This window comes from Phodopus roborovskii, unplaced genomic scaffold, assembly GCF_943737965.1.
Source record: "Phodopus roborovskii unplaced genomic scaffold, PHOROB, whole genome shotgun sequence".
NCBI classification, from domain to species: Eukaryota; Metazoa; Chordata; class Mammalia; order Rodentia; family Cricetidae; genus Phodopus; species Phodopus roborovskii.
Genome location: NW_026126515.1, coordinates 2,483,744 through 2,554,735, shown reverse-complemented (window position 1 = coordinate 2,554,735; position 70,992 = coordinate 2,483,744). Strand labels below are relative to the sequence as shown.

The 70,992-nt window shown below is 49.1% G+C and overlaps 2 protein-coding genes across 2 annotated transcripts; one reads left to right on the top strand and one right to left on the bottom strand.

The window, feature by feature from the left end:
• Window positions 1-1,954: 1,954 nt before the first annotated feature.
• On the top strand, window positions 1,955-4,281 carry Ccdc177 (coiled-coil domain containing 177). Its single transcript, XM_051196231.1, has one exon. It carries the CDS (start codon window positions 2,031-2,033, stop codon window positions 4,203-4,205), a length of 2,175 nt encoding a protein of 724 aa, XP_051052188.1. The 5' UTR covers window positions 1,955-2,030; the 3' UTR covers window positions 4,206-4,281.
• Window positions 4,282-42,057: 37,776 nt separating this feature from the next.
• Window positions 42,058-66,939, bottom strand: Plekhd1 (pleckstrin homology and coiled-coil domain containing D1). The gene is made up of 13 exons (XM_051196230.1): window positions 66,742-66,939; window positions 57,104-57,197; window positions 56,609-56,698; window positions 56,341-56,417; window positions 55,542-55,633; window positions 54,564-54,616; window positions 46,030-46,124; window positions 45,608-45,701; window positions 44,336-44,514; window positions 43,803-43,935; window positions 43,082-43,226; window positions 42,542-42,691; window positions 42,058-42,298 (listed from the first exon to the last, which is right to left on the bottom strand). The coding sequence occupies exons 1-13, from the start codon at window positions 66,888-66,890 to the stop codon at window positions 42,132-42,134; spliced, it is 1,518 nt and encodes a 505-aa protein (XP_051052187.1). The 5' UTR covers window positions 66,891-66,939; the 3' UTR covers window positions 42,058-42,131.
• Between the last annotated feature and the right edge of the window lie 4,053 nt (window positions 66,940-70,992).

Genomic DNA, 70,992 nt, shown 5'->3' with positions numbered 1-70,992 from the left:
ACCTTCACTTTCTCCTCACAGCTTCCCTGCTGGAGTCTTAAACAGCATAGTTCACCACACTCTCTCATGCTACATCTCACCCACCTCCTCTCCTTGGAGGATTCCAGTATGGAATCTCTTTGGCTACTACCACTCAAAAGGAAGAGGTGGGATGAGGTGTCAGCCAACAGCACTTATTAAATGGTACTAACTTGTTTTGTCATGTGAAACTAGCAATTCAGAAGTTGCAGTCACTGGTCACTTACACTCTGCCTGACTCAAACCCATGTCTGTGTTTGTTGTGTCTGTTTTTTTTATTTTGATTAGCATACTAAGTAGTGACATCTTCGTACATAATGTGTTATTACACTTCGCTCTTATTCCTTCTCCTACCTTAGTTTTCCTTAAATAATAAACTCACAATTTGGATCACGTGCTCTATTTCTTCTTTTTAAAAACTTTTATTAATTATGCATAGTGTCCTTTCTGCCTGCAGGATGAAAGAAGGCACCTGTTCTCATTACAGATGGTTGTGAGCCACCATGTGGTTGCTGGGAACTGGCTGGAAGAACAGCCAGTGCTCTTAACCTCTGAGCCATCTCTGCAGCCCCAAGTTCTCTATTTCTACCCAATCATTTGTCTTGACACTTGTTTGTGCCTCAGGGTCCCTTTAAGAAATATTCCATTTTACCCACTTCATTCCCCCCACCTAAGGGGTCCAAAGATTAGGTGTCTAGTGATATTGTTATATCCAAACCTCTCTGCATATGTGTATTATGGGTGTATGCATAATGTTTATATGCATACATATGTTGTTATTCATACGTATGTAGTTCCTGTGTTTTTAATAGCTTTGCCGTCCTCTAAGCAAACAAACGAACACCCTTAAGTGGCCACCAGGAGGCGCCAAGGACAGCGAAAGACCTGCGGTACCTTGGCGGTAGAGGTGGAGATGGATGCAGCGGCAAGGGAACCCAGCTTCCTTTTTTAAGAATCAGTGTGAGCAAGGGAACAGAGCCACGTTATTTTAGGGAGACTTTGTCGCATTCCCCCTCCCCCGGTCTGGGATGTGTGCACCCTGTTCATAGTCCCTCATGGAGAGACGAGGGCTGCTGCAGCCGGCAGTAACCCGACCCCGCCGGCGAAGGGACTGAAGAGGCGGCGCGGAGAGCTGCTAGAGGTGAACAAAAGCCCTCGGCGTGGGGGCCGGAGCCCAGAGCCCGGTCCTGGGGTAAGTAAATCCTCCCGGGGACCTAGCATGGAGCGGAAGGGTCTACAGCGCTAAGAGCCCACTTCCCTGAGATGTGGGGAAGGAACTGTGTCTGGGGCTGGTGTCAGAGTCCACCATACTGGGGTTGATGCTTTAGCTGCACATTCATTCAGCCTTGAAGATCGGGTGCATCTGGCTGGATCCAGGTGCTTTGTGCATCCCGGACAAACATTGGGTGGGGGCTGGTGGAAGAAGCAGGCAGAGCTCCCAGCAAGCCCTGCCGGAGAGGCAGGGAAAAGAATCCATCACTCCACTCAGAGAGGAGCCTTTGGAGACTTCTCTCAGCCTTTCCATCTCCCAGGGGCCCTGCGCCCCGGGTCCTTTTGGCAGAGAGAAATCAACCATAAACTTCTCCCTACGTAACTGGGGCCCTCGCTGCAATGCACTTTGGCATGAACGGGCCTCTTCCCCTTTTGTGTTCCTGCAAAGCTGCATCCCAGCAGCCCGCCTAAGCTAACAAACAAATAGCTAATCCTCCCGGGAATCCTCCAGCGCCTCCCTCGATGGCTGCTGCCTTGCGCCTCAATCTTAGCAGGAAGGGGATACTTCTAGCCGGTCTGATGCCAATGTCGTCTCCCCACAGGCCCTGCATCCTGGGAAAAAGGGAGACTGAGGCTACTGACTGAGCCCCAGAGTCCCCCGCCCCCACCCCAACTGCTCAACCTGGGTTTTCAGGGCATGGGTTTTAGGATTTACATTCCATCAGGCCCCCGAGCCTAGTCTGAAATCGGATTAAGTTGGGAGGGGTAAATATGATTGAGGAGGGACAAACAGCTCACGGATGCATTCCTCTATGCCCACCCCCTCCCTTCATCTCAGGGACTCCGACAAAGGACGAGACTCAGCTATGGTGGACCCGGTACCAGAAGAAGAGAAAGAGGGAGCGGAGCCCGGTGGCTCAGAAGGGGATGGGGCCACAGCGTCCGTGCCCCCAGATGCCCAGGGAGCCCAACAGCCTGCTGCCTCCTCGACCTCCGCCTCGGGGGCGGCTCCACGCAAGGCCGAAGTCCCCTGCGGAGCAGAAGGTGGGCGTCGCGAGCAGTCCCCACTGCTGCACCTCGATCTCTTCAACTTCACCTGCCCGGAGGCAGAGGGCAGCCGCTATGTCCTGACCAGTCCCCGCTCGCTGGAGGCCTGTGCTCGCTGTGCCGTCAAGCCCGTGGAACTGCTGCCTCGGGCCCTGGCCGACCTGGTGCGCGAGGCTCCCGGCCGCTCCATGCGAGTGGCCACTGGCCTGTATGAGGCCTACGAGGCGGAGCGGCTCGCCAAATTACAGCAGTGCCGTGCAGAGCGCGAACGCATTATGCGCGAGGAGAAGCGACGCCTGTTCACGCCCAAGGGCCCGGCGGCAGCAGCCCCGGCCTCCGCCTCTGCCTCGGTGCCGAGCACGGGCAGCAGCAGCAGCTGCAGCAGCAGCAGCCTCCCGGCCTCGCCCGCCTCGCGGGTTGCTCGAAGGACTTCTCCCAGTCCCCCTGCCAGGACCCGACCTCCTCCCACCGGTTCTCGGACAGGGAGGAAGAGCCACTCGCTCGACTCGCTGTCCCGCCGGCGGGACGGCGCCCTCAGCTCCGAGTCCGGCGCCTCGTCATCGTCCTACAGCGGAGAGAGCCTTCGGGAGCTTCGCTGGCCACCTCGAGCTTCAGCCAGGAACAGTTGCCCTGCGGGGTCCGCGTCGTCTGCACCCAACCCACTGGGCCGTCCTTCTGCCCTCGATCTGGTCCCACTCACAGCCCGCAGCTTCAGCCTGGGCGACCTGAGCCACTCGCCGCAGACCGCTCAGCATGTGGAGCGCATCGTGCGCCAAGTGCGAGCTGAGCGAGGCCTGCGCGGGGTCCCCGAGCGCGACCGCAAGATCGCGGCTCTCATGCTGGCCAGACACCAGGAGGAGCGCCTGTTGCTGGAGCAACGCGCCGCCGCCCACGGCCAGTGGGAGCAACAGCGCATGCGCGCCGAGCAGAGGCGGGAGCGCGAGGGACGCGAGAAGCAGCGCGCGCTGGAGCAGGGCAGGCGCGCCTGGGCCGCGCAGGTGGAGGAGCGCCGGGGCCGCCGGGGCCGGGAGGAACGGGAGGCCGCGCGGAGGCGGCAGCAGCAGTGTGAGCGCAGCGAGGAGCGGCGGCGGGAGCTGGCGGAGCGCCAGGGCCTGCTGCGGCGGGAGAAGGCGGAACGCGCGGCGCGCGACGACCGCCTGCGCAAGCTGCAGCAGGAGCAGAACCTGAAGCAGCGGGAGGAGGGCCTGCAGGAAGGGCGGGAGCGCGCCGAGCTGGTCCGCCGGGAGCGCGCCCAGCGCGCGGCGCGGGCCAAGCAACGACAAGAGGGTCAGCTGCAACGGGAGAAGCGGGAGCTGAGCCGGGCCGAGCGGGCGCGCCACGAGGCGCTGCTTCGAGGCCGAGCCCGGCAGCAGCACGAGGAGCGGGAGGGCCTGAGGAGCTCCCTGGAGGCTAGCTTGGGCCGCGCGCAGGAGAACTACGAGCAGCTGCAGGAGCAGCGTGCCCGGGAGCTTAGGGAGCGAGCCCGGAAGGAGGAGCTGCAGGGTCGGCGGGCTAAGGAAGCGGCCGAACGCAAAGAGCGGGAGCATCGGGCGCACTTGGAGGCGCTGGCGCGGGCCGGGGAACGGCGGCTGCAGCACGCGGCGCAGGTGGCGGAAGAGGCGGTGCAGCAGAAAGCCCGGCGCGTGGTTCAGACTCGCCTGGAGAAGGAGAGGACTCAGCGTGCCAACAAGGAGAAGGTGGAGCGAGATGAAGACTGCCGCCGCCGGGAGCTGCTGCAGGCCATTGGCCGCAAGCTGGAGCGCAGCGAGCAGCTGTCTCGAGAACGGCGAAGTGCGCTGGAGAGCGCTCGCTCCACAGCCCGGGCCTCCTTCCACGTGCGGGAGAAGGTGCGGGAGGAGACCAACACGCGCTCTTTTGACCGCATGGTGCGGGAGGCCCAGCTACATGCCAGCCTGGACCGCAAATGACAGCTGTCCTGTGCAGGCCATACTGCTTTGTATAGCCAGGTGGGGCCTCCCTTAGCCACTTGGACTAAACTCCAGGCATCTCTCTCCAGTCCAGGTGCCACACCATGACCCCCCCCCCCAAGACTAAGGAACGATGAGACAGTGAGAAGCCAGACGGTGTACTTTTCCGTCTGCCACCATTGCTTTATAGACTTACTTTGTTTGCAAAGGACATGGCACAATTTACCCACATCCACCTGTGTCTTTGGGTTGGAATAGAAAGTACCTGGGGAGGGGAAGGGTCTCCCTAGGAGAGAGCACAGAGGTGAATGTGGGGTTTTCTGTCACAGCTGCCTTGGGCATCTTTCGGACATTTGTGTCCAAAACGGCTTTCAATTGCAGCAAGCAGCCCAGGGGACATCACCAAGACTCACCACTATCTTCCAAAATACAAGTTGCACAGAACTTAGTCTCCCAAGAAAGCACAGCTCTTCGAAGATGTTAGTTCATGCACAAGGGACCACAAAAGCTATTAGTTTTGAGCGCCGGACTATTAATCGGACACCTGAACAAATTGTCCCGTTCCCATCATTTTTTTTCAATTGAGTCCCTAGGCTTTCTAGTTAGACAATCATCTGCAGATAATCACTTATTCTCCCACGTGGCACAGGGAAATGGGTTGGTTTGGTGATGCCGTTTAGCTTTAATGGAAGCCCTCGGTCCCCCACCACCCCGGAGGTGGTGGTTTCCTTAGGCAGCAGTGTTCTACCCCGGAGGATTTCAATGGAGGCAGTGTCTGATGGCCACTTCCCTGTGTGGGGCCGGCTCCCGCAGATACAAGCTATTGCCTTATGAAGCAGAGCTACCTTCTGTGCCTGCCCAGGCCGCTCTTGCCTAAAGCCCCAGCCTTGAATGAAGTCTCAAGGGTGAAACCCTGAAGAGTCTGGAATGTGTAGGATTCCCTCTGTGAAAGAGTCAGTTCAGTGCCCTGAGGACAATTTAGGATGCTTGGCTGCTTAGCTGTGGTGGCTGAAGGGCTAGAACTGCCTCTGCATTGAGTTGTGTTATCGTTGGTAGGGTATCCCTCTCCCCTAGGAGAAAGAGTCTTCCCTCTTTACATTCCCAGTACCCTCTCACTTATACCTGAAGTATTTAATCAGTCTCTTGGTGCCTCACCTTTCCCATCTGCCAGATGGGGCCATCAGAGCTCTTCTGGTACCTCAAGGTCTCCTGGATCCAAAGCACCACTTCAGTGTGATTTGTCTGTCTCCTTTGTGCCTTTCTTGACCTGGAGTTGGGAGGCAGGAGGACTGCCATTAGCCTAGTTCGTTTCTGCTAATATGGATTCCTGGGCAGTTCATCACAGAGAGATGGTCATTTAGTGTCTGAGTGTGTGTGTGTGTGTGTGTGTGTGTGTGGCAGGGGGTACTTGTAATACCAAGCTGTTTCCTGGTCAGAAGGTTCAGTTATCACTGGGCAGATTTAACCCATAGAGTGCTCCTTCCACAAAGCTGAAACTGACCCCACCCTTATCCACCATCAGCTTCGTCTTCACCGAGGAGAGTGGGAAGTCAACCATCCCTTTTTACATTAAATCAAGGTCAGGAAGTTAAAAAACTTACCAAAAAAGACAGGAATCAGGGTAGAGATGTACTGCATTAGATGTGTTGTGTGTATATTCTGCTGGCAGAATCGTCCCTAAAATGACTGGGTATTGCCCACACTCTCACATGCTAAGAGTAGTCTTGTGTAGAAGAAAGCTGTGTGTTGGGTATCACATGTGAGAAGATGTAAAACCAGGAGAGGAGCTATGTACCAAGGCTTATTTCTTGAATGGGTGGTTCCCCCTCAAATTCCCTTCTTGTCGGTGAGCTGTAATAACTGGTGTTGTCTCTGAAACAGGAGTGTTAACCTGAAAAGTTGATGTGATTATGGTTCTTTGAGCTTGTGTGGTTCCTGAGTTGCTTCTGAACCCTTCATAGAATGTTCTAGCCTCAAAACTGCTTTCTTCACACTGTGAGCATTTGTTTTAGGAGGCAATCTGTTGTGAGCCTAGCAGTGGGAGGCACATAGACGATCATACTGGCCTTTTACCCAGATGGCTTCCAACCTTACTGGGTCACTTTGGGTAGCTCACCTTTCTGGACCTTAACTTAGCTCCTACACATGTACAGTGGGGATCGTGGTTCCTGACCTCTGGTTTGTGCAAGCCGAGGATGGCAGTGGCACGTGATTCCCATTTCTGTCACTCTGAAACTCCAGGGTGATGTGACTTTTATGGCTGGGGAGTGTAATGTACCATCATGATTTGGTGCAGAAGGAGAAGTCTTAAGAAGCACATTGCAGATACGGTGTCACAAGTGCAAAGGCCCAGGCCTGAATGTCACCAAATTAGACACTGAGAGAACCACAATGTAAAAATACAAACATTTTAGATTTTTGCCAAAAAGTCATTTGGCCGAGTATAGTTAAAAACAAAACTCAACTGGTGGCAGTAAAAAAATTGTTCCTTCGAGTTCCAGACCATCTACTAGAATACAGTACTGCAATTGGACGTGGTGGATGGATCACATCTATAGTCCTAGCACTGAGGAAGCTGACAGAGAAGGTTAATTAAATTGAGTCAGTGAATCACTGCCATCTGTATATTTTAAAGAAATATTCATGTTTCCCCCTAAAGATGATTAATGTCCAAAGTCTTTCACGGGCCCCTAATTTAAGTTTCCAGAGAGGAAAGATTTTATTTTACTCTGAAATGCAGCAAGGGGACATTATGGGAGAGCAAGGACATTGTGGGTGGAGAGTTGTCCCTAAACAGTGTTCTAATAGTCTTCCAGAATTTAAATTTCTTACCACCCAGGAGATCGTAACCTTTAAGTGGCCACAGCCTCACATTTACTCTTGGGAACATCTGAGTAAAGATGTTCAAAGGAGGAAAAAAATGTGAAATAATATGAGAGGGGAAGGGAAGGGTTGGAAGAGGTTTAATCAGGTTGAATACCAAGGAAACAAGCCCAAATCATTTCAGAAGAAATCACTGTTGAAGCTAGTCTAATGTTCTGCTGTGGCAGGGACCAGCGTCTACACCCATCTGGACAGGAAAATGGAAATTTTCTTTTGGAAGCACACAGACTAGATTTTCAATGGAGTGGTAACCAGGATTTCCCAAAGGCAAAGGGTCTGCAGGGTAGTGGAGCTAGAAGGATGTGTTGGTCTGTTTTGTGTTGCTCTAACTTAATACCCAAGGCTAAGTCAAAAATAAAAGAGGTTTGTTGCTAATACTTTTGGGGGGCCACAGCATGTTACCAGCATCTACTTGCCTTCTGATGAGGACATCATGGGGGCAGCACATTTCAGAGGCACCCGAGGAGGGTCTCACACGTAAGACAGGAAGCAAGAGACCAAGGAGAAACCAGACACACTTAGATGTCAACCCACCTTTTAAGGAATTCAGCCATTCCCACAAGACCCAGCCCATTCTGCAAGACCAGCATTCATCCCTTCAGAGGGTGGAATCCCTAAACTTCCATTAGACCCTACCTCTTAAAGATCCCACCATCTCAATACTATCACTACGGGAACCAGGGCTCCAGTACATGAACTGTCTTATAGGGGCAAACTGTACAAGCTATAACAATGGCAATATAGTCTGTAGTATGGATATTATATTATCTGTTGGCCTCTCTCCATTACACAGTCTGTTGAGGTGGATGAGACCACATAAGGGGCTGCATCTTATCTAGCACCAAATCCCCTGTAGCCCATGGTATAGAACCTCATTTAGGATAAGTACCTAAATACTAGATGGAGAGGAGGTTGGTGATCAGAGGAAAATCTGTGTAGAACAGATTGTGTATACAGACAGACCTCCATTCAGTCAAATCTTCATTAAGCACCCACTCCATGACAAACACTACCCTTTTCTGTTTGTTTGTTTTGAGACAAGGTTTCTCTCTGTGTAGCCCTGGCTGTCATGGAACTCAATCTGTAGACCAGGCTGGCCTCAAACTCAGGGATCTACTTGTCTCTGCTGAGTGCTGGGATTAAAGGTAGATGCCAGCACCACCAGTTCCAAATACTACTCAATGTTGTTAAAATTGACTCTCTCGGGTTTCTGACTTTAGGGATATTTCATGCTACAATGTCATGAACTTGTCTCTGCTTCCTGGTTGTGCTCACCTACATTTCCAACGGGATATATACATTCTCAGGTAGACCTAATTGTCCCTGGAGGCACTACCTTCAAGCCTTTTTGGTATCCTAGAGACAAACTATCTGCCAACCACCACCATCCAGACACTGTTGCTCTTTCTCCTTCACAAAAGGCTTGGTTAACTGGGTGGAATTTACAATGCCATGCACTTTAAATTATAAATCAAGGGAGAGAGAAAGACCAAAAATACCACCTTCCAGGGTGTTATATGTCATTTTAGAAAGGCACAAAAAAATCATTGTGGACCTAGACGTCCAAGCCCCAGGCCATACAGAGTCCCAGTTCACCAAATGGGGCACCTGCTCCATCACTCAGCTGTTCCCGCTAAGACAAGAAGGTTAACATTTCGAAAATATTTCCCACTTAAAATTTCCCCAATGAGGTCTCCAGTTAAGACTAAACTGATGAGAAAGTTAACTAAGCAAGAATATCCCAATCACAGAAATCTAATTAAGAACATCTAGCTAACTGACATCACCTTGCCTTTTCTCGGTTGTATAACAACAGAGCTCTGTCTTAATGTCTTAGAGGAGCTTGGCAGAGCAGAAGGAAACAGGTGTTTTAAAATTGTTTTTTGTTTTTGAGACAAAGTCTGTACATAGCCCAGGCTAGTCTCAGTCTTGCAGTCCTCCTGGCCAAGCCACCCAAAGTTTCAGGACGGCAGGCATGCATCATCATTGTCCAGTAATACTTGGCATCACTTGACACAGCTTGAAAAGGGGCTCTTAGGGATCCAGCAGCAGGCATCTGTAGATTCTACAACTGCTAAGTATTCTATGTGGTGCCTGACTTTGCACATTTGGAGTAGTGCCGCAGAATTACAATTGGTCATATGCTTTGGTTTATGTGTCCCTACAGAAGGGCACCTCACTGACTCACAACATGGGGCTCTCTGGCATTCTCTCTAATTCACTTCCTCCTGCTTTGTCTGCCCCCTAGCAGTTTGCCCTCAGCCCTTCACAGCTACCCCTGCCTAGTTTCTGACAGGTCAGGGTTAGTTCAGGCAAGAAGCAGTCAGATGTTAAGGCATGGGATGTGGGATGTTTTCTTTGGACAAACACTCATAACACAAACATTTGCAGTTACTGCTCCTCAATTCATCACACACAATCATGCCCCTCGTGATGACAAAAGCCTTTCCCCATTCATAATGTGTAGCCACATCTGTCATGAGCAGAAACACCAGCCCCATGTGATTTTTAAATCATCTGTCGCGTTAAAGGGCTTACTTATGCCTTTCTTCCTCTCCACTGGCACAGTACCGAGACCATCTTTTTACATTTGACTTTCACAGATCCACACCCACCCTATCAATCCCAGTGCTGTGGTTCTGCTGTAGAACTATTTTTTCCAAATGAGAACTCATGAGTGACATGTGTGTTTCACACATGGCAAGTAGTCAGCAGCCACATGTTGGAGTGGCCACGATGTAGGATGGCACAAATCCAGACCATCACAGAAAGCTCTATTGCAGCAGTTCTCAACCTGTGGGCTGCCAAGACTCCTTTGGGGTCGAATGACCCTTTCACAGGAGTCACCTAAGACCATTGGAAGACACAGACATTTACGTTACAATTCTTAACAGTAGCAAGGTTACAGTTATGAAGTAGCAATGAAAGTAATTTTATGGTTGGGGGTTACCACAATATGAGGAACTGTATTAAATAGTATTAGGAAAACTGAGAACCACTATTACTTGAAAGCACTGCCCCAGCATCTTCTACTTGAAGACATCCACAGACCACAACATTGGTACCACCTGGGATTCTGTTAGCCAAATAACTTGAGCTCCATCACAGGCCTGTTGCATCAGAGTTGTTTTGTTTTTTTGCAAGGTCCCCAGGTGGTTCACTTTACATATTCAGGTTGGACCATCCTCATTACAGAAGACAAGCCCAACTCAAGTACAGTTTGCCTCTATGGTAAACTGCCATTGGCAGATTCTCCCTACCTCCTTGTATTCGTTATTTTTATACCTCTATGACCAATGACATGATGGGAGATGTCATTCTGATAAATATGTTTCTCTTATTGGTTAATGAATAAAGCACTGTTGGCCAACAGGAAAGCAAGATAGGTGGGACTAGGAGACTAGGAGGAGAGAGGAAGTAGTAGGGAGGAGTCAAGATGTAGACACTAGAGAGAGCAGAACGCCAGTCCCTCTGTCCGGTAAAATGAGACCACGTGGAAATATTTAGATTAATAGAAATGGCAGAGCTAGCCAATAAGAAATAGTGTCTGGCTAACAGTTTTATATCTAATACAGCTTCTCTGTGTGTTATTTGGGGTTGGCGAGGCGGTGGGACCAGACTGGCAGGGAAAAACTACTCATAACAATGACATACGACAACTTAATGGAGAAAATATTCATCTCAATGCATAGTTTCATAGATTGTTGTCTATTGTCCTTGCTCTCTACTGATTCTGAGACTGAGTCAAAATATAGCTACAGGAGCATATGGATACAACTGTTTACCTTATGATGAAGCCAGGCAGGGAACAGGGGCGGATATAACTTTCAAAGCCAAGCCTTCAGAAACGCATCCACTTCCTCAAGCTAGTCCCCACATCAAAGTTCCTGCAGCCACCTATGATAGCCACCAGCTTGGGACCCAGTTTTCAGCACATGAGGGACATATCACACTTAAACCACAACATTCCTCTACCTCAGGGTTCCTTAGTAACTCTCCCCTTGCTGTCGAATTTGTGTCCACTGGAGTTGGCTTCCACTTTCTAGGCTTTTTGATGGCATCTTCAGGTTCAGAGGGAAGCTGGCACCATCTATTCATCCATCTACCCTTTTCAGCGCTATGAGCAGGCGTCTCCTCAGCCAAGTGTTCTTGTGCTAGGTGTCCCCACCCTAGACACTCCATGCATTGTGATGTATGGGCTGGCTGCAAGGGTTTGGAACTCAGATTCCAAGTTTCTCTAGGTTTTCTGGAGGACTTTGTCCTGTGAATAAGACAAATAATTAAATTAAAATTTAAAAAAAAGTAGCTAGAGTACTTTAATAAAAAAAAAATAATCCCACCTTTCACTCTCAATATTTTGAAGCTTGCCAGGAGTGAGGATTTTTCTTCAGGACCACCAGCTCCCAAATAACCACACAGAGACTTATTATTAATGATACATGCTCAGCTGATAGCTTAGGCTTGTTACTAACTAGCTCTTACAACTTCAATTAACCCATATTTCTTATCTATGCTCTAACCACGTGTCAGTACCTTTTTTCGGTATGGCATGTTTGTCTCCTGCTTCCTCGGCTGGCAACTCTACTCTTCTTCTTCCCAGCATCCTCTCAGTCTGGCTCTCCTGCCTAACCTCTCTCTGCCTAGCTATTGGCCAGCTGGATCTTTATTAAACAAATGAGAGCAAAATATCTTCACAGTATATAAAAGGATTATTCCACAGCATCCTTTAGACACTAAACAAGGCAAGCACTTGTTTCTGCTGGTGAAAGCCAGGGGTCTGGGTGAGAAAGACTACCTGAGCGGGGTTGCATCACACTTGTAGCATTAGCCAGAGAAGCCCTTCCTGCTTCTTGCCTAAGACTCACGACAGAAAGGGGTTTCACTTTGCAACTACCTAATGGGGGTATAACTGAAAGCTCTGGGTTTCATACTCTGTTACCACAGGTAAAGGGAGGGAAAGGTTCCCCAGCAAGATAAGGCGCTATTAAAACAAGTAAAGTCAGCCTTGTGTTCAAGAAAGATAAAAATGCAGGGAGAACCTTCAAGGAAGGAAGGAAGCTAAGAAAGAAGGGAGGGAAGGAGGGAGGGAGGGAGGGGAAAATTAAAAAGGGGGCCGAGTAATGGTCCAGTGGTTAAAAGCACTGGCTGCTATTCCAGAGGACCCGAATTCCATCTTCAGAACCCACAGGGCAGCTCACAACCCTCTGTAACCCGTCGCAGGTGTCCTGACGCCCTCTTCTGGTCTCTGAAGGCACTGCACACAGTTGGTACATGCAGGTGCAGGCAAAACATCCATACACATACAATTTTAAAAGGAGTATATGAGCTTGTTGTGGTAGTGCAGGGTTGTAACCTCATCACTTGGTAGGTTGAAGCAGGGTGATTTTAAGTTTGGGGCCAATCAGGGCTACATAGTAAAAGCCAGGGCATCCTGACTTACATAGCAAGATCCAGATCCTGTCTTGGGGGGAAAAAAAAAAAGAGAGAGAGAGAGAGAGAGGGCGGGGGTGGGGGGTGGGGGTGGGGGGTGGGATGGGTGGTGGGTGGAGGAACACATCACAATCTGCAAAGTGTTTGTTGTGCAAGCATGGGGATCTGAACTCAATGCCCAGAGTCTCTGTGGAAAAGCCAAGTGTGGTGGTATGTATTGCAATCCCAGCACAGGGGAATGGCCAGCAAGTTCCTCTATACATGCTGGCCAGTCGCCCTCACCAAATGACAAGCCCCAAGCTAATGAGAGATTCTATCTCAGAGAAAGATAAACAACACCTAAAGAAAGACACCTGAGATTATCTGATTTCCACAGGTACACGTACACACACACACACACCATGAATGTAAGCATAATGAAAATGTGTAATTTTTTGCACTTATCATCAAATCTGTTATCAAGTCTTTGGAATCTGTTAGAAGATACTTTTGAGATGCCTCTTCTCTATGTGGGCATCGAGATGGATATTGTGTCTAGCTCAAGGAGCAGAAAAAAGTATACAAGCCTTTTCCAGGGAAAGGCAATCAGCTGGAACTTTTGGGTCATAATTTCCAATATGTACTTTAGCTTGGCATATGTGCATAGTACCAGAATTTAGAATGACTTAGACAGCAACAGATTATACTCATGGAATAAGATAAAAATCTACTGCTAATTATTAATGTTATTATACAATCTTGATAGGATAAAAGGTGCCAAATGTCCAGAACTTTCGATGCAGTTCAGCTGTTCCTGACATGCAAAGCAACAAAGGGGTGTCAGGTGCTTCCTATGGGCTATCTGAAGCCCTTGCAGTGATTCAGCATGGAGTAGCACATGGGTGTCTTATTGCTGGGACATCCAGGTCCCAGGAGAGCTGGCACAGCCTTGTGGAATGCTTAGGGGAGGATCCTACTTGTATAATGCACACATTTTCCTGGGCATGAGAACCCCATTTCCTTAGAATCAGCAAACTTTTCTGCAGCCTGTGCCCTTCTGTCTGACAAAAGCTCCCAGGAGTTCTGCAGGAGACTGCCTGCCCAGAATGCCAAGTAGCATTATAGCAATGCAGGTTCACATCCCTTCCTGCCACTAGCTCTGCCCTGCAAGAGCTCTTTCTTCCCCTCCATGGTGGTTTTTCTTCCAACCCATTTGTTTCCGGGTGGCAGGGATATGCCCTCCACGTTTCTCAACCTTCTCCATGACAACTCAGTGTGAGCAGGCTGCCAGCTCAGAGCTAGCCGAGAGAGGCCCTGGGTGCAGATACGATACAGAGGCCTAGGGCATCAGGGAATGCTGAAATTCTGTATTGACAGCAAGGCGGTCTGGAGGTTCATGTCCGGTGAACAGGTAAGAACATAGCAAGGAAAACTAGAGTGGGTGCATGTCTACAGATGTCCAACAAGGGTAAAGCAGAAACCAAAGTGTGCAAGGCAACTGGGACTGCTTTTCCTCTGTAAAGCTGTTTTGCAGTTGAAAGTGGAAAGAAATGGACCAGAGCTTGCTGCTCCTCCAGGATAACAGAGTGAATCCCTTCTGGATTCAGTTCCTAGCACCCACTTCAGGCAGCTCACAACTACCTGTAATTCCAGTTCCAGGGGATCCAATGCCCTCCTCTTGTTTCTCTGGGTAGCAGGCATTGCATGTGGGGCACATACAAACTTGTCAGCATCCACATAAAACAAAGCCAGGTGTTGGTGGTGCATGCCTTTAATCCTAGCACTCTAGAGGTAATTCCAGGAAAGGCTCCAAAGCAATACAGAGAAACCCTGTCTTGAAAAACAAACAAAAAAATTATACAAAAAAGAAATAAAAGATGAGAGAAATGATGAAAGACTAATAAAGGAGAGGTTTCTAAATAGGCTGCTAGTGGCTTGAGGTTGGAGGGTGTGCCTGTGTGTGTGTGCAGGTGTGTGTGTTTGTGGGTGTGTGTATTTATGAATGTGCACGTGTGTGTGTGTGTGTGTGTGTGTGTGTGTGTGTGTTTAAACCAGTAGCTCACACACGCTTAGGCAAGCCTTACCCACGGCCCCGGATAAATTTTTTATAAGTCCAAAGTGCTGTCCAGATGGTGTCTCAGCTGTTGTTTCCTCCCCCATACCCTGCACACACCCCCACAGCCAATCTCACAGTGGCCAGGCCCCCCCCCCATTTAATAACAACATGAATCCTTAGGACAGGATGTCAGCACAGAAGAGATGACTGTTTGACACACAGCATCTCCAGAGAAGTGTCTTGAAGACAGCTAAGTGTTAAGATGCAGGGGGTGGGGGCCACCAAGAAAAATTATGAACTAGTTAGAATGCCAAAGAAACCAGGTTGGGGTGTTTCTGCAAGCTGACACACAAGGCAGACATATTCCGCTTCAAAACATCACTGTTTAATGTGGCTTCTTCATGCCTAAGCCATACAGCAAGGGCAGGGATCCAGATCTCTGGATACACTTCATGTATGGTTCCAACTGCTCTTTCTGGCTACTTTATCTGTGACTAGTTAATACTGCGTCTCTCTTCATCTTCACTCACATTTAAGTAGAGCCTCTTCAAAGCTTTGGGTTCAGTCAGTACAGGGGACACTGAGGGCTTTGGGCGCCAACTAATAGCAGATGGTTCATCATGTTCATCTTGTCAACCAGGATTCTCTCAAGGGTCAGAACTGATAGAAATGTGAGGGTGGTTGAATAAGAATGACCCTCATAAACTCATAAACTGGAATACTTGGTTCCTAGTTGGAAGAACTGTTTGGGAAGGATTGGGAGGTGTGTCTTGTTGGAGGAGATGTGCCACTGAAGGCAGGCTTCAAGGTTTCAAAAGAATCCTCCCATTTCTAGTCAGCTCTCTCTCCCTCCCACCCTCTTTCCTGCTTGTGGATAGAGTTGTATGCTCTTAGCTACTTTCCCAGCATCATGCCTACCTACTGCCATGGTTCTACCATGATGGTCATGGATTCTAACCCTTTGAAACTACTATACTGGCCCCAAATAAAGTCTTTCTTCTAAGAGTTGTCTTGGTTATGGTGTTTTATCATAGTAATAAAAAACCCTAATACACACACACACACACACACACACACACACACACACACACGATTTATTCAGGTAACTTACAGGTTGTAGTCCAACAGCGGCTGTCTCCTGACTGAATGACCAAGAGCCTAATAACTGTTCAGTCCTTGAGGCTGATGTTTTAGTAGTCCCAATCTGGGGTCGGAGTCCCAGAGGACTGTATTGGAATCCTGAAGAAGTAGGTTCTAAGATGGTTGAAGGAATGCCTCAGGGACAGGATAGATGAACTTTCCAGAGAGAATGAGAGCAATCAAGCAAAAAGGCAAAAAAGCTCTCTTCTATGTCCTTTTACACTGGCTGCCACCAGAAGGTGTGGCTTGGATTAGGGGTGGGTCTTCCATTCTCAAATGATCCAATCAAGAAAATCCCTCACAGGTGTGCCCTGTTGCTGGAGGCTTAGTTGATTCCAGCTGTGGTCAAAGCGACCCCCAAGAGCAGCCCTGGCAATATCTGCATTAGAAACTGAAATAGCACCATTTGTCATAAGGTAAGCTAAACTCAGGAAGCCTTGAGCTGTCCCCCATTTTCCTGGGATCTCCAGACAGGACTAGGACTCCCCCCATCTCTGTGGTCTTCATTTGTTCTGATGGGTCCATCACTGGGCTCCTGCTCTGATGCCAATGTTAGCTGTCAGATCAATGAGCAGACAAGTGGAAGGCCATGGCAGGCCAGCTACTTTCTATCTCGGCTTATTATTATTTTGTATTATTATGTATTATTATTATGTTGTATTATTATGATTATGATTATTATAAAGGGGTTCTCTGTGTAACAGCCCTAGATATCCTGGTACTCACTTTGTAGACCAGACTGACCTTTGCCTCCAAGTGCTGGGATTAAAGGAATACACCACCATCCATCATTTTAATGGCCCTGACTACATAACAACACGAAGCCAATTGTTTAGGATCATGAAACATTTCAAGATGGTGTTCAGCAGAGCACGAAGCACAGGGCTTGGTGGCTGTGTATTTTTGTCACTTTTATGTCACTGTGACAAGATACCTCACCAAAGCAACTTAGAGAAGAAAGAGCTTAATCTGGGGTTTGTGTTTCCAAAGAGTTGGAGTCCTTGGCCTTCCTGGCAGCTGACAGGCAGACATGGTGCTGGAGCAGTAGATGACAGCTCACATCTCAACCCACCATCTCAAGGCGCAGAGAGATAACTAGGAATGTCTTAATAAATATCTAAGCCTGCTCATTGACACTCCTCCTCCAGCAAGGTCACCCCTTCATCCTTCCCAAAGAACTCCACCAATGAGTGACCAATATTCAAATATAAGGGGGTCATTCTCCTTCAAACCACCATGGGCCACATGCACCACAGGTCACATGCATGAAGCTAAAATGCCTTACCAAATCATTTCACCTGGTAGAAGATGTTGAAATCACATCATATGGAGATATGATTTCTGGAGTTTCTAGAAATTTTCTGTTGCTGTCATAAAACACTGAGTAGGGACTAGAGAAAGACAGTTCAGTAGTTAAATGCACCACTGGCTGCTCTTCTAGAATACCTGGGTTTGGCTCCCAGCACCCATGGTGGCCCACAACCATCTATAACTCCACTTCTACAGGATTTAATGCATTCTGTGGCTTCCATGGACACTCCACACACATGGAGTACAGATAGTTACACAGGCAACACATCCAAATACATAAAATTAATAAATCTTAAAACAAAACAAAAAAGAAAACCACTGGCCAAAAGCATTCTGGGGAGGAAAGGGCTTTTTTGTTTGTTTGTTTGTTTGTTTGGTTTGATTTTTGTTTCTTTGTGTAGCCTTGGCTGTCCTAGAACTAGCTGTGTAGACTTGAACTCACAGAGATCCACTTGCCTCTACTTCTCAAATTCTGAGATTAAAGGTGTATGCCCCCACTTTCAGCAAGGGAAGGGTTTATTCGGTTTACACTTCTATGTTACTGTCTATCATAGAGGGAATTCAGGACAGGAACTGAAGCAGAGACCATGGGGGAATGATCTTTTCTCACACACAAAAGGGGAGTGCTTTTTGGGAACCATTAAATGTGGGTGTAGGGCATAGTCTTTCTCAAGTTTCTTCCAACTGCTGTGGGATTCTATCCTCTTACAAAAGTGTACCATGGTTAAAATCGAGGATTCAAACACCCCTGCCTGGCCTTAAAGTCACATTAGGAAAATTATATGACTTACCTGAGCCTTAACTTTCTAATCTGTAAAATGGGAACAATAATGTTATACATAATACCCAGGTAGATTACTGTGAGAACTAGATGAGAAAAAGCACACAGGAAGGACAAAATATCACATGGCTTGTGCTCTTTGTGTTTTTTGAGACAGGGTCTCACTATGCACCCCTGGATGTCCTGGAACTCATGATGTAGCAGGCTGGCCTTGAACTTACAGAGAACCTCTGTTCTAGGTCCAAACTACGTTCCCTAGAACTCATGGAAAATTTGGTTGAAATATTCGCTCCCAAGGTGGCATTACTGAGAGGTGCTGATGTCATAAAGAGAGATGGTGTATGGCTGTCAGGAATGAGTTCTGTCTCTTGGGGCTAGACCAGTTTCCTCAAGGAGAGGTTGTTATGAAGCAAGCCTGCCTCTTTTGTACATGATCACTTGCCCTTCCTCTTCCTACCAGGAGTTGAAGCAGCATGGGGCTCTTACCATGCCCTCGGACTCCCTCATCTCCAGAAATAGAAGCTAAGAAAACTCCTTTCCTACATTAATTACTCAGCCTCAGATATTCTGTTGTGCCTCAGAAAACTGACTACGACACCTGCCTGTGAGAGACTTTCTATCTCTCCTCATCCTGGACTCCACCAAGGAGAAAATCTGGGGTGACCCGTCAAGGGCAGGGTAGTAGAGAACAGGGCCCACAAATTGTGGGATTCTGGTGTGAATATGTAAGTCAGTACAGCCTGTATAATCACCCTGCTACCACAGTGGGGCTAGCTTGGTTCCTAACCCTCCTACATGGTGAGGTGACAGCTGCATTTGGAGGTCAGTTTAGGGCTGTGGGCCATGCTGTCTCTGCAGCAGAGGCTGCTGGGCAGTGTGGCAGGCTGACTGCTCTTCTGACCCCACCAGCCATAATGAGATTCGCTGTGTGCAGAGAATGCCAGAGGAGAATCTGGCAAAGACAAGGAAGCTATAATTAAAAGCACAGTACCAGCTGCTGCCAAGGCCAATGCCTTGGAAAGTGTCTTCAATGAAATGCTGGCAGGGAACCAGAGTCTGACTCTGAGATGTTGCTGCTAAGGCCTCAGGACTTGGAGGGTATATGGCTCCTGCTACAGTGACCAGAGAAACTCACCACCACCTAGTTTGAAATAGACCCCACAGCTATGCACAGTGGAAGACAAATTATAGAGTTCACATGCTTCTTCCAGTTAAATTTGACTTAACATTCTTCCTTCTCTTCTACCAAAATACTCTGATTTTGCCTAGGTTTCAAATCTAGGGAGGGAGGGAAGCTTCTGCTACACTTCACAAAACCTTCCCTGACTTCCCATTGCAGTGGGATGAACAAACATTTTTATTTTGAGGCAGGCTCTTATGCAGCCCAGGCTAGCCTCAGACTTGCTAGGTAGTAAAGGGTGACCTTGACTTCTGATCCTCCTGCCTCTACCCTTCTGAGGGCAGGGTATATAGGCATGTGCCACCGTGCCTGTTTTATACAGAGCTGGAATCGAACCAAGGGCTTTGTGCTTGCTAAGCAAGCACTTGACTAACCGAGCTACACCCCTAACCTGGGGTTCTCCCTTTCTAGGTTCTCGTGACCCATCATAAAAGGAAGAATGGCTTGGAAAAAGGAAGAGGAGCACAGGAATTGTTCTTTCGTGTTTGCAGGGATGCGCTTGTAAAATGCTGGTCCTATAAGGAAAGAACGAAGGCAGCTTGTAAGCAGGTGGTGCTTCCACAGGTTTATTCTGCAACTATTAAGTGTCAGCTGAGTTCTTGATCCTAAGAAAATGAGGGCAGATGAGATTGAAGTCCCCGACTTATGGTGCTCCCAGCCTTGTGGAGTTTGCAGACAAGTGATAAAGTATGTAGAAGTTTGAATGAAAAAGGTCCCCCTAGAATCTTAGGGAGCAGTATTATTGGAGGTGTGGCCTTTGGAGTAGGTGTGGCCTTGTTGGAGGATGTATGTCACTGGGGGAGGGCTTCGAAGTCTCAGAAGCTCAAGTGAGGCCCAGGGTCTTACACTCTTCCAGCTGCCTGTGGATCTGAATGTAAAACTCTTGGCTACCTCTCCAGCACCATGTCTACCTGTGTCCCACCATGACGACAACAGACTACACCTCTGAACTGCAAACCAGCCCCCAGTTAAATGTTTTCCTTTCTAAGAGTTGCCGTGGTCATGATATCTCTTCACAGCAATAGAAACTAAGAAAAGGTCTTTTTGAGGCACTGATGGATTCTCCAGTGAGGACAGGGTGAGCACTCACAAGAAGCCCTGGTCAAGGGAGAATGCTAGACCACTTCCCAAGGAATCATCACACAGGCCAAAGCCTGAGGCAAGAGCAATGAAGAGATTTGTCTCCTCTTGCTTGAGTCTACAGTAGCCAGGTGGTCCAGACCGGTAAGGAGCCCTGGCTGTTCAAGGCCTAGCAGCTTCCATTGTCATCTTCTAGGGTACCTTCCATCTCACCAGCACCACCTGAACTTTCCCAGGAGAAAAGATGATGTGCCGGACCAACCATTTCTTCTTGTAGAAGTTTGACCCAACAACCTTTGCTTACATCCTGTTGGCCAGAATCTTGTCACAGGGCAAGTGAGGAGGAGAAAAAATGTATAACCGGGCAACCAAGCATCAAGTACTTACCTCAGTGCTTAGTGCCTAGTGCATCCTTCTCCAAGTCTGTTGTTCTGTCTTGCCTCTTGCCCTTTCACAGACATTTTCTCCCTCTGGTGGCCTTGGCTTCTAATTGTCTGCTAACAACCATCTCTTCAGGGAGGTGACTGGTTCTCTGTGGCTCTTCTGAATGGCTCAGCATTGGGAGAACAAGTCCCCATGGGTATAGTGGTTTGTGGAGGCCCAGCTGTGTTAAATATGCTAATCCACAGACTTGGGAGTTGGAGAAGGTCAAAGGTTTCACCAACTCAAGGCCAAGCAGTCCCCAAATCAGCCTGGTTTTTTTCAATGCTGCCTTGACCCAAAGCTGCAGGGGGACTGGGCTCCTAGACCGTGATGTCGGACAGAGTCGATTACCTTTGTGGGTGTCAGGTGTATCCATTGTTCTTTTGCCCATACCCTCACAGCTACAACCTTGAAGAAAAATCATTCTGAAAGTTGCAGTATGCCTATGAATAATTCAGCAGTGTTCTTGCCTGGGAGGAAGGATTCAGTTTCTGATTCTTCTTAACCGATGGAAACAGTAGACAGCATGCTGCAGAGCAGCGTCTGCTCAGATTGGAGATGGTGGATGGAGGAAGGGAGGGGGAAGAGAAGATGGATATGGGAGTATGGAGAAAAGATGTGGAATGAAACACCTTCCATGGGTCTCAGGAGTTGCCAAGTTCTTTATCTTGAGAAACAAACCTGCTGCTTTTCCTATCGCCCAGGCAGCCACAGCTGGGTAATAACTAAGTGCAAACAAAGCCTGTCCATCAAGGAAACTTTGACCTGAGCAAGGGAGGAACCTAGCGTCTGTGTGCAGAGCCTCTCCTGAACAGCACAGGTCACAGGGCCAGCCTCCCATTTCTGCTCAGCAGTGTTTCAAGACTCCGCCAAGAGGATAAAGGGAAGATATGAGGACTTGGGTGTGAAGTTCGAGCCCCAGCTCTGCCTATTGTGGGAGTAGGATTGTGGGTATGTCACCCTCCCATGGGGTGAGTGGGGTAAGGATGGGAGAACAGGGTGTGACCTGAGACTCTGCATTGTCCCATCCTGTGCCATCCCAGGGCAGGCAAAGGTAACACTTACTACTGAAGATTTTTCTGTCCTTGTGGGCCAGGCTGCCCTGTGTGGGGTCAGCTTGATACAGGTGGGGGCTCACTGAAGCAGCTTAGTTTTATTTTCTGCCAAATCACACGCCTGTGTAAATTTTCCATCGTAAGGGGGGGGGTGAATCCAAAGGGGAACATGCTGAGAAAAATCCACTGGAGGGCAGAAAGGAACACACCTCCTGCCCCCTCAGGGAGGGACAATGCAGGAGGAGCAGGGTGTACACGTCTCCTTCTCCAGTGACACAGTTAACTCACCTCGGCACTGTCCTGCTCCTCAGGGTGGGACACGAAAGAGGACGGGGCTAGGACTGAGAGGCACTTTGAGGTTCTCTTGCAGTCACCACTCTGATTCCTCATCTTTCAAGTAAGAATTACAAAAGCGATAGTTCGGCTTCCTCAAGGGTGGTGAGGAAGCAGGACTCTATAGGTTGAAATACTGTCAGCAACATTGAAGAGCCCCACTGTATTGGCTGTGGTCCTCCCCCCCCCCACCCACACACACACAGACATATCGTATGGACAGCAGGGACTAAAACACTACTGAGAACATAACACCCCTGCAACAGCCCGAGGGAACCATACAGATAGCGGAGTCGGTACTGGCTCACTGTAGATAGTGTGTGCAAGCCCATTTGAACACCTGCCAATCAGGTGCTGTTGTCCTTTGGGTCACAGTGACTTCACTTTGTGGGCCCTGAACCCCAAGAGATACCCTGAGAAAGCCCCATGTTAGTCAGCCCCTAGTCTAGAAGTAACAGTGCAGCCTTTACCCAGGAAGCTCCGTCCTCACCGACCATGGAACTTACTAGCATATCGTCTGTGAGGTGCTCTCAACTTTTGTGTCGGGAGCTGGGGCAGTTACTAGAACTCAAACCCAAGAGAACCTCCCTGCCCACAGGACTTTATCAAGCTTTACTACCTGCAGTTTGTATGACCAAAAAAATTAAACAATATAAATAACTATTATAATTGTAATATTTGTTATTTCAAATTGTGTCAAAGTGTGGGCCTCCTCTCAGGAGAATGCTTCCTCCCCCCCCCCATTCCTGTGAATCAGTGTTTTGGGGGACAGCTCCAAAGGTCCTTTCTTAAGCTACGGTGAATCAATCCCTTAGGCGTCAAGGGTGGAAGGCTCTTAAATGTTCATGTTACAGAGGCTGTTTGTGTGTGACATAATTACTAAGCAAGTCTCTAATTAAAAGGTAAATTTACCTAATTGTGCTTTGGGATACTGAGGGTGATCTGGAGCAAGATGAGGCACCTCTCTCAAACTGAGATATTATCGATACCCTGGGAACACAGCTCTACTTGTGCTGGAAACCCAGCAAGTATCAGGGGAAAAAACAAAACAAAACAAACCAACCCACAAGTGGCGCCCCTAGAGGTTACAGATGGTATGGTACATGTACCGGTGAGGACTCAAGCAAGCCTTTTCCCACTGCCACTGCGTCCAGAGGTCCCAGTGACCACTTCACTCACCAGGCCAAAAAGCCTAGATTGTCATAATTGACCGTGTCCCTTTCCAGTTCATCCTTGGAGCATTCCCTTGATTAATTTTCCCAAAAAGGCCCCCAAGGCCTTGTCTGTCAGATTGAGAGACAGGTGTTGAGCATCTCTTCGTGGGGTGGGAAAGAGGCAAGGCTTATTTCCTGTTCCCCCAGTGTGATAGTGTTTGGGCAGGGATCCACAAGTATGTAACTAAGGGAGGTCATGGCCATTAGGCTCACATCTTTAGGAGAGGGAACCAGATGTCCCCTCTCACGTGTGCGAGCACAAAGAAAGTCATGGCACACTCAGAGCGTTGGCAGCCAGTGAGGAAGAGGTCAGAATAGAGCCTGCCTTCCTGACACCTGCAGCTTGGGAGCCAGTCTCCAGATCCACAGACATCAGTTTCTGTTGTTCACACTGCCAGACAGTGATCTTTCACAGTAGCCCTGGGTGACTGACACAAAACTGATCCTGCTAGTCTACATCCTATAGCCACTGCTCACCCACCCAGGGCTCCCAGGCTCCCTTTGCTGCTTTTTCTATTTGCCATAGCCCTCTGCATCTTTGAATATATTAGATAATTACTTTTTCTTTGCATGTATTGCTTATCTAGTCCCCCCCACACAAATACTACGACATAAGCTCAATGAAGACCAAAGAGGTTGTGTGTGTGTGTGTGTGAGAGAGAGAGAGAGAGAGAGAGAGAGAGAGAGACAGACAGACAGAGGGTGAGAGAGAGAAAGAGAGGGTGAGGGTGTGTGTGTGAGAGAGAGGGGCCTGAGGGTGTGTGTATGTGTGTGTGAGAGAGAGGGAGGGAGAGAGGGAGAGAGGGAGAGATGGTGTGTGTGTGTGTGTGTGTGTGTGTGTGTGTGTGTTTTAATGGAATCTAACTATGCAGCCAGGCTGGCATTGAACTTGAAATCCTCTTGACTCAGTCTTTATAAGGCTGACACAGAGTACATTACGGTGACAAACACCATTGCAGTGGTTTGAATGAGAATGGCCAGTGTGGGTTCATACATTTGGTCCCCTTTGATGGAACTGTTTGGGAAGGGTCAGGAGGTGTGGCCTTGTTGGAGGAGAGGTCACTGGAGGTGGGTTTAAGATTTCAAAAGACCACTCCACCATTCAGCCTCCCTCTATCTGCCTCCAACTTGCACAGCAAGAGGTGAGCTCTCAGCTGTCACCACGGACTGTACCCTTCCTAAACCATAAACTCATAAAGTAAATGTCTTCTTTCTTAAACTGCCTTGGTCATACTGTTTTAGCACAACAACGAAAAAGTAACTAAGACATCCACCTTAGGACAGAAGTTTTAGCCGGTTCAGGGAGGGAACTGTGCAGAGCTGCTTATCTCTAACGGGGAAGCCAGCTAGCCTGGCACGGGTGGACTTAGGCCTGGCTACAGGCAATCGGAGGGGAAAATGTGACTCCGGAAGCTCAGGACAAAGTCCTAGATTGTTATTCTTCCCACCTGAGCATCACCCCTACTGCAGGGGCCACACACTGTACCTGAAGAAGACACAGCACTGTACCAGGGGAACCAGAAGAGATTGCCAACACACAGTTTTTAAATCCCCAGAGGGAGAAGCTACCTTGGAACACAGGCTACCACGCAGCATGAGGAGGGGAGAGTGGCAGTCATCAGAAAAGATGAGACCATGAGGCCAAAATGGTTGCGCTCAGCATTCGCCTAAGCTTTATTCTGCCGGGAGTCTGGAGTTCTGAGGGACTGAAGCAGGACAGGAAGGTGATGAGGTTCAGTCCTTAGAAGAGGACCTGGGTAGCTGCTGGAGTAGGAACTGGTAGGGGCAGGAAAGCCTTGTAGAGAAGGCTATTCCAGCAGCTAGGCACACCCATGTGCTCTGTGGTGGTGTGATCTTTATCGCAGCACCCTGTGAGACCAGTTAGGTATGAGAACACATCTTTGTTAACCCCTGAGAGGCATGCACAGGCACAGTAAGTGTGGGCGGTCTCCCTCGGGGAAGGAAAGCCAAACTCCACACCATGTGTCACTGCCAACTCTTCTCCCCTGGCTGAGACAACCTAAGTAGCTTTGCCATCCTTTATCCCCCAGCAAGAGAAAGACTCATCCCTAGGCAGATACCCTTCAAAACGCTCTCACCCCAGTCTTTTATCTTGAAACCTTCCTCCCTCAGGATGTTGCCATGACAACCATGGCTGACCCAACCTTCAGGAAGCAGCAGCTGCAGTTCAGAAAAACTGTGGTCCTGCTGCTGCTGCTCCAAATTACTCAGCTTGTGATGCAACTCTAGCAGCTTGCAGATCTCTCTCTCTCTCACACACACACACACACACACACACACCTTCTGTGTCTATCCTCTATCCTTTGCACACATTTTTTCTTGCAACACCCTACCCCCAGCAGTATTGGCGGATTGCCTGAGTAATTATAGGAGCTCATTCTCTCCACCCACTAGGGATTTAACCAAGTGGTAAGCATAAGCACAGGACCCGAGGAACGGGGACCGTTCATTCCCTGGGACAAATACTGAAGACCTCAAAAAGAAGCTTCTTCCTCCCTGTGGGTATCATGTGGGGGTTCTCGTGCCCATGCCTTCACCCCAGATGTTTGCAGTGGTAGAGGTCAAGGTCATCACACAAAGACACGGAGGCGAACAGAGCCAGCATTCCTGTGGCAGCCAGACTCTGGGTCTGAACCCTGAGCCCTGGCTCCTGTGGCTAACCCTTGGGTTCTGTTCCTCCTTGGCTTTGGGTGGGTGGGTGGGGGGGTCAATGTACTCTGTCATCAAAGCCCAAGTAGAGTCCCATGCGCTCAGCCCCCTCTGAAGGAATTGCATCCTCTCTGTGTGTCCTACCTTCCAACAACCGAGAGAATGCATCTTGGTTCCAGCTCTCTCTTTAGATAGGACCAGAAAGCAAGGGCAGATGTTGGAAGGCTTCATGTCAGGGCCAGGCCAGGGGATTCTGGAATGATGCTCCTATTAAGGAGTGGTGGAGAGACAGAGCAGCCTCTCCACAGAGATGGCCTGAGGCTAGGAAGTCAAACCTGTGTTGCCACACCTGGAAAAGGACACGTCCTGGCACTGAGAGGCTGCTGCCAATGAAGAATGCATACATCTGGCACTCCAGAGAGGACGTTCCCAACCCAGACTTCCTCCTTCCCAGAGAAGTCTGTGCTAGTAGCTGGCCTTTGCTACTCATCTCTGACTCACATTTTACCCCAAATGCTGAAAGATCAAACCCCACCATGCATGTGTGTGTTGTATGCATACCCATGCATGTACACAAACATGTAAAGGGTCTCAGGAGGAGAAAGGGGTTTTAAACAATCATCTGCTGGACCAGGCAAGCCTGTGGTTCTGGCACTTAGGAAAATGAGGCAAGTGGAACGTACGAGGCCAGCCTGCTCTATACAGCAAGTTCCGGGCCAACCAGGGCTATATGGTGAAACCCTGTCTAAAACAAAACAAAAATAGATGAAATATGTCGGTCTGAACAAGGCCATCATCATTCATTCAAGGAACATTCACTGAGTAGTGTGGTGACAATACTTGTAATCTCAACATGGGAGGTGAAGACAAGGATGAGAAGCCCAAAGTTACCACATACACTAGGCAAGATGATGCACAGCTGCAATCCCAGCACTGGGGGGGGGGGGCATGTGCACAGCTGCAATCCCAGCACTGGGTGTGTGTGTGTGCACATCTGCAATCCCAGCACTGGGAGGGCATGTGATGTGCACAGCTGCAATCCCAGCACTGGGGGGGCATGTGCACAGCTGCAATCCCAGCACTGGGGGGGCAGTGCAGCTGCAATCCCAGCACTGGGGGGTGTGGTGCACCCTGGGGGCACAGCTGCAATCCCAGCACTGGGGGGGCATGTGCACAGCTGCAATCCCGCACTGGGGGGGCATGTGCACAGCTGCAATCCCAGCACTGGGGGTGTGTGTGTGCACATCTGCAATCCCAGCACTGGGGGGGCTGGAGTGCACAGCTGCTCCCAGCCTGGGAGGGCATGTGATGTGCACAGCTGCAATCCCAGCACTGGGGGGGTGTGTGTGCACAGCTGCAATCCCAGCACTGGGGGGGCAGGGGGCGCTGCAATCCCAGCACTGGGGGGGGTGTGTGCACAGCTGCAATCCCAGCACTGGGGGGGTGTGTGTGCACAGCTGCAATCCCAGCACTGGGGGGGGCATGTGATGTGCACAGCTGCAATCCCAGCACTGGGGGGGGCATGTGACAGCTGAACCGTGTGGGGGGGTATGTGCACAGCTGCAATCCCAGCACTGGGGGGGGCATGTGGCACATCTGCAATCCCAGCACTGGGGGGGTGCACGCTGCAATCCGCACTGGGGGGGGGATGTGTTGCACAGCTGCAATCCCAGCACTGGGGGGGGTGTGGTGCACAGCTGCAATCCCAGCACTGGGGGGGCGTGTGATGTGCACAGCTGCAATCCCAGCACTGGGGGGGCATGTGATGTGCACAGCTGCAATCCCAGCACTGGGGGGGGGTGTGCCGCGCACCGCCTGGGGGGGCTGTGATGTGCACAGCTGCAATCCCAGCACTGGGGGGGGCATGTGCACAGCTGCAATCCCAGCACTGGGGGGGGGATGTGCACAGCTGCAACCCAGCACTGGGGGGAGGGGGTGTGCACAGCTGCAATCCCAGCACTGGGGGGGGCATGTGCACAGCTGCAATCCCAGCACTGGGGGGGGCATGTGCGCTGCATTCCGCTGCAATCCCAGCACTGGGGGGCATTCCAGCTGCAATCCCAGCACTGGGGGGGGGGCGGTGATGTGCACATCTGCAATCCCAGCACTGGGGGGGATGTGCACAGCTGCAATCCCAGCACTGGGGGGGGCATGTGCCGCTGCAATCCCAGCACTGGGGGGGTGTGTGCACATCTGCAATCCCAGCACTGGGGGGGGCATGTGATGTGCACAGCTGCAATCCCAGCACTGGGGGGGCATGTGATGTGCACAGCTGCAATCCCAGCACTGGGGGGGCATGTGCACAGCTGCAATCCCAGCACTGGGGGGAGGGCATGTGATGTGCACAGCTGCAATCCCAGCACTGGGGGGGGCATGTGATGTGCACATCTGCAATCCCAGCACTGGGGGGGCATGTGATGTGCACAGCTGCAATCCCAGCACTGGGGGGCATGTGATGTGCACAGCTGCAATCCCAGCACTGGGGGGCATGTGATGTGCACAGCTGCAATCCCAGCACTGGGAGGAACACAGCTATAATCCCAGAAGTGGAGAGGAGCCATGCACAGATGTAATTCCAGCAGTGGGGAGGTGGAGGCAGGAAGATCCCTGGAACTTGCCATCCATCTAGTCTTGCTGAATCATTGAGCTCCAGGTTCAGTGAAAGACCAGTCTTCAAAAATAAAATGGAAGTGACAGAGGAAGATGCTAAACAACACACCAGAGAAACAAGAGTGTTCATGTGGCCCCTCCTCCACACTCATTCTCAACACAGCACTGTTTATATAAAGCTTCATGATTCAGTAAAGTCTTCTACTTCTAGATCCTCACAGTGACCTGAGAGGTAGGTAATAAGAGCAAAGGTTACAGACACATTTACATTTGTGAGTGTATATTTATAAAGGAAGCTTTGGGCTGAAGAGATGTCCAGCAGTTCAGAGTACATAACGCTCTTACAGAGGACCTGAGTTTGATTCTCATCACCCACATTTGGTAGCTCATAATCAACTGTAACTTTGGCTTCAGGAGATTCAACATCCTCTGGCCTCTGTGGGCACCTGAACACACCCACACACCAGAGAGAGACAGGGTTTTTTGTTTTATTTTGTTTTGTTTTATTTTGTTTTAAGTAAATAAAGGCATTTGGGCATGATGGTACACACCAGTAAATCCCAGCAGTTGGGAGGCAAAGACAGGATGATTAGAAGGTCAGCTACATAGTAAGTTCAAGGCCAGCCAAGGCCACGTGAGACATTATCTCAAAAACAACAGGGATTGGGGAGAGGGATCAATCACTGAGATGTTTGCCTTGCAAGCATGAGGACCCAAGTTCAGATCTCCAGAGCTAAGCACAAAGTCAGGTGTGGTAGTGCACACCTGGTAATCCCAGCAATGTGGAGATGAGAGGCACAGGGCCAGACCCTGCAGTGCTCCAGCTAACTAGCCCAGCCTCTGTAGTAAAGTTCTAGGCCAGTGAGAGGCCCTGACTGAAATGGAAGGTGGAAAGCTCCTCGGGAACATTACCCCAGGTTGCCCTCTGGTCTTCACCCAAACACACACACACACACACACACACACACACACACACACACACACACACACACCTGCCCACACATATGCCTCACATATTTGCACCCATACACATACACACATATGTGCAAACACACACAGACAAAAGACTCTGCTGCTCAGAAACATTGAGGAATTTGCTCAGATCACACAGTTCCTAATTTTGAGACCAAATTGACTGGCACAGCCACTCTGTTTCCCACACTGGGGCTGGTTGACTAGAACAATGCTGCAGTAAACAAACAACACAGTCTCTCAAAGCCCCCTTTGAGGCACCAGAGTGGGCGGAGTCAGCAGGTTAAGGGAGGAGCTTCTCTGCACTTCTGACAACCCTCTTGCTTGCACCTAAAGATATCCCCAGTAGTGACTGCAGGTTCAGGATAAGCACCACAGACTCCATTAACCACAGAGCCAGTTCTGTGAGTCATGAGTATCTTCTCATTAGCACAACATCCCCAAGGAGACCAGCATGAAACGCAGTTTAGGGTTTCTGTCCTCTGAAAAGTTCTGGGCTGTTGGGATTCGTCTCTGTTGCTTACTGTTTGTGCCACGGTTGTCACTTTTGTTCACCAGCATCCCTCTGCCAGACTACGTTTCCCAAACGATCTTGAAAAAGATACGGCCAAACTTAAGCCAATTAAAAGAAGAGAAGGGCGCTGGACCACTTCCTGGCTCAATAAACAGGGGAAATCCTTATGAGCAACTGGAGCCACCAAATCCAGGGTAACCTTGGAAACCCTAAAGCTGATCATCGAAAAATGACTGTCACATAGGTCTCTGGATGTCATGTAAAGGACTCTGTACATGTAACTTGGGTGGACAACTAATGTGTTGTCTCCCTTGTTCATTGCTAACTCCTACACTGTAACAGTGTTCAGCCAGTGGAACATATCCTTCAGCCCATGACACCATGGAGGACATGATGCACTATGTTAGTATTCCCATAAGAAATAAATATGCTGGCAATCAAACTATGACTCTCAGAACTTCCAATTCATACTCACCGAAACGAGATATGGTATTTCATATTACAGGTATCATTAGTCAGCAATTTTAAAACCAGAAGTGGAACCACAGGGAAAACCAAGGCAATGGGAAGAGAAAGACAACCCTCTCCCCAGAGTCTGGCTGAAATCTGTTGCCAGCCGAGTTGAGAAATTAAGCCCAATTAATCAATTGTGAAGGTATCTCCTTTCTAGAGCTATTTCAAAGCAGAATGTTAAAACAGGGGCCGAAGAGACCACTCTGTGGTTGAGCGCAATGGCTGCTCTTGCAGGGGACCAGGGTTAGGTTCCCAGAATCCACATGGCAGCTAACAACCATCTGTAACTCCAGTTCCAGGTGATCCAGCACTCTCTACTGGCCTCCTTAGGCCCAGGCCCAAGCACACAGTCCACATACATGCACTCAGGCAAACAGGCATATAAATAAAAACAAAAAAGGCTATTAAAGTAGCAATAAATCACGCTGAACACCTTAGCATATATATGACCTTGATTATGACTTTGCTCTCTTCTCAGATGTAAGCCTGAGATTTCCTGGAATTTCACAAACAAGACTATAAACTTTGCTTACAGTAAAAACATATCTCCCTCCACAACCTTGTGACCTATGGTTTCATGGATAATTATGGGGGAATAAGCTGGGGGAGGAGCCTGCATCCCAGAGTCTGATCGAAACCTCTTAGCTGAGAAGCAGTTCAAGCAGTTAACCCTTGAAGGCTGCCGCCATTAGTATTCCTTTCATACCTAGATACTGTGTGTTAAAATAGCTGTGGCCCTCTGCTCAGGGCCTGAATGTGTATGGCCTTGGGGGGGGGGGGGAAATCTCATCCCTTTCCTACACATTGCCCAAGAATTTCAAACTGTTTATTGTAAAGAGAGCCTCCTTCCTGCAGGTTCTGACTTACTGTAATCACGTTAGATGCCCCCCAGGAATCCTCAGAAATAAGATAGTGACTTCACTTTCCATCTAAACCCTGTATGTGACTATGGTGAAAGTGACAAACTGTGTGTCCCTTCTGTAACTCTTACACTTTTCTCTACTCCTCCTGGTTTCCCTTAAAATATTCTTAATAAAAATCTCAAACTCTGTTTAATTCACTGGCTAGTTCTGAAATTCTTTTTTTAGCATCAAAGCCATGGACCTGACTTGGCCTGAGTCAAAGTCCCTGGAATTCTAGAATTCCTCAGATTGCTTGAGGGTGACAGAGAGGAGATACAGCTCCCTAAGTTGTACCCCACAAACATGGCAGTTTTCCTCATCCACCTGTAGTGCGATCCAGTGCCCCTCAGCAACCACACGATGATCTCAGTTTACTGACCCAAAGAGAGAAAACAATTCTCAGAAAGTTTTTGAACAGCATAACTTCAGAAGTCATCAACGCCCAGCAAGTGTTATGGTTTGGCAAATAAAGGCATTTGCTGCCGTGTCTGATAAGCTGATGCCCATATGGTAGAAGGAAAGATTCAGCTCTTGGAAGTTGTCTGACATCCACATATCAGATCCCTCCACATATTTGCTTGTAAGCATGTGCGTGCAAGCACACACACACACACAATTAATGTAAAATAATTAAGTAGAGGTCACCCAAATCATATATCTATATATGGCTTTTGTTAAGACAGCCACCGCTCTCTTAAGAAACCTACACTTAGGTGTAGTTATCCTTTCGCTAAGCATCTTTTTCTATTAATGCCCATGGTTAAATGCTTAGATATATTCTCAATGCACTCTGGCTCTAGACAGCTCAGTAATTAAGAGGACCTGAGTTCAGTTCTATGTTGAGTGTCTCAAAGGAGGTCCCAATTTCAGAGAAATGGGAAATGGGCCAGAACTTTTAAAAATATGCTCCTGTTCCTCAAAGAATATTCATTGAGGGAATGAGCAGATGGCTCTAGTTTCGAATCCGTGACTGAAAAAAGTGCCTTTTGACTCATTTAAGGCTCAGCCCTCGGTGCACCAGTGGTGGTGGCAAAGCAAAGATGATTGTGTACTAGGTCACTCCAGATAGACAGCAGAAAGCCCAAAGAGGCCAAGCAATGAGTTAATGGGTTTGCATGGTAAGAAGTCCCGAAATTGGATAGATCCAATACAGTTAACTCCAGTATCTCAGCCATTCTGGAGGGAGCCAGGCTACATCTCCGCTTGGCCATCCTGCCATCCTGTACATCCCGGAATGGTCGCCAGGCCAGTTTTCCTCATGGTCCCACGAGTGTCATAGTCAGACATGGCAAAGTCAGTGGAGAGAAGGGGCTGTAGCTTTCCCATGACTCATTTCCAGGAGGAAACCTTTGCCAAGAGTCCTCCAGCAGACCCGGTCTTTCGTATTCCTCCAGAAACAATCTCCAGCAGAGAAGAATAATTGCCATGATTACATTGGGTCAATTAGGATGTATCCTTGAGCTGGAATACAGTTCACCTTCCTCTAGGGGTGGATGCCTGGAAACCAACCAAGATGCTATTCCTGTGAAAGAAGCAATCTAGTGGCAAGCGGCACTCAAACACTTGACTGTATAGTTGTTTAGTACCACTCCCATACACATACACACAATGTCAGAGAGACTATCTCCCACAGTGTCAATTCACTCTTATAGTCACTGTTTACAGTAAAAAAGGAAAATAAATCATGTACAAATCGGTAAGTAAGCACCATGTGGCTAACAAATGTCCTATCCAAAATGGAGGGAAAAAAGAACATTATACACACACACACAAATACACACAAATAAACAAAAAGCCAGCCATTTCAGTACGTATCTGGAAAGCTGTAATGCATAATCCACTAGAACAATGGCCACCTTTCCATGGGTTCCTTTTGTTGTTTGTTTTGTTTTTCCAGATAGGGTTTCTCTGTGTAGCTTCGTAGACCAGGCTGGCCTCAAATTCACAAGAGATCCTCCTGCCTCTGCCTCCTGAGTGCTGGGATTAAAAGCATGCACCACCACCGCCCTGCCTTTGGGTTCTTTGCGTTTCCAATCCTCCTGCTGCTTCTATCTGTGTGAGAGGGTAACAGCCACACACACCTGTTTCTGGTTTATATAGTGCTGGGAATTGAACCCAGGGCCTTTGAGCATGCTAGGCTCTCTACCAGCTGAGCCATATCCCCAGTCCCTGCAACCACACTCTAAAGCAGCTGTTCCCCACAAGGTCTCTTTAACGTTGAAACTTAACGTTTCATTTTTTGCAGAGATAACATAATCATTCATCAGAGGCAAACTCTGGAAGAAATCAGAGACCGCAATAGAATTATCCAATGAGAGGTGTGATAATTATTTTCTTATATGTTACAGGAGGGGAAAGAGTGAGCTTGGTTGTGTCAGCCTTCACCTACATTCTCATTATCAAGTGCTCAGCAGAAGGCATAGTTCTGGGTCTTCACCCTGGATGACAGGCCCAGGAGCAGACCATTTGGCTACCTTGTTGTAAGGCTTATTGCTATTTAAGGTTGTTTTCAGAAGCATTGGTAAAACAAACAAACAAACAAAAGAAGCATTGGTTTTTCCCTTCAGTTTTATGATATCCCTGGAAAAACTTAAATTTGCAGTATTTAGCATGTTAACAGTCTGTAGACAGAATTCCTGTCCAGCACAGTCCTGCAGCCCTTAAGTCCGAAAAAAAACACGCAAAGACTTACATTAATTATAAACTGTTTGGCCAATGGCTAAGGCTTCTTATTGTCTAGCTCTCTCTTAATTATTAGCCCATTTCTATTCATCTATGTATCTCCATATCATCTTGGCTCACCAGAGAATGCCCAGGCATCCTACCTTCCCGGTACCTTCCCGGCCACTGCTCTGTCTTTTTTCTCTTCCCAGAATTCTCCTAGTCTGGTAGCCCCGCCTACACTTCCTGTCTGGCTACTGGGAAATCAGCATCTGTTCACCAACCGATAAAAGAAACATATATTCACCGCATAGAGAAGGGCACCTCCCATGGTATGTCCACAACAAATAGTAAGTAGATTTCACTTTTGCCCCATGCCCTGTTGCCCATATAGGCGATCGTGCATTCCTTACACAAATAGGACAAAAGCTATCAGGGATGAATGGAATACAAGGTGTGTGTTGGGGGGTGGGGGGTCATGAGTGGTGCTGCTATTTGTTTCCTAAGAAGGTGACATTTTTCCCAGAAAGCATCCCCAGAGGTGGGAAGCTACAATCTACACGAGAGCTGGGGGGAGGGCTGTAAGAGCATCTAGAGTCATACATGTGGTAATGATGTTTCAGGAACTGTTACATTTTTTCAGGGTGTGCTACAAAGAACGCTGGCCCTGAGCTCCAAAACCCGAACTTGAATTTCCAAGCCAATCCCTTAACTGTGGACTTTTTTTTACCTCTTATAAACCAAGGAGAGGGTCGAAGAACACAAAAGAGGAACCAGTGTGAAAGTGTCTGGTGTACAATGTGCTCAATGTATGGTGGTCAAAACAGAACCTTAGTTTCCTATTGTAAAGGGAAGACCGGCTTACAGATTCAGCCAATCACACAGCACCGCGCAGTCACAAAGCCCTCCCCGTGAGGGTGGGGACTGCCCAGCTCACTTTCCCACCCGAATCTGCAGGCCTGATCAGAGCTTGCTGCCATCTGCTGGAGAGAAAGAGGAAGTGAACAGCCAAGCGTCGCTTAACTGCAGGAGGACAGAGTGGAGGACGCACCATGAAGAAAAGAAGGGTAGGAAACAGGCTGTGTGTGTGTGACCTCTTCTCCTTTGAGACAGGCAGAGCCCCCTCCACTGGCCTTGTCATAAGAATAGCATTTCAATTAGTTCTTATTTTTTAAGTGGTAGGATATTATTTGAGGAAAGAACTGATACTCTGTACAACATGGGTGAACCTGGAGGGTATTATGCTAGTGAAGTAAGCTACTGAAAAACAAAATCTGGTTAAGAACATCCAGTGATCTTGCAGAGGACCCTGGTTCGGATCCCAGTACCTGCATGGTGGCTCCCAACCATCTTGCAACTCTAGTTCCAGGAGATCCAATGTCCTCTCCTGTCTCCTTTCAGGCACCAGGCATGAACACACTTTATACACACATACACACACACACACACAGGCAAAACAGTAACACAAAATAAAATACATATTTAACAAAGCAGACAAAACCAAAACTGAGTCCACAAACACAAGTCACCAATTATCATGGTTGATCTCACTGATTCCAGAAACCCACAAGGAGGGAGGAGGGAGGTGGTCCCAGCATGCTATTCTCTGACCCCTACATGTGTGCTGCACGGCACACATTAAATAAAAACGTGTAAAGACAAACAAGGACTGCATAGTCTCACTCACTTGAGCTCTCTGTATCTGAAGTTGTCATGGTACAGGAAGTAGGATGGTGGTTGTGACCAAATTTCTTACTGAGTTCAGAGTCTGAGTTTCCGCCAAATGAGAGCAACCAGGAAACCCACGGCACAACCACGTGAATGTAATTACCATCACTAAGCCACGCGTATGGAAATGGGTCAAGTGATAAAATTTTGTTTGCATATATTTGAAAATTTTTGTTTGTTTATATTGTATACATGCGTGCCCTGCATGCATACCTGAAAGTTGAAGAGGGTGTCAGGTCCTATTAGAGATGGTTGTGAGCCACCATGTGGGTGCTGGGGACTGAACTCAGGACCCCTGGAAGAGCAGTCAGTGCTCTTAACCTCTGAGCCATCTCTCCAGACCTTGTTTGCATATTTTACCACAAAGAAAACCCAAAACAAACAAACAAAAGCAGTAACCGATAGGACCAAACCCATGGGAGTTGCATGTCTCCACACAACAGAACCACAATAAACAGCGACAGAATGAGGATGGGGGAAACAGCCTCAGACGCTGGGTGATGGCAACAATGGGCATCTTCTATTTAGCAGAAAAACTTTCCACGTGACAATTACTACTTTTTCCTTGAGGTGACAAATTGGTTGCCTTTCCTGTCTTTATATCAAGGCCAAAAATAATTAATTGATATTTGAGACAGGGCTTCTCTGTGTAGCTCTGGCTATCATGGAACTCACTCTGTAGACCAGGCTGGCCTCGAACTCACAGAGCTCTGCCTGCCTCTGCCTCCCAGTGCTGAGATTGGAGATGCGTGCCGCCACAACTGGCTCAAATTTTTCTGCTTCAGATAATTTTGAGGACAGTGCAACACTGAGTTCAACTGACCAGTGCATTCTGCCTGTTTTCCTGACCTTTCATGGCAGTCACAGCCAGTTTTCTATAGCGACAGAGTAGTAAAATCATGGATTATGGAAGTTCATAGCCACCAGGGCTCCAGGTATCCTTGTGAGATTGGAGGGTCCTCTCTCCTGCCATGTAAAAACATACAGATACAGAAATCATTATAAATAGTGGTTCTCCGATGCCACATGACAGGCAAATGGCCAGCAGAGGCTGGCCTTCGCCATCAGGGCCTTCCCACCACCTCTGCACAGCATGGGGAGAGCTAAGGACCTCCCTGGGGCCTTGTCAGTTCAGGCACTGCTTAGCAAGGGGCAGGTGTTTTGCAGACACCCCAAGCCTACCAGCATGGCTGGACAGGGTAACCACAGGACTGAAAGCAGGTACCAAGCCTCCTAGCACCATGAATCCCAAAATGTGGTTTGTGCAGTGTCTGACTCTGAGCAGCCCTGAGTCACCGTGGCCTCCCCACCTGTTCACCGGATTACCCCCTAGACAAAGCCACAGAGACACACAACAGACTGCATTCCCAACTGTGGGGCTCAGGAGAGACATTCGTCACCGAGGAGTTTGATTTATTAGATCTCCATCCCAGGATTCCTTGGCTTGGCCTGTTCCTAAACCTTCAAATGGCCTTCATTTGACCCCACTGGATGGAGTGGCTTTCACTTTCTACCAGGATAAATCAACTTTATCCCCTCTCGAAGCCTTACACCATTACGCCTGCACAGGAAGTGCATTGAGAGAAGTCAGTGGCTCTTCCCCAAGTCAGAGCTGTGGGGTTCTGATCTGGGGGAGACTCTGCAGAGGGCTGGAGACCTGAGCAGCTCATACTGGCAGGGACACAGGGCTCCAAGGACACTGCTGGAGGTTCCAGGCAACTGCTTTGCCCTGCAGTTCAACAGCTGCTGTTGAGTTAGATCGCACATGACACCCTAGGCTGCTCCTAAGGCTGGGGTACGTACTGTCCTCCAAACAGGCTGCCCAGGTCAGGCTAAGCTATGGGTGATTACTAACTAGTCTGAAGGTATTACTTCCTTCCATAGATGGAGACAGGGACCTTGGAGTCAGCTCAAGACACCCCAAGACCAGGTTCTCGGCACAAAAGAGGTTTGTTTGCCCCAAAGGGACAAAGGGAAGGGAATAAGAGACAGAAAGGAGATAGAAGATGAGGGAGAAGGGGAAGGAGATGAGGGAAAGGAGTAAGGGGCATCTGTCCCAGAGTGGAGGACAAAGGACTGCCTCTGGATAGAGAGGAGGCAGACGTGGCCCATAGGAAAATGGCAGTTTATAAAGGAAAATGGGAAACCCTGTGTTAGGATAAGGTGTTTAATTTTAATTGGGTGTGTTAATTAGGTGAGACAAAGAGGGTTTTGGATTGTCGGACTTCTATACTTTGATGGCTGGACCTTAGTAGTCAGCCCCAGGAGGAGAAAGTGGCCAAGGGAATTGGCCTTGGTAACTAGCTTTAGGAATGTAATCTGATGGTTTTTAGCCAGGCAGAATGGGGGAGAAGGGCAAGGCCTGCCAGGGCCATGTTTGCCATGCTCGGGCTGGCTAGAGTCCCTTCCCTGGGTGGGAATATGGGTGCTTCCCAAGGCTCTTGCCTTCTCCTTTAACGTGTCTTTGGGGTAAGATGGTTAATACTGTCAACTTGCTGGGATTTAGGATCACCATAGAAACAAACCTCTGTGTCTGTAAGAGATTATCTAGATTAAGTTCATGGAGGTTGGAAGATCCACCGGAAATGTGGGTGGGGCCATATGGGTTGGAGCCTGGAGCTAACCTGTAGCATTCCCGGCTCTCTGCTTACTGACTACAAAGGCAGCATGACAGCTGTGGGAACAGCATGCTCTGGAACACTCTTGACTTCAGAGGCTGAACTTTTGCTGGCCTTGCAACCAAGTTAATAATATGCCTGGAGACCATTAAAGCTATGTACTTGACTTGTTTCCTCACTGTGTGTTCAGCCTGTTTGTCTTGTTAAGAAAACAATGTAGCCAACCTAACTAGGCCTCGGACTTACCCTATAACCCACTTTTACAGGCTAAACTGAATGGACGGCTTTACTCCATATTCCCTGTCTCTCTTTTGTGACTCTTTCACAACCCAGAACTGCGCGCGCGTGTGTATGTGTGTGTGTGTGGGGGGGGAGAGATTAGTTAAATCATCAGATGAAAATGGCAGCATTGAAAACGATGATTTAAGTGTCCACCATAAATGTTGGAAACAGCATGTGGCTATAGGTTGATAACATCTGTTTGCCGTTTTGAGTGCTATTCAGGGTCACTAAGGTTCAGTAAAGTAAATTCTTCCCTTGTAAACTCTGGCTAAGAGAAATTAAATCAGGCCATTCTTCCATCCTTTCCTATACCATGTTTTCTATGTTGTTCAATAACTACAGAGCAATGCCCTAGCGACAGACAATGCACAGAGGGGGAGTGGAGAATTCCGATTTGGGGTCACTCTTGGTATAGATTGTCCCAAGAGGAAGAGTCTCTCATTAGAGATGTACTGTCACAACCAGCTGCCCCAAGCTTCTGTTACCATGATTTCCCCACCATAAGGGACTGTGCTCTCAAACTGCAAGCCAGAATAAGCCCTCCCTTGTTTTGTATCGGGCATTTGATCACAGGAATGAGAAAAGTCATTAAAACTTCGGGAAAGCATTAGAAGCAAGTGACCACCACATGACTACCCGCATGACAGGAGGTTGGGGAGCCACTGGGTATGCCGGGAAGAAGTACACAAGGGGCAGCCCGGCATGACACATATCACCCATCCTCAGCTAGGAAACCAGCTGAATTGAGTAACTCATTTCTGACTCTCCTGATTATGAAGCAAAGCATCAACTCTCACCAGAGCCGGTTGACCGTCCTTTCCTGGGGTGGATATTGAAGCCAACAGGCAGTTTGTCTCTGTCAAGTTGTCCCTTTGGTCTACACTCAGATCAGAAGAAAATCCTGATGGTTGTCCTATAACACGAGGACATCCAGGACCTCGGGTGGAAACATTTTTCCAGCTAGTTATTAAGAAGTCAGTCACCCGAGATAATGCTGTGGAGAATTCTTCAGCTGGAACTTGTAGGAAGTGATGCTATAATTCCACGGGTGGCCTGCAGGGAGCAGCACTTCTCTAGGAATGACTCCACTGTCTACTTCAGAGACACAGCAGGGATTTAATTAATTGGCCAACGAATAAGAGTTACTTTTAGAAATTGCTACATAATATTAATGTTATAGATCATGCCAATATGTTTCCAGTACGTAATTCCAGCCCTCCAGATTTTCATATAGGGATGCTGTGTGTGTATATACTGTGTTAGGTATGGTTGGAGATAAACCAGACTTGCCTGAGGGATGGAAGGTACTGAGTGAGAATAGGAGGAAATAAACCAGGAAATTGATGCTTGTTCTTAGACCACCCTGCTGAGATTTGAGTCTGTCTCCTTCCAGACTCAGGTTAAAATTTACTCGGATTTTGTTGACTTAGTCTTGAGACAGGGTTTCAGTCTTTGGCCCAGACTGACTTGATCTCACATTTGTAATGGGCCCCCTGCCTCAGCCTCTTGAATGCTGAGATTATGGCCCAGCAGCCTCCATTCTTCATAAATTACTCAGTCTAGCTGGGTATGTAGCTCACGATAGAGTGTTGCCTAGTTAAGTAGTGAAGCCCGGCCCTCAGGAGGTGGAAACAGGTTATCCTCAGTATCACTGAGTTTCAGGCCAGCCTGGGCTACATAAAACCCTGAATACATAAACAAAACAGGATAAAACACACACTTGCAGGTGTTCTGTTATAGTAATACCCCACCCCCAACCCCTGGTTAATAGCTTGCCCAGGAAAACCAAATGCATTTGCAATTTTCCCCAAGAGCAAGCCATTACTAAGTCCTTAAAAAAAAAAAACAAAAACAAAAACAAAAAAACCCCAGTAATCTTGGTTTTTCAAATCTTCATTTCAAAACCCATTCCACATACATATCCTGTAGACAAGCTGCAGATTTATGCGCATTTACACATTTTTAAAGCTTGTATATTTACATTCAAATGCACTGATCCCAAAGCACCCTGCCTGAGGCCACCCCCACCAAGAAGGGACAACTGAGAACCGGTAGCCTGGCCTTGGCAAGGGCCCTTCCCAGGGGCTGCTCCTCCTGTGCATCCCTCAGAATGCTTCAGTCTTCTGAAGGAAAGGGGGGAATGGATGCCTTTGATCCACCAGTGCCTGCGCACCCAGCCCCTCTTAAACAGTTTTTAAAGATTTATTTTATGTGTATGAATGTTTTGACTGTATGTATGTACATGCACCATGTGACTGTCTGGTGCCTATGGAGGTCAGAAGAGGGTATTGGATCTCCTGGCAGTGGAATTACAGATGCCTGTGAGATACTGTGTGGGTGCTGGGAACCAAAGCTGGGTCCCCTGTGAGCGTCATGTTCTTAACCACTGAACCACATCTCCACCCCGCTCCCAGTCTTGTTTGGAGAGAATGATAAACACAGGCAGCTTCTGGGTGCAGAAGACTGCCACAGATGGGGGACAGGTTCCACAGTCCTTGGCCTTCTAAAAGGCAGTGGTCTTCCACAAAATCTGCAGGCTGGTGTTAGTGTCACTGTGACAACAATATTGAACCAACCAATGGCTACCGGCTCCCCACAGGCCCACTCTCCCATGTGGAGGACTCGCTGACGGATGATGAAGCTGCTGCCGGGAGAGGAGGCACAGGGTGAGCCAGCTGGGAAGGGGACAGGCCTCGGTGCTGTCAGGGCAGCAGGGCCACAGCAGCCTGAGGCAACTATAGCTCTCTTGGGCTGTGGATAACACGGGAGTCTTGGCTTCTTCACTCCTGATCAGACTGTGTGTATTTAGGGAAAGCCCCGGGGGGTCGAGAGCTCCCAGTCAGAGCTGGGAAAAGATCAAGTGGGATCACACTTTTCCTGCTCCCCCTAGCAGGTTCTTAAGGCTTTATATGGAGAAGCTCACTTGTAAATAGGAGGGGAGGTCTGGGTGGCCCTTCAGCCAGGGCAGCTGCTAAGAAATAGAATACTGTGAACCCAGGGTTGGGCCTCAGGATGTGCTCTTCCTTCTCCAGAGGTGCGGAATAAGTAAGAGTCCTGGACAAAATAAGTGGAGAAAAGTTGCATAGGAGGAACAGGAGTAAAGAGAGAGTCTAGGGGTGTTCTGTGATCAAGGACGGAGCAGAGTCACAGATGGGTATAGTGGGTACTGGGGAAGTTTTTCAGTCCTCAGCCAGTGGGCAGGCCCTGCCTGCCCTTGTGAAACATTTTCTCTTCCTGACCAACAGATACCACTCACAGCCAGGCCTCATCATGACAACCAGGTAGCACCCACTGTGGACCCACCTACTTAGTGCAGACCCAAAGTCAGGGTTCAGGCCTGGAGAGATGGCTCATAGGTTAAGAGGACCCAGATTCAATCCCAGAACCCATACAGTGGCTCAGATCCAGGGGTTCCAACACTCTCTTCTGGTCTCCAAGGTCAGGGCTCAAGGTGAAGCAGAGGGATATATCACCTCCTTTGAGAATGAGGGTACCCCTCCCCTAGTGGTACTCTGATGGAGAGGAGCCAAGGAGAGTCAGGCCTCCCTCCTGCCCTACCAAGGGAAGGTGGGAGTTGGGAGAGGAGTCCTATCACTTTCCACCCCGGGGGAGAGCAGAGGCCCCAGGCTGGGTGGCCATGATGTGGTAGATGGATTCCCGGAAGCGCTGGTCTCGGCTTAGCCGTTTGGCCACCTCCTTCAGCTCTTCTATGTTGTTGGCTTCTAGCTGGGAGGTCATGAAGGACTGGGATGGCTTCACTGGGGAGACAAAGCCCCATTGCCCTGTGAATGGCACTCCCCCATGCTGAGCCCACCCTTCCTCCCTCATCCCAGCCCTATATGCTGTTGAGCTTCACTTAGTCCCTTCTGCCCAAGGCTGGGACAGCCAGTTTCAAGGACAGACTGCCCAGCCTTGTCTACTCGTTCTCAAACCTGCCCTCTTCCTGCCTTATTGCCAACAGCCTGTGCCACGTGACCCCACGGAGGCATACGGATGCTCACTGTCATTCCAGGAAGTACTGGACCGTCGACGGTGGAAACGGCAGCTCTTGATGCGACGAGTGGCCGCCTTATGGATGTACACGGAGTTCTTCATGATGACAGGCATCTTGGCCTCCAGCTCTGCATTCCGGATGCATTCCTCAAAGAACTCTGTGGGGACAGAAAGGAGCAGCTGGCTGCATCTTTCTCTGGACCCGTCCTTCTAAGCACTCATTTGGTCTGGTGGGAGATTTTTCAGTCTATCCATCACAGAACACAGTTCCTCAAACCACAACCTGTAGCTATCATAGAGAAGTCTGCTGGGAACAGAGCTCTGAGCTTTGGAAAAGAGGACAAAACTTCAGGCTTTCCTCCCATACCCTCACCCCAGGCCCAGCTGCCACAAAGAGGCAGAGCCAAAGAGACTCCTACAAGATGGCGTCTGGAGAAGGAACTCCAGGAAGGACTACCTCACATGCAGACCCTGTTCCAGCCTCCAGTGGGCTTGGTTTATGGGGCTGAGCTCTGGGATTAAGGCTGGGCCCTGGAAGGAGGCCTTACTTTTCAGGTGGCTCACGTCAGCCCGCATCCTCTCTTCTTTCTCCTTGTTTCGAACCTTGGAATTGAGCCCTTGTTCCAGGCTCCGCAAGGCTGCCTCCGCCTCCCGAAGTCGTCTCTCCAGGTCCATGCGTACCTTCACTTCAGCCTACATGGAGGGGCAAGCAAGACAGAAGCCGAGTCCAGAAAGCAGTCGCCACCTCCCCAGAAGCCTGGACCTGAGTTAGGATCACTAGGAGACACACCTCTGGTGTGTCTGAGGGCAACTCCAGAAAGGTTTAACTGAGGGTAGAGGATGCACCCTGAGTGAGGGTGGTACTGTGCCATGGGTTGGAGTGTCACCAGCTGCCTCATGCTCCCACCACCCTGATCTCCCTGTCATGACAGACTACATTACCTTAAACCATGAGCCTTCCTTCCATAAACGCTTTTGGCAGGAATGTCATCTCAGCAATGAGAAAAATGGCTAGGACACCTTTCCCAATCATCTTAGGCTTAATGGGTGTTGCTTATCCATAATCCAGATGGCTGGGCACAGTCCTGTCCCTAACCCTTGTCTAACAATGATAAAGAGATTGCTACCTCTTGTGATAAACACATCCCTCAGTCTGGCCGGCTGGACATTCTGAGAGAGGAGTTTAGGGCAGCTGTGAAGTACAGGGATGTGCAGGAGTCCCCAGCGGTAAGAAGGGCCCAGAGCACAAGGCCCACATAGCCTGCACACCTTGAGCTCCCTCTCAGCCTGCTGCTTCTCTGCGGTCAGCTCCTGAAGGGAGTTCTGCAGGGCTTGAGACTGGCTTGAGTAGAACTCCCGTTCCTCCTCCAGAGCCCGTGAGCGCTCTTCATTCTCCTTCATCCTGTGGGCAGGAAGGGTGCTTACCCAATGCTCACCTACAAAGATGGCTGCCCCTGCTAGAGACAGCTAGAGAAAGGCTGAGTCCTCTTCGGATCCAGTCAGATGGGTATGAGAGAGGTGGTGTGGAGTGATGGGAACCCTAGGCTTAGAGGTTCAGGGATTGCTATTTTTCTGACCTCAGAAAGTCCTCCTGACCCCAGTGAGGCTCAGTTTCTTCATGGGTTGGGTAGCTAGAAGCTAAGGGAACTGTTCTGAGGACTTGCTGATACTCTGAATGGTTTGTCAAGTCAGCTTTGGGAAAGCCAGGTCATAGGCAGCTGGAACTCAAGTCCAGTTGCGTAACTTGAGGGCAGTCACAGCTCCCAAGCCGCTGGAGGACCCTGTGGTCACAGGTGCCTCACCGCTTCTCTGCCAGAAGCTTCTCTGCCAAAAGCTCCTGCATCCGCTCCTCGATCTGCCTGAGGTTGCTATGGAGACCATCACTGGCAAGTGGCTGCTCACTCTCATTGGTCAATGGCTGTGGTTGGTTCTTATCTTCCTCCAACATCTCTAGAGTTTTCTTCTTCTCTATGGAGAGTTCCTGGCACAAAGGCAGGGAAGGGTAAGAAGCATGGGTTAGTTCTGCAGCGTGGCTGCCCTGGTCTCCTTGCAATTCCAGGGAGTGATCTACTCTTCCCTCAGTCCTCCACGATGGACAACTGGCATGCCTCCTTTCAAGATCTCCTTTTTTACAACATGGCCAGGTTACTTCTCTATCAAGACACAGATAAGGAGAAACCCAATGGCTTCCAATAGAGATGGTACCCATCAGGGCAGGTCCCAAAGTCCTGATCCCAGCTCACTTCAGGTGCTGGACTTTAAAAAACTGTGAAGACTTGGTCAAGTGAAATTCACAGTTTTGAAGATACAACCCAGAGTGTTAATCCTACAACAGACGTGCAAAACTCAAGGGAACATGGAGCAAATACCTACCTAGAAGAGTCAAGGAAGTTTGACTAAAGAGATATTTTGGCTGAGTCTAAAGGCAAATGGTTCTCCAAAGAAGAAATGAAAGGATATGTTGTATAGAGGCAACAGTAGGGCAGAGGTGTGGGGAATCAAAAAGCTTGTTTTCCTTAGGGTCTCAGGCTCTGGTTGGAGCAGGGGCTGGAGGGGCAGCAGGGGAGGAAAGGTGTGGGGGGGGGGGCTGTACTCGCATGCTATGCTAAGAAGTTTGCTCTCTATCCTTGACAAGCATTGCTTGCCCCTCCCTCCCCCCTCCATCTCTTGTATTAGATGAAGGTGACCTGGAAGTTGATTTCCCTTCACACTCAATTTCACCCAGGAGCAGCTAAGTGAAGGGACCACAGAAGGATGTGGTGGGTGACTCCATCGCCCACTCTAATCAATCCTGCCCGTGCTATAACACCAGCACTATAGAAAGCAGGTTTCCTGAGGCCACGGTCGTCACAAGGGCAAGCTAGAATGTTTGTTCTGGGTCTGGGAAGAACCAGTCAGTGCTTTGGGTTTCATGTGCCAGCTAGAGTTCCCAACCACCTGCAGACAGTTTATCCTTTAGATAAACTCCACTTCGTGCTCACTCTCCTGTGGGTAATCCCTGGGAAATCCATGGGAAATCCAGTATTATGTAGCCCAGCCCACCAGCTTGCTTCCTGGGCAAGCAGGCCCCTCACCTCCAGTGTGTGCTGTAAGGATTCTGTGAGATGCCTCAGCTCCTTCTTCTCTTGCTCCACACCCTTGAGGCATCTTGCAGTGAGTTCTAGCTCCCTGTGGGGATGGAGAGCTGGGATGGCAGCGTTCACCCTTCCCTATTGCCCCTCACAGGGCCAGGATACTCCCCCTGCTCCCCCCTCCCCAGGGCCAGGGCATCCCTCCTCTGCCCCCTCCCAGGGCGGGGCATCCCCACCCCACCCCCGTTGTCCCTCCAGGGCGGGGCATCCCCCCCTCCCCGTTGTCCCTCCAGGGCGGGGCATCTCCCCCCCCCCGTTGTCCCTCCAGGGCGGGGCATCTCTTCCCCCCCTCCCCGTTGTCCCTCCAGGGCGGGGCATCTCTTCTCTCCCCCCCCCCCCGTTGTCCCTCCAGGGCGGGGCATCACCTCTTGATCTGCTCTTGCTCCACTCTGAGCTCTTGCACCACCTCCTCGAACTGCTGCTTCTCGGCCTCCAGCACCTGGTTCAGGCGCTCAAGCTCCTGAAGAAAGGAAAGTCATAGGTGGCACAGGGCCCTAGGCTCAGGACGATTCCTCCTTACGCTAGCCCAGGGGACACTCCAGGATTTGGCTCAGCCTGGGGCATAAGGCCAAACTTGTAAGTCCCGAGAGCCCAGGCTCTATTCAGTGGCATGCAGTCTCAACTAACCCAAACCATGATGAACCTGGCCCATGACAACCATTAGCAAGAGGAAGGGCAGGCCTAGAAATGTTCCCAAGGGTCCTCTGACAGAAACAACTGAAATTCTGGATGCTGTTCCACTGGGTATCTCTAGGAGCCAACATCCCAAGGTGAGATGGCTATGCCTCAAGCATGAAACAAAAACAAACAAACCTGTGGAGTGTGTATTTCCAGGACACAGAATGACATCAAGTAGAGTGGCAAAGCCAAGCTATTTCCAACCCAAGAGTCAGTTTTTTTTTTTGTTGTTGTTGTTGTTTTTGTTTGTTTGTTTGTTTTATCTCTAGGGATGAATCAGGTGGACACCTTCCCTCTCCTCAGATGCATGGGAATAGGAGTGTTGGAAGGACCCCAACAGATCCCAGGGGACCAGACCAGTCAGGGAAGCCAGACAGCCTGACTATTTCTCCCAGCAAGTTGGAGCCTCTAGGCTAGAGGTCCTGTTTTCCCCGGGCCAGTAGCAGATGGTATTAGGGATCCATTTCATGAAATTTAACTCACAGTTTTTGTTTTTTTAAATGTCATTTTATGCTATGGGAGCATTTTGTTTCTGCATCTGCTTTCTTACTTTCCAGTTCAAAATTACTCTCTGGTCACCCAGGGCTTTGTTCTCAAGGAAAATGGCATCCTTGCTAGGGAGTGGTACTGCCTATGGAGGGCAATGTTGCTTTGAAGGGATGCAGAGAGGGAATAAAATATATAGAGGAGAGAGTCTGATTTTAATCCACACGCCCAAAGTTTCTTACCCAAGTTAGTTACTTCTTTCTAATCTAATCTTTATTGCCACATGATTACAAACTGTTCGGTTTGCCAAATGTGGTCCCCTCCTGGGCTGCTCCCTGGCGCTCTGATGCCTCTGGGTACATGCATGGCTATAGCACACTGGCTACAGGTAGCAGGGCTCATGGGAGTAGCTGAGGCAGATGGGATGTGAGCAGGAGAGCAGATATCCTTTGGAAAGATGGTGTGTGGTGGGCCATGATTCCTTTCCCCTGGCATAAGTAAGGGTCCCCTTAGCCTGGATCCCCAGGAATGAAGACATATGAAACAGCTCCAGTCAGCTCAAGTAGCTGTGTGAGAAAACACATTTGTGCTGTTAAAAACCATGGACATATGGGGGCTTTTGGTTACTGCAGAAGCTATGGCCTAGCCTATACCTATCTATATTTGACATGTCGTATCTAAATAAGATATAAATTAAATTTGAATTCTTGCATATATCCCTCCTTACAACTGAAGACTTTAGACCTTAAAAAAAAAAAAAGAAATATGAAGTCAGATGGTGGTAGTGCACACCTTTAAGTCCAGCTCTTGGGAGACAGAAGCAGGTGGACCTCTGAGTTCGAGGCCAGCCTGGTCTGCAGAGCAAATTCCAGGACAGCCAAGGCTACACAGAGAAACCCTATCACAAAATAATAATAATAATAATAATAATAATGAAATATGAAACTCTGCTTTAATGCACAAGGTGTTGCTTAGAGCCTCTCTGCCCACAGAGTCAACACACTTGACTGATTCTCCTCAGGTAGTGTTTGTCAGCAAGAGCTGCTGAGAAGCCGTTAGAACTCGCTAGCTGGAAGCACCTGAGGTCCATAATGGCTTGAACAGGTCCCAAGGCTCCTGCTGTTTCAGAAATGATCACCCAGGACTCAGTAGAGGACTCTACCCTTCAGCCTCACTTCAGCCCCCTGGAAAGTTCCCTAGCCCTGGAGCTTACAGCCATCTCCCTTCATTTGCTGTTTCAGAAATGATCACCCAGGACTCAGTAGAGGACTCTACCCTTCAGCCTCACTTCAGCCCCCTGGAAAGTTCCCTAGCCCTGGAGCTTACAGCCATCTCCCTTCATTTGCTATCTCTGGAGTAACTACACTGGCATAGCTTCTGTTGAACTGCCAGTAGACGGACAGTGTCCAAAAAAATCAGACCTTCCCTCCCAGCGCTCAAGCACCTGGGAAACACTAGCAGAAGCCAGGCAGTGCCTCCAAGAACCCAAGGGGAAAGTAACCTTGAACACAATAAGGCAACAACAACAACCCATTTGCCTTTTGCCATTTTCCTTTCTTCTCCTCTCAGAGGTCCCAAGTATACATGCTAAGATGTTTCTACTCAGGTCAGTGGCCAGCTATGCCCAGGGTAGCATTTGCTGCCGCCTCCAGGGGCCGGCAGAATGGGTGGCATGAACCAGAGCCACCCAGCACCAAAAATCTGTTTCAGCTTTGAACAACCTACAAAAGCCCCACCCTCTGCCAGCTCTGCTTCTCTCTCTCTCTCTCTCTCTCTCTCTCTCTCTCTCTCTCTCTCTCTCTCTCCCTTGCTCAAAGCCACAGATATGAAAGCATTGGGGAATGATGGAAGGGTCTGTAGAAATCTTCACAGGGAACCAATAGCAGGGCTCACCTCATTCATGGGACAAAACTCTGCTGTCTCCCAGTCTCTCGAGCCAACTCTGCCCTTGCTCAAACTTTCCCTCTCCTCAGCAGCTGCCTCACTCCTGGCCTTTTTCACACTTCCCTCCAGGGGCTCTCTAAGGCTCTGAGACCTGTGGAACCCATCCCACAAAATAAGAGCTAGCACATGGTCCTAAGCCAAACAGAAGACCCTCGGGGCCAAGGGCAGCAGCCAGCACTTGAAGAAGCAAGCAACCCATGTTGTCCACCAGTTCCATTTCAGCTCAAATATGCCTCCCTCTCAGTTTCCCTCACTGAATTCAGCTTCTCCTTGGACCATCAAATAAGATTAACTTCTTTTCCCTTCAAGTATTTTAAAAAACCATCCTGTTCCCAAGTTTCCTGTCCTCCAAGCTAAACACATCTTGTTTGCCATGCTTCACGGACCATGATTTCTTGTCCTCAATAAAACTAATTATACCCATGAAAAGAAAGCAGCTACAGAGGCTCCTGATCAGGAACCTTAATACAGGGAGGAGTCTTTGCAACTAATTTACAGGCTCAATGCAATTCCAGGAAATAGTCCTGTGAGATTTTTTTCCCTCATAGTTCTACTTATTCATTCATGCTACATCTATTTACCAAGTGCATACTATGTTCCAAGTACCTGCTGAGCCCTGCATGGAGGATCTAAAGATGCTCCTGTGGTTTCTGTGGTGTAGTGTAGCTACTAAGAAACCCAGACCAGGATTTTAGATCAAATGTAGGAATCCAGCATTACTAAAATAATCAGGTATCCCAGAAAGTACTACAAAACAAGATGCATGTCCTGCAGGACAGAGACTCAGTACCAGGTCAAGCTGTCCTGGATGGAAATAGAATAGAAAACTCCACAAGGCACGCCAGCAGCAGGACTTGGGAGTAGGGTGGGAAAGAGAGGGAGGAGGGAGGATGGGATGAATGAAGCATGATCCCCAATTTCCTGACCTGCATAAACCTCGGGTGGTACATCGCCTAGGCTGGGCATGTAAGGAGAAACCAGCCCTTCTAGGGAAGGTAAAACCAAGACATCTTGATCTCAGACAAGGCGTGTTCTCAGCATCTTTGAACATGTGGCTGGGATGTGAAGTCAGTTGTTGGGAATCAGAGGAGGGATGGCAACAGAGGGAAGGAACTAGAGGTATCATGCTGGGAGTCATTTGCACACACATAGCAAAATGAAATTGAGGATTGTAATCTAGACAGAGCAGAGAGAGGAGAGGAAGTTCAAGTATTACCTAAAAAGAGGAGGCTTGCACAAGTTCATTCATGCCAACTGCTTGTAATTTTGTAAGTGCTTATCATGTGCCATCCAGGCCAGGCTCTTAATCTTAGCACTCAGAAGACAGAGGCAGATGGTTCCCTGTGAGTTGAAGGCCAGTCTGGTCTACATAGTGTGTTTCAGGCCAGCCAAGGCTACATAGAGACCCTGTCTCAAAACAAGGTATCATATACAGTTTGAAGAGACTATCAGAACCAGTCAGATGACAGGACTGTTAAAATTATCAGATCAGGAATTAAAAATAAAACAAAACAAACAAACAAAAAAAAACAATAAAAAAAACCAAACCAGATTGTGGGTTATATGCTAAAGACTAACAGAAAACTATAGGTATGTAAAAATAGATGACTAATATATGTAGGGAGATGGGAATTACACACACACACACACACACCCCAAATGTGAGAATCAAAACACAAGCCAATCGCTGGGCATGATGGTGCACTCAGGTGTGATGGTGTACTCTTGTAGTTCCAGAACTCAGGAGGTGGATGCAGGAAACAAAGATGATCAGTTCAAGGCTGACTTAAACTACATGTCACTCTGCCTTACAGAGCAAACAGCAAGCAAAACACAAAGCAAAATGACAAGGCCACAATATGGAAGAATAAAGAATGTCTTTGCTGATACATCAGAGAGCTTGCTTTCCATGTCTCCTCATGTGTGGACAAGGTAAGATGTAAAGTACACCATCTACTGGCAGCTGCCTATGGAAGAGATCTCAGAAGAAAACAAGCTTTTTTGACAGCTTGATCTTTCATTTTCTAGTCTCCAGAACTCAGAGAAATATATTGCTCTTGTTGAAGCCACTTGGCCTGATTTTGTCCTGCTAGATCAAACTGATTAGGATCAATAAACCACACCATTCAAAGATGGCATATTCAGAATATTCACCAATAGAGGCTGGACTCTGCAGAAGACGACACACCTTATCACACTTAAAAGACTAGAAACCACATAATCTTTGCTCTTAATAAATAATGAAATTATACTAGAAACTAATAGCAAAAGAATAGCAATAAAACAAAGTGCTTGGAGGTTAAAGAATATATTTCTGAGTAACATGGGTCAAAGAAGTGATTTCAAGAGAATTCCCCCAAATTAAATATTGAGACCTAAGTCTAAAAATTATAACATCACTTGTTACTTATTTGAGTGAACTGAGTGTCTGTCCATACCAAAACAAAAACAAACAAAAAAAATTATGAGTATTTATAGTAGCTTCATTCATAATTGCTGAAACCCAGGGGTCCCTCAGTGGGAAAATAGATAAACTGAGGTACATACAAAATTTATTCAGCTCTGAAAAGAAACTAGTGTTCAAGCTGTACAAAGGCATAGTGGACGTTTAACTGTACCTCACTAGGTGAAAGATGGTGACCTGACAAGGTTGTGTGGTATATGACTCCAACTCCAATAGTACATGCTAGAAAGAACAAAACTTTGGAGCTGGTAAAAAGATCAGTGGTTGCTACCGTTTGTGGTGGGAGAGATGGGCACATGGAACACAGGGTTTTTAAGGCAATGAAACTATTCTTTGTGATGTCACAATGGTAAATTAGTGGTAATGTACACTTGTCAAAATCTACAGAATGTGCTACACTAAGAGTGAAGGCTGCTGGGTGGTGGTGGCACACGCCTTTAATACTAGCACATGAGAGGTGGAGCCGGATCTCTGTGAGTTCCAGGCCAGCCTACTAAACAGAGTGAATTTCAGGGCAGATATGCCCAGGAAGTTCTCCATGCATTCTTGGCTAAAAACACCAAGGCTAAGAGTCCCAGGCTCTCTCTGACACATGGAAAATGCCAAGGCTACAGCATGGCTACAGGTACATGGCTACACCATCATATGGCACATTTCCCTGAATTCTAGTCTTCTGGCTTCCTGGCAAGCCAGAAGAACACAGAGCAGCTGCTGTTACTTTTACCAAGCATTAGAGATGAGGAACACGAAGCCCAGAGGAATCAGACGGCATTCACATCTTGAGTGTTGAGGCTGAGATCTAGCAGGTCCCCTGGCTGCAGGATCTGGTTCCTCCCCACGGGCCAGGCTATCCCCCAGAAACCTTGCACATCAACAGAACCATCTTGTCTGTGGGATACAGAATTCTTTCTATGTGGCCTCAAACCCCTCTGCCAATCTCTGATCTAGAATAGGAGGGAACAGTATTGGGGACAAATATACCTATCCTATTGGCTAGCAAACTAAGGAGGATGAACGTGGGCACCATGACTCAGCGTGGCCACACCAGGAGCAGAATCCGGGCTCTGTCTTTGGTCTAGAACGCATCACTGACAGGGAGTTCTCTTCCTGCTGCCTGCTCCAAGCATCCCCCACCATATCAACATCTGGGCTTGCACCTTACTTGTATTCTGCAGCTGCCAGTGTCCCACTTCAGTGTTGTGGCATTAAGCGAGGCCTGTGTGCCCTCGGTCTCCGCTGCCCTAATTTCCAAGCTAAGACCTAGATAGTGTATCTAAATTTTCCTCGGGCCAATTTCTGCCCCAGATTCAACCTCTGTTGGCTAAGTCTCCTCTCCCCACTTGGGGCTGTGTCTCCCACTCCATCACCTGCTGGGCCTCCTGAATTACCTGTCCTTAACGTTTCTGACAGTACCCCAAAGTCTCACCCCAAATGCACGGGAAGCTATGGAGAAAAGGCCCAAACTCTAATGGGATCTAGATGAGAGTGAGCAGACCTCAGTGCTCAAATTCTGGGGGAAGAGAAGCACAGCACTACGGCGAGGCCAGTTCAGGGTCCTACCCCTTCAGCTGCCCTTCCTGGGCACCAGGCACACATGTGGTACATAGACATGCATGCACACAAAATACTTTCTCTTTTTCTTTTCGAGACAGGGTTTCTCTGTGTAACCATGGCTGGAACTCTGTAGACCAGGCTGGCTTCAAACTCACAGAGATCCTCCTGCCTCTGCCTCCTGAATGCTGGGGTGGGTGTGCACCACCGCCGTCAGCCTATGAAATACTTTTAAAGAACTAAACCCCACTTTCAACGCCATACCTCCAAATTAAAATCTTGAACCTTGTTTTTCTTTTATTTATAATCAATGAAAAGACTCTAAAGTCTATTTGGAAGAATAGATGGACATAGGAGGCGAAATTTTGGAAGAAAAATGAAAGTAGATTGTCCTAATGGTTTGAAATTAAGCTACAATGTAAAGTTGCAAGAATCAAGTCAAGTTAACTCACTGTGGATTTTTTTCCACAGTGACCAGACTCTCATCTTAAGCTGGGTGCTGTGACAGGACTTGGAGGCTTTGGGGTCCAAAGGGTCCTTGTTTGTTTGTTTTTGTTTTTACTTTAGGGTCTGTTTTAGAGTTCCACGAGGAGCTGAATTCCTGAGCTGAGTCATAGCCAGGCACTGAGCTACAGCTGATGGCCTCAGCCCCGTGTCTGGCTTGACAGAGTACAATGGACAGGGACAAGGCCAAAGGAAGTGGATTGGGTCATTCCCTGTACATAGGCTCCTCTGGGTACCACCCTGTAATGCCAGGCCTCACCCATGCAGGAGTGGCCCATAATTAATAATTACATGAGCGGAATGCTAAGAAAAATCACTCAGCACACATTGTACACACAGCGTGTCAAATACTTTCAATGCAACATCTTGCATAATCTTTATGACATCCTCAAAAGGATAGGTTTTATTATTTCCCTCGGGTTTTTGGGTGAAAATATCAACATTCAGACAGGTTAAATAACTTGCCAGGGACCATCCAGTTAGAAGGACTAAGGTCAAATACAACCACAGCTCCAGCTTTGCCTCTGCTTACCACACACCCTGCCCTTCCGGTGTGGGAATGGAGCAGGCTCCAATGGCTCAAATGAGACAAAAGTCCTCTTGGTCTTGGGCTACTTTAAGCCTGTGCCAGGCCTCCATGGGACACATATTGTCAATGTCAATAGAATGAAGGGATCGAGGAGGTTCTCAAACCCCATCACTCTTATGGACCAGAATCTCCCACCCCATAACTGAGGCCATTATAACCCCCTGTGGATACCATCAAGCCACTTATAAAATGTTTAGATGGCTTTGTCTTTAAGACCTGCCCACTCATTCTTTTCCCGAGAGTTCACAGGAGAACTAGGCTTCCCACCAAGAAGACGTTGTCATCTGGTGGCCTCGATACTGCTCCATCCCATCTGAGGCCTCTCAAGCAGGTCTCTGCATGCCCAGTGCCCCCCTTCCCCGCCACCAGTACCATCCCCAAACTCAGCAGTTCTCAACCTCCCTAATACTGAGGCCCTTCACTATATATTCCTCATGTTTTGGTAACCCCCCAACCATAAAATTATTTTCATTGTGACTTCATAACTGTAATCTTGCTACTGTTACAAATCATATTATACATATCTGTGTTTTCCAATGGTCTTAGGCGATCCCTGTGAACGGATTGTTCAAACCCCTTCCCCCCCACCTCCAGGGGTCATGGCCCACAGGCTGAGAAACCCTGCCCTCATGCCAGCCATGAGGGCAGTTGAGTCTTTCTGCACAGTCAGGCTGTGTGCTCACCTCTCTCTGCTCCCTCTGAAGGCACAGCTCTTCTGTCTCCTCCATCAGCTTGTCTGTCAAAGCAAGCCCACACTCACTGAAAACCGCTCAGGGGTCCTTTGGGTAGGGGTCCCAGGTGGCCTCTGCCACTTATGCCATCTCCCAGGGAAGGGGGTCTGCACCGCTTCTGCTCCGCTGAAGGGAAGCTGTCTCACTGGCCCGAGCGGCCTTTCAAGTCATCTTCCTTGTTTTGTGCATCCATAGGTCCATCCACCGAGGACCTGCATGGAGGCTCAGGCAGGTCTTTGCAGCCTGTGGTCTCTGCAGACTCCTCCTGCCATCACTAGTGTCTGATTAGTTGGAGAGGGCACATTCCAGGAAAGGAGGGGTGTGCTTAGGGCAGGTAGAGAGGAGCCAGGGCCTCGGATGTCTCAGCCAGCTCCCAGGAAGAGGGTCAACCCATTCTCATCATCCCTCCCAACTGGGGAGGAGGCATTTAGCAGACAATTAGAGCATGGGCCCTGGATCCTTGCAGCTAGGTTTACAGTGGGTCTGGAGAGGAGATAGACCCGGGGCTCAGGCAGGATAATATTTTTTTCCAGTTTTAGATCCTTCAACTGAAGGCCTGACACATACACACACCCAGGGATTTTCCCCTTAAGCTGATCCTACCCCACCTCTAACACCAGGAACCATTTCAGTCTCTGCTTTAAGGAGGGGGTAACTGAGGTGCATAGAGACTGAGTGGTCTATAGATCCACACAACAGACAGGCAGGTGACAGGGCTGGATCTAAAGCCCAGCTTCTGGCCACTAACCAGTCTCTCCTGCCTCGAGCTCTCTGGTCTAAAGGACCTTTATCACACCATGAAGTGCCAAGCTCCCTTCCAAGTCCCAGAGAGACCTCCCGTACCATTCCCACCAAGTCCCTCTCTGTCACTCAGGTCCCCAACTACTGCCGTCAGGGAACTTCGGATTCCAGTTCACCCCTGTAACCAACCTAAATATTCCTGCTTTTCCTTTGCCAGCTGTAGCCCCTGTGCCTCCAGGCTTTTGATCATAGCTTCTCCTAGCTGGGCATTTTTCCAGGTTCTGGGGAGGGAAGACAGATGGGAGAGAGGGAAGGAGAGGAGAAATACAAACCATTAAACCAGGAGGAAGGCCTGGGGAGAAGGAGATTGCATATGTTCTGTGCTAGCCTCTCCTTTGCCCTGCAGAATCTCAGCTCAGTCGGGCACCCACCAGCATTGATCCGTTACAGTAACTGCAGGCTGGGGTTGCAAAGTGGGCCACAGGGACAGAGCCAAGAGCACTCACTCACAGAGGAGGCAAGGGACTGCTTGCTTCCCTTGCAGCCTTCTACACCACTGCATGCCCACCACCTGGTTCAAGGCTGGGTATTTGGTGTTATTGGTTGAGTTAGAAGCATGGACTGGCTTGCATGGGCACAGGCTGTGTTGGCCAGGTGGTTTCTGTGAAACACTATCTCTGGTCCTTGCTAGGGTTAGTTACAGATCTGGGAGGCAAGACAGATACTGAGGTGCTGGATATGAGGAGCAGGATTGGCTAACTCCCAGGAATTGGAGGCTAATGATGTCTGCCTCTAACACCTGTCATTGCAGACACTTACCCAAAGTCATGACTTAGGGGACCCTGACAGCCTGAGCTGCTTCTGCCCACACACCCTAGCCAGTTCCCACAGCCCTGTCTCAGGACCCGGCAGAGAGGCAAGTGGGCAGAGCCAGCCTAGCCCATCCACTCATTCTGGCCCCTCAGAGGCCCTGATGGCAGATACTTACACCTTCCCAGACTCCTGCAGCATCTCCAGCCATTGTGTCTGTTCAAACTCAGACTCAGCAGCCAACAAGACATTCCCCTGCCAGGAAGAGGAGCCAGAGTGAGAGAAATCCACTCCAAAGGAGAGGGAGGCAAGATCTCTCACCCACCCGAAACAGGCCTGGACCCTGACAGTCCTCTCAGGCTAGACTGCACAGGGCTGTTCCCAGGGGAACAAGACGAAGCTGCTTTGTCCTGAGGACCCTGGGCTAGGGGAGGGTCCCCACTCACATGGAAATCCTGGTGTGAGATCTTCATGGCATAGGGCATGCTGGGTTCTTCTCTGGCCTCCACCAGGCAGCCGCCCAGTGGGATGACACCCTGTGGGAGAAGCAGAGCAGGCAGCTCCCATCCACCCCACCCACCCCACCCAGCTCCCACCACTTAAGAGTCCCAGGAGGCTCCTGGAGAAAGCCAAGGGCTTTGCCAAGGACCTCAGGCTGGACACAGCCCAGGGTTATGACACCAAAGCTAGGATTGATTCCCAGAAGAAAAAGAGCTTGGGTGGGCACTGTGACTCAAGAAGTAAGTGTGTGTGTGTGTGTGTGTGTGTGTGTGTGTCTGGAGGGGGAGCCCAGTGCAGAGGCTGGAGGGGGTGTCTTGAGACCTGAGAGGATTTGTCCTCCACATCCTAAAACAAATCAAGACAACAGGTAGTTTCCTACCATCCCCAAATGTCCCCAGCAGGCCCTCCTTCACTGTGGCTCTGGACAGTAGCCTCCTTACCTTAGGATGTATATTGAAGTACTTATTGGTCTCAAAGCTCTTTTTTTCACTCTCAGAGTAGTAAAGAAGAAAGCTTTCTTTGATGATAAAAAACCTGTGGGGGAGGAATGAGAAAATGGTGAGATCTTGTGGGTCGAGAACACCCTGGGGACCCTGAACTCACATGGGAGCCCATGGGGACCCTAGTTCACACCGCACATTGCACAGAGCGGCCTCCGATGGCCTCCTTACAGGCACCGAAGGAGGGAGGTCCTTGACTGGCATCCAGGACTGCCCTCTTCAGCACAGTAGAAACCTGTTGTCCTTCTCCTCGGGTCCCTTTACCCTCTGTACTGTCCAGTACTCACTCCAGTCATGTGAGAGCACCTGTCCAGGATGAGGGTGAGACACGTCATTCTAGACCGGTGTTTCCGTGTAATCCAATGGAATTGGATATCAGCTGTGGAGGCTGCTGTCCTGATACCTCAAGGTGATGCCTACATTCTCTTTTGTCTGTCTCAGACTGGGATTCAAGTCTAACTTGGTATCAAAGTGGCCATGGTAGCTTTTGGATACTGGCGGGGAGGCAAATCCTCAATGCCAACAGACCTGTCTTGGGGACCCATACAGAACTGTCAGTGGAAGCTTTAGGAAGTCATGAGTGCTCCAGGGGGTGCACCCCTGGAGTGCTCCAGGGGCATGCTCCATGGGGGATGAAACAAGGAAGACCCTCAGAGCTCCCAAGGCTCAAAAAAGACAGAGTTCTTTCTCCTCGGGGATAAATGCTCCGATGTGACCGGAAAAGGATCTGAAGAGATCCCGAGTTATAGGGCATGCACATGCATGTGTGTGTGTCTGTGCATGTGTGCATGGGCCTGGGTGCACACACAGGGGAAAGTGACATATTGGAACCTGCTAGGACAGACTCACAATGGTCAATAGTGTGACTCTCTTTGCTGCTTAGCATTCAGTGACAGGACACTGGTGACAATATAGGCCATAGTATTTGTACTTGGAAAATCAAATACTGCAGAACCACCCCCAAGACATGTTGTTAAACTGTTCACCTTGAGGAGCTTGAGGAGATGCTGGTGGCATCAAGAATTCAGAGGACCCCTGCAGGTTCCGCCACCCTGGCATGATGGTCCCTGAGACTACAGAAGCTTTGGGCAGAGTGGAGGGGCAGCCTGAATGGCTGCAGCAGTCCCTTTCCTGAGGGAACTAAACCTCAACTTTGTACTTTGGTGTGAGTTCATAATTTTGCCCCTCCAAATACACACATGTTTGAGATGGAGGTCTTGCTATGTTGCCCAGGTTGGTCTTAAACGCATAGATTTGAGCAATCTCCCCATCTCAATCTCCCGAGCAGCTGAGACTGCATAGCAATCTGACTTCAGCTCATTTTCTGTATGGTGCCAACCCTCTTCCAGCCACAAAACAGTTGCAGCCCTGGTGGACACTGTGTTTGGATTCCTGCACTTGGAACCCAGTACCCTCTGCCAGAGAGGGCCCCTGGGCTCCTGGAGGACGGGACCATGCCGTAACAGTCCCAAGGGAAAGGCAGATGTCTCCTGACTGTTCCGAAAGAATGTCACAGTTTGGCAAGAGCTTAGACCTCCCATTTTCCAGTTTGGGGATGGGGAGTTTGGGTAAAGACACTCAGCTCCCTGGGCCGTAGTCTCCATAGAACAGAAGTGATGACACCTATATTATGGGATGGATGTGGGGACTGACTGAGGCTATAGTTATAACCTAGCCTGTAGGTGACGGACCCAGGATAGGATAGAATGGTGCACGACCCAATGTGGTCCTTCTGGGAAATGCACACAAGCAGAACAGAGCTGCCTCCCCACACCCGCAATGGCACCCCACAATGGTGCCTCATGAACCCCTTAGTATGTTGAATTTCTTCCTGCAGAGTGACTGTATCTGGACACAGGATTTTTAGGAGGAGACTGTGGTACAGTGACCTAAAAAGTAGGCAGGACCATGATCTAATTAATGGAGCTGTGACTTTATACAAGAGGAACCTGGGCTGGAGGTGTAGTTAATGGTAGAGTGTTTGCCTAGCATATACAGAGCAATCTCTAGTACCATGAAAACTAGCATTGTGGTACACACCTCTAACCCCAAATATTCTGGAAGTAGAAACAAGAGAATAAGGAATTCAAAGTCATCCTCAGCTACGTAGTGAGTTCAAAACCAGCCTTGGCCACAAGAGGCTCACTAGTGGCACATGCCTCAAATCCCAGCACATGAGATGCTGAGACAGAAGGACTACAAGCCTGAGGCCAGCCTGAGCTGCAGAGAGGGCCCCCATGTCAAGAAGAATTAGAGAAAGCAATCTTTTAAGAGAGGGCAGGTACCTCAGACACAGGGCTCACAGGTATCAAGGCCTGGGTTGAGAATGTACTCGCTTCTAAAAGGATCCAGAAGGCTGAAGCAGAGGAAGCAAAACTACAATTCCTACGTGCAGACTACGAAGGCTCTCTGGTTGGTGTGGCCGCAATAATGGCAGCACTTATATTCACTGAGCCTTTACCACTCCAACCTACCCCTGGCTCCACATGGGTTCTTCTGTTCATACATCTAACACCCACATACCCACCCAGGCAAGTGCCCCTGCACTTTCTGTGTGCAGAAATGGAGGAGAGAGGTGGCAGGAGGACCTGAAACTACCTGGTAGAGACTGGCTTTCTCTCAGAGTAGTAAAAGTGGGAGGGCTTTGAGTAGGAGAGCCATGACCTGACTCACATAGTAAAAGGCTAGCCCTGGCTGCTGCATGGGGAACAGGTTGCCCTGGCATAACGGGGAATCTGCTAAAAAAACAAAACAAAACAAAACAAAACTATCACCACACATCACTGGAGGTAAGAGCTACATAGAATGGGTAGAGACATGTAGAGTTCCCAGGATTTTCCCAATACAGAGTCCCCAGATGTCATTCCCCTCCTAAAGCAAGCATGGAAAAGCGGAGGAGATGCTCCAGGCAGCCTTTGCTCCATGGTGCCCATACTTCAGCAGGCCAAGAGTCGCCATGAACTGCCACCTGAGCCATACCTGGCACAGACCTGGAGGCAGAAGGCAAGCTCCAACACACCATGGCTCTTTAACCAGACCCAAAAAAATCTTTGCTTATCTAACTGCCTTGGTGGTGGCCACTCTGATGTCCTTTAGCTTCTCCTCAGCAGCTGGGGCCCATACAAGTCTATACAAGACTGCCTAGAGAGGCACCCATCTTCTCATACCTTCGTCACAGTTGCCCTGTTCTAGACACTTTCATTCAGTATGCAAGGCTGGGGCAACCTCCTTTGGGCCCTGCAGAGCTGGGCAGCCAGTGTAACAGGGGGTCACAGTCACCACGTCTACGCATTAGCTTCTGTGAGGCAAGTAATATGACAACCAGAGAACCTGCCTCTCAGAACAATGTTAGAGGTGAGTGGGGTCTTTCACATCTAAGAGGGGCTTAGATGTGATGGAATCTACAAAGCCCTACAACTGCAGAAGAGGGATTAGAATCCAAGACTGCCAGGCCCTCTTCCTGCCTCCTGTATGGTTCATGGAGCTGCTGTCTTGGCTCAGGACATACACCCAGGATAGAGAGGTAGGAAATCAAATTGCAGTGGCTACTAGCAGTGGTGGGTGAGGCACTAGTCTTCCTAGGTCTCGGGTCCCGTGTTGAGGATGATAATTAAAGGCTATTTCCCATGCCTGGGAGGGAAATGAGTCCAATCACATAAGGACTTCGCTCATAGTAAACATACAGGAAGTGTTCATTATTGTTCTGATTACTGTTGTGCCTTACCCTTGAGTTCAGTGTCTGTGCAGCCACCCTGCCCCTCTTCCCATTTGTGCTCACACAGCAGCTACTGAAGAGGACAAGGCTGCAGTCCAGCTGGCTGGCTTCCTGCTTTCCAAACACATGTCACAGCCCCATCCTCCCCCTGTCTAAAGCTCCCCATCTCCAGGGCCAACATCTGTCCTTGAAGAAGCTTTACTGTCAGCTTTTGCTTTTAGCTCTCCTGGGTTACGGGAAGCCTGGAGTCTGCGCACAGGAAAGTTTTCCTGTCAGTCCTGGCTGTCTCTCCTCCTCTGATGATGATGATTGTGTCTCAGGTGGTCAGGTTAGCCTCAAACTCACTATAGAGCTGATGCTGACCTTGAACCTCTGATCTTTCTGCCTCCATCCCCCGAGTGCTGTGATTATAGGCATGGGTTACCATACCTGGTTTATGGAGATCTGAGAACTGAACACACAGCTTCATGCATGCTGGACAAGCAGTCTACCAAGTGAGCCATACCTTCGGCCCCCACTCTGCTATTTCCACCCCCAGACGGAAGAATGTAGAAGTCAGCGAGGTGTGCCCTTTGCTGCACATACTTTACTGACATTATCCTATTTAAATGTCTCTAAGTGATGGCCGGGCTTTTGTTTCCTAGTATACCAGTGAAAGAACTAAAATACAGTGAGATTAAGTGGTGAACTCAGAGCTCTGCTGGTAAAGCAGAAGTTCTGGGCTGCCTGTGCTCTGTGTGGCCGGTACTCCTCACCACTATAAGCAGCCGTTTGACTCCTGTGAGCTGATCACTGTACAATGGCTGCAGGGCCCACTTGGCTCAGGTCAGAGACCCGTTACAGAGCCAACTACTTCACCTAAACAGGTATCGTGCTGGGCCCTGACAACTTGATAAGTTCCTGCCCCCAAGGAGCTCAAGAGCTGAACGCAGGAGAGAGAGTGTGTGGAAAGAAAGAATCCTAAACTAGCTCCTGTTTATCAAGCTCCTTCTTTGTACTGGGCCCTGTTTGAGCAACAACAGTTGGTGTAGTAATTCATTCACTGCTTAGTCAAGATAGGCTACGAAACTGGAATGCAGGGACATTAAATAATATGCCCCAGATCACACAGTGTGTAAACAGGGAAGCTAAAAATAGAAAGTGCTAGGATGTGGAGTGACACTGTCAGGCCATGGGGGTACACAGCATCATGGAAATCTGTGTACCTGGGAATGCTGTGACCCTGGTACCTGGGAAGTACCAGGATGCATGCCTGTGACATTATAACATGGCAGAGTGCATTGCAATGTCACCCAGCCCCTGGAGAATACACAGAGACTACAAAGCACCAGGGCATAGAGCAACAAGGGAAGTTTGTGTAAAAAGCAGAAGCCCCCCAGGGGATGAATGGTGTAGGGTCTGGCCAAGGTCTGAGAGGAGTTCATAACTGATCAGGGGTTTAAAGAATAAGACATGCCTCAAGAAGCTGGAGGAGGTAGGAGAGGAAGCAAAGTTCTCTAGACAGAGAAGGGTATGTGTAGATAACAATGTGCTCAAGGTTATCAAAATATGTCTGGTGTTATGTGCGGATCAGTGCTAAAGGGGTGGCCAGGGTTTAGGGGGAGTGGAAGGAGAGAGGGCAGGTCTGTAGATGGAGACCGAGAACAGGGAGTGCACCCCCCACCCCGCGCCCCTTACGCAGATATCAAACAAGTCCTGGGAAGTCGGTTTGTTATTTTAGAATTAAGAGAGCTGGCCCCGAGGAAGTCACATCTGGGCAAAGGTGTGAACCAGAGTTATGAGAAGGTAAAAGTCAACAGACCAAGCTGAATAGTTAGACAGGAGCATGACCTAAGTCCCATGACACCATGGCCAGGATTCTAGCGTGAGTGACATGATGACCAGAGGTGTCATCTAACATGAAGGATTTTCACAGTGTGGCTTCCCTCCCCTTCGCCCTGTGCTCAGAGTAGAATAAGGGCCCAGCCAGAGCTCAGTGGTTAACACTGAGATCCAGTGGAGGGGGAAAACCATGTTCAGAGCACACATGCAGTGTATGTATATCAGGCCTTGTTAAAGAAGGATCAGCCCGGAGCTGGAGAGGTGGCTCGCTGATTAAGGTACTTTTCCAGAGGACCTAGGTTCGGTTCCCAGCACCTACATGTCAGCTCACAGCCATGTGTACCTGTAGTTTCAGAAGATCCAATCTCCCCATGTGTACAGATACACATGCAGGGCAGAGCACGCACACACACACACACACACACACACACACACACACACACACACACACTATTGATAAAATCTCAAGAACAATTAAAGCCAGCAGCAGCCAGTCTGCACTACTGAGCCCTTCCTTCACTGTTCGGGGGGGTGTAGACGGGGTGAGAGACATTTGAAGTTGGGCCATCCTCCAGGGCAGACAGGAGGTGTGATGGCTAGCTACAGAGAGAAAGGCCCACAGTAGCAGGCATGAACCTAGGCCGACAGAGTGACATTGTATGCACATGGTATACACACATACAAACAGGCATGCACATGTAGATGTAAATTAAAAAAATAAACAAAACCTAAAATCAACACTCAAAGACCGAAAATAAAAAGTGTTAAATAGGTTTCAGAAAACAGAGGAATGAGCCTATCTGAAGGTGTCTGCCCTTCTGTGATGTCCCTCAGCCTTCCCTTTAAGTGTAGTTTGCGCTGCCCACAGACCATGTGTGAGAGATTAGAGGTGTGTGGCAGTGGAGATGGGCAGCTTGGGAGTGGGGAAACTGAGGCACAAGCCCAGTTTCAATCAGAGTATACACCACCTGACAGCAGGACATCTGGGTTCAATACCTCCTGGGGATTAGCGGAGACAAGATGCAGGATTTAGGCTTCTGGGAGATTTCAATCTTGGAGCCAAAGGTATCTCACTCTCAAGAGGGCAGCAGGAACCTACCCAAGGAATGGTTTCCCAGCCAGGATGGCTGAGTCCTGGAGGCATGATGGTGACCTCAGAAGGGTCACCTAACCCCAGGAGTAAAGAAGACTGTGATCAATTTACCCTCTAGACCCCTCTCAGAATCCTTTCTCTCTTAATGAACACTGTGATTGCCTTCCCTTCCTTTGCCTGGAGGAAAGTAAGCTAACAACGAGGGCATCTTCCCTCCACTGTTCTGGCAAGGTGGGGTAGAGGTGGGGGGGTACTGGAGGCTTCTCCTAAGACAGACCCCCTGAGGAGGAGAGGTTTTATAGAACGCAGCCAACCATAGCCAGCTCCATCCTGCCTGGCGGTTATTTGTGCAGCATGTAGCCCCTCCAGGCCTCTTCCCCTCAGCTGCCCACTACGGCATTGATTTTCCTAATGGCGAGCCTCCGCAGTGGTGGGTGTTGGCTGCCCTGCCCCAAACCTCCTTGTGGCCACTAATTAGCTGAGGTCCAGAGACTGCACTTCACAAATGGAAACTGGAGTCCAGAGGCCTTAATCCAGAGGCCTTACTGGGAAGCAAGAGGAGGCTGGGCTGGGCATCCGGCCTACTTCTATACTCTGCCTTTTTGACTGACTGTTGCTGACTCAAGGGAAAATCATGTGTGTTGGGGGTGGAGGATGGGGAGTTATCCTCCCAGAGGTGGGAACATGAACAAAGTCTAGAGCTGGCAGGTAAGTTGCTAGCTGTTTTCTGTCAAGTGTTGGTGGTGCACTCCTTTAATTCCAGCACTCGGGAGGCAGTGGCAGTCAGATCTCTGTGAGTTTGAGGCCAGCCTGGTCTACAGAGTGAGTTGCAGGACAGGCTCCAAAGGTACACAGAGAAACCCTGTGTCAAAAAAAAAAAAAAAAAAAAAAAAAAAAAAAAGAAGAAGAAGAAAGAAAGAAAGAAAGAAAGAAAGAAAGAAAGAAAGAAAGAAAGATGCTAGCTGTTTTCTGAGACCCAGAGGAGGGAGAGTCTTTGCATAGTGACAGCTCCTGAGTGAGGAAGGTGACGGAGGTGACAGTCTCTTTCAAACAGTTGAGAACTTGACTTGGCACTGAAACTCATTGTTTTGACTTAGACTGGTTTGTTTTGGGTGGCTGTGGGGACTGCTAATGGAGATTCTCAGTGACACAACAGCAAATGTTCTGGCCTCTACAACATTGCTTTTAGCTGAGAGGTTTCTCCGGGCACTTACCAGTCCCAAATCAACTGCATGTGCAGTAGCCAGGTCCCTCTGTGCCTACAGGGGAAAAGGGAACCAGGAGACTCAGGCTAGTGGTCCAAGGTACCTACCACACATAATGGATGGATGCAACCGGGTAAAAATGCCTGGCAGGAAAAGGCTTTTTGTTGTTGTTGATGTTGTTGGGCTTTGTTTGTTTGTTTGTTTGTTTTTTTAAGACAGGGTTTTTCTGTAGCTTTAGAGGCTGTCCTGGAACTCACTCAGTAGACCAGTTGGGCCTCAAACTTACCTCAAACAGAGACCCACCTGCCTCTGGAGTGTTGGGATTAAAGGAGTGTGCCACCAACACCCAGCTCAGGAAAAATCTTAAACGAGGACAAAAAGTCAGGCATGATGGAGAGAGAAGGCTGCCTGAGGTAGCTGGACATTGTGCACAATAGCTCTGGCACAATAGTCCACAGTAGCTTCTCCGCCCTCCTTCCTCCCCCACTCTCCAGGCTCGCTCCTGGCCCTTAGTGGCTACAGTTCAGACAGTGTAGCCCTGTGAGCCTCCTCCCATATAACCTTCACGCTGCTCCAAGCCGCCTTTACTTAAAGTATCAGAGAGTAACTCAACTTAGGAGGGGCTCAAAGGGGCCTGTATCCCATTAAATCCCCTAGAGAAATTATCCAGAAGTAATAAAAGAGTACGAAACCGTCGGCAAAACATGAAATCCCATCCACACTTCCATTTGTTCTGAGGTCTTACAGGAATATTAAATTATTCATCAAAATTGAACATCAGAACTAACCATACCACATGCACATGATCTGTGTGCGGTCGGAAGCACTCAGACTCATGCTGTGGGATGGAGAAGGGGCTGTGGTCCCAAGAATGGTCAACCCCTCCAGGGAGGGGCCAGAACAAAGCCTGAGTGTTTTAGACACCAGCAGTAAATCTTACTTAGTTGGCTTGAGGTTGAACGAGGTGCAGAAAATGGTCCATTGCACTTGCAGCCAGCTTTGGGAGGCTCCTGCAAGTCCACATCAGGTTCCCCTTCTCCCAACACCTGTCAGGGCCGTTTGTGTATAGAAAGCCAGGTTTATCTGGGGCCTTCCTTCATATGGAGTTGGTGCTGAGAATGGGGCCAAGGTTGCTCTGGCTCTCCCCAACACCTGTCCTTTGGACAGGACCAATCTACCCTCTGCCCCATTGTGTGTGTGTGTGTGTGTGTGTGTGTGTGTGTGTGTGTGTGTGTGTGTGTGAAGGCACAGCTGGAGGGGTTACCAACACAACTTCTTACAGAAGGTTTGTGGTTCTTCTGTCTCCTGAGTGTTTCAGAACAGCCAGTGGTCTGCTGGATAGAGATCACATCCATCTCCCAGCCCACTTTAAGCCTCAAAAAAGGGATGGAATTGGCTGTGGAGGCCTCTGCAGAATCTGGTTAGAGACAGGTGTCTCCTTCTGCTCAGTCTGGCCCAACTTAACCTCAGTCTCTCCAGCCCACATGCAGTCTGGCCACTTGGGACCCGGGACTCAGTTCATTCCTCAGAGAATTCCCTGCAACTACAGGCCGGTGATTCCAGCGGCCAATTAAAGTCACATCTTGGGGACAGCACAGAGAGAAACTGGATGGGCTGGCCAAGGTCACAGAGGAAGGAAGGCTGAGGCAGGGCGGTGACTAGAGGAGTGGGAGGGGTCCTGGGGCCCGGGGTTCACGTCTAAGGCGGGGAGGGGAGGTGTCCCGGGACGCGGGAACTCACTCACCGCCGGGACCACTTGGCCGACGATCTCCCGAACGGTCTCTTCCACAGAACCCCGTAGAGCTGCACTTTGGTACTGATGTCCAGCGCGTCCGCGTCGGCCTGCTCCAGAGATGGCGATGGCGACACGGAGTTGGACTTGGACACGAACATCCTGTCTCGGAGTCGCTGTCCCGGCTGGGCGCACCCCCTTTGTGGGACTGGAAGGGACAGGGAAGACTGCGGGAAGCAGTGGGCGCGACGAGTGAAGGCAGCTCGGGATGCCGTCGGGGCGCGTCCCAGCGAGCGGAGCGGACGCCGAGGGGCGCGGGAATCGCAGCCAGCGGCTGGGACGAAGCTCGGGAGCACCGCCGACCCGGAGGGAACTCCGCGGGGAGGGCAGCTCCGCCGCAGGCTCGCAGCATCCACTCCCCCCACCCCCTCCCGCGCTGGCAGCCTCAATTCTGGTGGCCTGGATTGGCTGGGAGTGGCAGGTGAGCCGGCCGCAGGCCAGCGGCGAGCGCCAATCAGGGCTGGCGTCGGCCGCAGAGAGCTCCGCTCAGTGAGTCTGCAGGGTCCGGGCCTGACGCTCGGCCCGGGATTTGGCCACTGCACCTCCCCACCCCCATCCAGATGCCCAGCTCTCCCCCAGCTCCTTAGAATCTGTGGCTCCTACATCAAAAAGCTGCCAAAATGTGCTTGGTGATGAGCAGGAGTCACTCCGTAAACACCCGCTCGCCTCTGGGCGTGGGCGTGGCGGTAGGGACCTGGACTTGTGATTCCAACCCAAGCTTTCAAAGGCTCTGCAAGCCACTGGACCGTGTTTTTCTCACCTGTAAAGCAGAGACGCGCGCCTACCTCTTGGGGGCAGGCCGGTGGCCAGCTCAGACTTCGGTAAGTGCCCAAGGACCCGCCTAGGAATAAAAGATTCCAGCGAAGTTCAGGGCCCTTCCCTGACCCCGCAGGTGGAGGTGGGTTTGTTTCACTTTGCCCAGCCGTGTCTGGTCTGCCTGAACCAGATTGAATTTCTTTTTCTGTCGCTTGGCAGTCTGTGTAGGCATTTGGCACTCAGTGTCAGTCTCAAACTGTCAATGCAGTTTGTGATCGTGATTTATCTGTGGGCCTCCTGTGTTCCCTAGGGCCAAGTGTGCTCTGTCCACTTCCGCTCTCAGTGCAGGCATTTGTTGACTTTCTGGCCAGGCATGGTGACTGCCTTTGGCCTCCTTCTTTGCAGGTGGAAAGGCACTCCAAGAGTGAAGAAAGGGTTTTGTTTGCATACTGGAGCCGCTCCCCTCCTTCTCCTTCTAGTCTTTTCCAGGCCCTCAGAGGCAGTCATGATTCACCCTAGACCTTAGTGAAACTACTTTCCTCTCTCAGGATCTGGGATTCCTCTGTGTGAAGTAAAGAAGTAAAATGGCATCATCAGAGCTTGCAAATAAATGGGTAACCTGGGAGCCAAGTCAGTTTGCTCAGACTTTACTAATTTGCCCTGAGCAAGCACCATTGAGGTAAACTTAGTACACCATATTACAAGGGCTTATTTGATGAATGCATACACTGTGTGATGACCACCCAAAGCAAGATGCAGAGCTCTCCAATCCTAGCTCCCTTCTCAAGCCAACCCACAATATTTCCTCACTTCTCACCATTTGCTTAATGCTTTAAAATATTTGACCTGAATGCCCAACAGGGCATCTTCAAAGACCTCCCCGGCATCATTTTGTGTTGTCTTACCCGTCCAGCTTTTCTTCTCTATAGTCCATAAAGACTATTTTTTTGTCTTCTGAGGATCAAACCTGGAGCCTTGTGAAAGCTAGGCATTCATTCTACCATTGAAATATATCTCCAACCTCTTGCTCAAGTTAATAATCCTGATGCCTGGATACTTTTCTTACTTTAGGAACCCTGCTTTTCTTAGATACAAACAAACAAATAAAACTTGCACCAAGAGCCTGTGGTATTGTGTTCCCTGGAGCACAGTAGGACCTTGAGTTGCAGTGGATAAACTCAAGAGAGCAGCATGCACAGGTATGTGCGTAAGGCACCTGAATGCCTCCCACAGGTTACTGAAGCTTCTGGGCTGCCTTCCTGATGCAGCAGTAGCAAGGGTGCCAGCTGCAGCAGTAGCCACTAGGAGTCAGACTCCTGGCAGCACAGGACAGCAGCAGCTAATGTTCTGTGGCATGAGCAAGGTTTGGAACATTGTTCTAGAAACTTCTCCCTAGGCCTGGCTCTCTGACCCTCCTGACAGCCTTTTAACAAATTCATTCTTGCTGTCCTGAGTCAGGTCAGTGTCAGCTCTGGCCTTCCTTGAAGTAAAGGCCAATGATAAGCTTGTGAGTAGAACCACTCATGAGAAATTTTTCAAGTAGGGGGGCTGAGTGAGCCCAGGGGCTCCTGGGAAACAATCATGATGGCAGAAATGGAGCCTAGGTTTCTTCAGTGGCAGAGGGAAGCCGGTCTCTCTCTGCATTTCATCTGCATGCAGGACATCCGGACAGCCTTCAGCTAACAGTGAATGTTGGGTAGAAAAACTCTAAGAGGCAAGCAGTGAGATACTGCAGTGATTCCTTCCCCTTGTTAAATAGCCCAGATGACGCCAGGTCAGGCATGGGCAAAGCTTTTCTGTTTCCTTGTGTCCTCTGCCCAGTTGATGGGGGTCTTAATGCCACTGAGAGTTCTGGGGGAGACAAACAAGCCAGGGCCAAGGATGCCTAAGAGCTTGCCTGCCTTCCTTCCTTCCTTCCCTCCCCCCTTCCTCCCTCCCTCCCTCCCTTTCTCTCTCCCTCTCTCCTCCCTCCCTCCTTCCTTCCTTGTTTTGAGACAGGATCTTGCCATGTAGCCTAGGTGGTCTCAAATTTGTCATCCTCCTGCCTCCACTTCTAGAGTGCTGTAATTAAAGGCGTGTACTGCCTTGCTTGGCCAGGACTGTCCAGTTTTAACAATCAAATGAGATTAGGGTGGAAACTCAGGCTAAAGTTGCCCCCCCCCCCCGTCTGTTCTTAGTGTGCTGTCTGCAGCTCACCTAATCTAGCTAATTGTGACAAGATGCCAAGGAAAACACTTTATTTTTCATTTCCCCATGAGAAAAATCAAGGTTAAAAACACTTGTCTAACTCTTAAGTTTGATGACTCACATGTCCCCAGGAATTTATCCATTTCTTTTAGATTTTCCATCATTTTGCAACACAGGTTTTTCAAAATATTTCCTCATGGTCCTGGATGCCATTAGTATCTGTTGCAACAGTACCAGGCCCACCTCTATGCCTTTCATAGCTCCCACTCTCTTTCTGAGACAACATCTCACTGTGCAAGCCTGGCTGGCTTGGAAGTCACTATGACTAGGATGACCTTGAACTCACAGAAATTCTCCTGCCTCTGCCTCTGGAGTGCTGGGATTAAAGGCATGTGCCACCATCCCTTGCTCTAATTGTCCTGATATTTCTGTCCTCTTTTTCTTATGGTGAAGTTTTGCTAAAAGTTTTCAATCTTGTTTGTCATTCTAAAGAGCTAACTCTAGGGGCTGGGAGATGGCTCAGTGGTTAAGAGCAATTGTTGCTCTCTTGTAGAGGACAAGGATTCAATTCCCAGCACAAGTGGCTGCAACTCCAGTTCCAGGGGACCCAGTGCCCTCTCTTGATTTCCGTGGGGTACCAGAGACACACTTGGTACGAATACATACGTGCAGGTAAAACACTCATACATAGAAATAATCTTTAATTTTTTTTTCTTTTTTGAGACAGGGTTTCTCTGTTTTTTTGTTTTTTTTTTTTTTTTTTTAAAGAACTGTTTACTTCTTTTTACTGTTTAACTCTGTTTCGTTGTTTTTCTATCTTATCTTCTTAGTCCTGTTTGGCATTTGGTGGCTTGTTTTTTTTTTTTTTTTTGCTTTGTTTGTTTCTCTAAGACTCTGAGATGCACTGTTCAGTTGCTTTTTGTTTGGTTTTGTTTTAATTTTTTTAAGTTATCTACTACTCAGGAGAAACACTTCCGTGATCCTATTATTCAGGAGGGGCAGGAGGATAACAACTTAGAGACCACGCTGGGCTACATAATGAGACACTGTCTCAAAAACAGAGTTGGGTCCTCAAGGTTACACAGCTAGGTTCTTTCTGAAACATGGTGGGCATGTGTGTTTGTGCGGAGTGGGAACAAGCAGTCGATCAGATATCTAGATTTGTTCCTAATCTAGACCTTCGCACTGCAGCGCGAAGCTTGTGAACTGAAGTAGAATGCTGAGCCATTTGAGTGTTCTCTGTGGTCGTCATTTCTCACC

Excerpts from the sequence above, each read along its gene's own strand:
- Ccdc177 (XM_051196231.1), top strand. The coding sequence starts at position 2,031 with ATGCATTCCTCTATGCCCACCCCCTCCCTTCATCTCAGGGACTCCGAC.
- Plekhd1 (XM_051196230.1), bottom strand. The coding sequence starts at position 66,890 with ATGTTCGTGTCCAAGTCCAACTCCGTGTCGCCATCGCCATCTCTGGAG. Across the intron at positions 56,418-56,608 it reads TCTCACACCAGGATTTCCAT|GGGAATGTCTTGTTGGCTGC; the intron begins GTGAGTGGGGAC and ends TCTTCCTGGCAG. Across the intron at positions 46,125-54,563 it reads TTCAGAGGGAGCAGAGAGAG|GAGCTTGAGCGCCTGAACCA; the intron begins GTGAGCACACAG and ends TCCTTTCTTCAG.